Genomic DNA, 72,089 nt, shown 5'->3' on the forward strand with positions numbered 1-72,089 from the left:
AACGGACGCCAATCTGGGAAATGGTTAACGCCATCATTTCAATACAAGACTTTTGACACCAAAACTAACGCTTTATCTCTTAAATAACCCCCCACCCCTTGAAATTCGAAAATTAACCCCAAAATGGCCTTTTCTGGCTATTCTGCCGATTATTGTTGTAGTAAAGATGAATAAAGACTTATTATTTCAGAAACATTCTGGAACAAATGGAAAGAGTCGGAAAGATGCTTAGCTTGAGGTGCTGCTTTGAAAGTTTAACCCCTGAAAGAGGCAACAGGAGCATAGCAAGGGCATTTACATGTATATGGGGGATAATTACAATGTCTTGAAAAGGGCACTTGCACATCCAGGCTGAAATGTATATACAGACACATTTTTTCTCAGTACACTTGGCCTCCGTAAAATCAAATTGGGGGGGGGGGGGGGGGGGGGGGGGGCTGGTACCATCTATCGATGGGGGTGCTGTTCTAACCGAAAATTATGCGCACTAGCATAACGGATGTATGCTGCTTTAAGTTCGCGATCATACATGCATTCTTACGAAGGCGCCCATACAGCCGATGGCACACTAATGCCATGACTTTTTGTAAAGTAATGATTTATAGACATCCTGTATAATTCGTGATTGCACTGATAATGTAAGTAGGCTGATTCAACGGAAATTACTAGGCCATCTTTATTAAAGATGAAAAGACGGACATGGATGGACATTCTTGAATCATACTACTTTCATTATTATGTTTAATCCAGCTCTTGTTCCATTTATTACTCATTCAATGTAGAATTGGTATCATTCAACACTAAAGCAACCTATTTTATTTATGAAATTGAGATGCGACTTGATACATGTTCATAACAAGGACACGTACAAATTTGTGACAAATTTCTGTTCCTGTTATGAAAATGTATGAAGTCTTGAAGATGTGTGCGGCATCCCTTTAGTTTAAAAATACCTACAGGTTTAATGTAAGATTGGTCAGTGGCAACCCCTCAACGGATAGCTTTACTTTAAGAACAAATATAGGATAATTCATGCTTCATTTACTGCTTCCCAACACTTAAAGATGAAATGTCTGTCCATGTTATGAACGTTTATCTTGAAGGTAATCCTCTGTAATTTCTGGAATCCTGAGAAATTTATCAAACTTGCTGGTGGACAATGTTCTTACTATAGTGGACATTAAGTAGAAAAAGAAAAAAATGACAGATTACTCCATGTATCGACTTCTGTCTATGGTTCCCCCTAAATGTCACACTTTGGTTACCGTTTGTGTGGAAAGACCCCCAGGCCTATAGCAGTTTTATACAATAGATTTTACTCATTTACATGTATATCTAAATGCCCGCGACTGTCTGTGATACTTAGTGATAATAGTGCATTAATAATGTTATTAATGTATTAAATTGTCAGTTATGTGCTCATCTATGAAAGTCTTACTGACTTCAGTGGTGTGTTCAATATAAAATGTCAAAGCGATTAAAATGGGAAAAAAGGCATTCATTTCGCAATAATACTCACTGTCCACTGTGCGTGCAGTGCAGATTGAGTTTTTTGGGCGGGGTGTATGGCGTGTCAAACGTTGCAATATTCAATATTTTGCAATATATATGTTGGATGTTCAATATGTGTTTGTTATCTTTTACATTTATGTGCGATGTTCAATATAAGTGTGCGATGTTTTTCATTATTTGCGCGATGTTTAATATATTTGTGCGATGTTTTACATTTATATGCGCTTTTCAATTTATATGTGCGATGTTTTTGACGATATGTGCGATGTTTTCAATATTATGTTAGATTTTTGCATCAAATGTGCGATGTTTTGCGATACAATTGTGTGTGTTGTTTTACAATATATTTGCGATATTCTCAAATATGTGAGCGATGTTTTAAACATATGTTTGACATTTCGAGCTATTCGTATTCGATGTTTCATCGGTATGTTTGCATTCGATCTTTTGCAATATGCATTTGATATTTCCTTTTTCATTCGATGTTTCTTGAAGAGTCAAAGTCTGGTTACTAGACCGCAAAAGTCTGACTATTTTGCCTAAAGTCAGTGTATGAGACGTCAGGGGATCGCGTAAAGTGATTAGAGCCAGACCTAAACGGTAAAACCGGAAGTGTGGGTAATTCTTTAAGCATATACGCAATGCGTTCATCATTGTTTGGGCAGTACCCCCAGCTGTGCCTGTACTACCCATAGTGTTATGTGCATCATCTATGCATTGCATTGAGGAGTGCATGACACATGGTCTGAGCTCCAAGGCCGATGTGCACCTGTCCCGTTTAATGATCCAGTTACCTGTTAATTTGTTACCTGTTAATTTGTTAATAATTTGTTAGCATAAGCTGATGTAAAATTGGGCAAAATTAGATGTTTATGAAAAAAAATCAAATTGTAAGGGGTTAACCTTGCATTTTTTAAAGCAAAATCGGGAAAAATCAGATGTTTCTGGAAAATTGCAGATTGTATGGGGTTAGATGTTTATGAAACACTTTCAAATTGTAAGGGGTGAACATTGCATATTTTAGCGAAATTGGGCAAAATCAGATGTTTCCGAAAAGTTAGAGATGTAAGGGATTATACCTTGCTTTTTTAGTGAAATTTTGCAAAGTTAGATGTTACGAAAAATTTCAAATTGAAAGGGGTTGACCTCGCATTTGTTTAAAGCGAAAATGGGAAAAAATCAAATGTTTCTGGAAAATTGCAGATTGTAAGGGGTTAACCTTGCTTTTTGAATAAGATTAGGGAAAATTAGATGTTCATGAAAAAAAATCAAATTGTAAGGGGTTAACCTCACATTTTTTTTTGCAAAATAGAACACAATCAGATGATTCTGGAAAACTGCAGATTGTTAGGTCTTAACCTTGTATTTCTAGCAAAATTGGGCAAAAAGAAATGTTTATGAACAAATTTAAATTGTAAGAGGTGTACCTTGTATATTTAGTAAAATTTGGCAAAATCAGATTTGTATGAACAATCTAAAATGGTAAGGGGTTAATCTTGCTTTTTTAGCAAATTTTGGAGCATATTTTACTAAAATTGGGCAAAATCAGATGCTTCTAAAAAATCCAGATGTAAAGTTTCCGCAAAAACAGCTGTTGAAAAAGAGCCCAATGTTGAACTTTACTGAGTCTGAGGTCTATCGAGGGGACGATCCTTATTTCAACTCCCGGAGATTTGCTGACAGTCTCTATTTTTCTTTTTAAGAAAGTCGAAATAGCTGAAGAGGGAGGTGAGAATCTATATGTGCCCAGATACAAAGAGTAGAAATCTACGCGTCTGCCTTTTGAAAATACACAATTGCGGTGTTCATTGTTGCGTAATGATCCGCCTAGCACACGACTGTTTTGCACATTAGGCTGTGTTATGCAGCTTCCTAACAAACCAAACACACTGGGCTCATTATATCGACTTGTTTTTACCCATTAAGGTAAAGCAAATGGACCCAGTAATCTTCCTGGCGCGTTTGCTCACCTATAAAGACAACTTTTCTCAGTTTAAGGAAAATTCTAAGGTAACGAAATGGCCGAGTGGTTACGATTCGTCGTCCATGGTTAGCGGGGTCCCGGGTTCGAATCCCGCTGGTGTCTTTTTGGTTTTTAACGTATGAGTTAAATTATTCACTATTATAAGAGATTTAATTTCCCGTCGTAAAGTACCAACAGTACCTTAGCTTAATCGGTAAGCACTGCTGCTGGTACTGTCCGCGAGTTCCAGGTTGGCGCCTTCGTACAGGTTCAGGGCATGTGGTCCACTCGGAGGATCAGGGCTTAGGGGCCGCCCTGTTCCTCCCTTAGCTCTTTGCTTTTACATGGTGCCTGGCCCTCCGGGGTTATATGGATGGATAGGGAAGGAAGTGTGTATTGGTCGGGGACGCCGAGACCCCGGAAGAGAACTAAGGGATCGGCTGGGGCATTGTTATGGCTCAGACCGATCCCTGAAAGCTTGACTAGCACATAACTTTTTGATTTTTTTTACCCTCTATCTTTTATACTTTGGTTTAGTTTGATATCTACAGCTGCTCGGCAGGTCTACGGGTAGTATCAAAATTGAAACAAAGGTGTATGTCATAAATCAATGAATATTTCATAATTGACTATAATCAAAACGGAGTTTCGTTTGATCAATTTGACTATCATTATAAATTATAATGACGCGATTGCCAATTGACGTAAGAAACGCCATAAATTATACCGGGAAAAAATAAAGATGTACATTGTAATAAAAATATTATGTATACATCTTTCAAATAACGTGTCTTTAATTGTGAGCATTCCAAACAATACAGTAATTCGCAATTGTATTAGAATGGTATATGATAGCACGATCAATGCGTCTCTATTCAATTTAAAAAAATATAATTTAGGTCCCTATGTGTGAAATATTCTTTGATTGACTATGAGCTTTCCATACGAATGAGTTAATTCGCAAAATATAGCATAGCAAAATATATTAACCTTACATTTTAGCAAAATTGGGAAAAATCAGATGTTTCTGGAAAATTGCAGCTTGTAAGGGGTTAACCTTGCATTTTTACTAAAATTTAGATGTTAATGAAACATTTCAAATTGATAAGGGGTGAACCTTGCATTTTTTAGCGAAATTGGGCAAAATCAGATCTTTCTGGAAAATTTCAGATTGTAAGGGGTTAACCTTGCTTTTGTAGTAAAATTTGGCAAAAAAAGATGTGTATGAAAAATTTCAAATTGTAAGGTGTTAACCTTGCTTTTTTAGTAAAATTGGGAAAATTTAAATGTTTATGAAAAATTTCAAATTGTCAGTGGTTAACCATGCATTTTTTAGCAAAGTAGGGCAAAATCAGGTGTTTATGGAAAATTTCAGATTGTAAGGGGTTAACTTTGCATTTTTAGCAAAATTGGGCAAAATCAGATTTGTATGAAAAATTAAAAATTGTAAGAGCTTAACCTTGCCAAATTAGGGCAAAATCAGATGTTTCTGGAAAATTGCAGATTGAAAGGGGGTTAACCTTGCTTTTTTAAGCGAAATTGGGAAAAAATCAGATGTTTCTTGAAAATTGAAGATTGTAAGGGGTTAACTTGGCATTTTTAGCATAACTGGGCAATATCAGATTTCTATGAAAAATCTCCAATTGTAAGGGGTGAACCTTGTATTTTTAGCGAAATTGTGCAAAATCAGATCTTTCTTGACAATTTCAGATTGTAAGGGGTTAACCTTGCTTTTTTTAGTGATATTTGGCAAAATAAGATGTGATTGAAATATTTCAAATTGTAAGGGGTTAACCTTACTTTTTGTAGTAAAATTGGGCAAATTTAAATGTTTATGGAAAATCTCAAATTGTCAGGGGTGAACCTTACATTTTTTAGCAAAATAGGGCAAAATCAGGTGTTTATGAAAAATGTTAGATTGTAAGGGGTTAACCTTGCATTTTTAGCAAAATTGGGAAAAATCAGATTTGTATGAAAAATCAAAAATTGTAAAAGGTTAACCTTTGCCCAATTAGGGCAAAATCAGATGTTTCTGGAAAATTGCAGATTGAAAGGGGTTAACCTTGCATTTTTAGCAAAACTGGGCAATATCACATTTTTATGAACAATCTCAAATTGTAAGGGGTGAACCTTGCATTTTTAGCAATATTGGGCAAAATCAGATGTTTCTGAAAAATTTCAGATGTAAGGGGGTTAACCTTGCATTTTTGTTAGCAAAATACGGCAAAACCAGGTGTTCATGAAAAATTTAAGATTGTAAAGGGTTCACCTTGCATTTTTAGCAAAATTGGGAAAAATCAGATTTGTATGAAAAATCAAAAATTGTAAGGGGTTAACCTTTGCCCAATTAGGGCAAAATCAGATGTTTCTGAAAAATTTCAGATGTAAGGGGTGAACCTTGTATATATTAGCAAAATTGGGCGAAATCAGATGTTTCTGAAAAAAAATTCCGATGCAAGGAATTAACCTTACTTTTTTTTTTAGTGAAATTTGGTAAAAATTAGATGTTTATGAAAAATTTCAAATTGTAAGGGGTTCAGCTTGCATTTTTTTTTAGCAAAACAGGGCAAAATCAGATGTTGATGGAAAATTTCAAATTGTCAGGGGTTAACCTTGCATTTTAGCAAAACTGAGCAAAATCAGATGTTTCTGGCAAATTTCAGATGTAAGGGATTATCCTTGCTTTTTTAGTGAAATTTGGCAAAGTTAGATGTTTATGAAAAATTTCAAATTATAAAGGGGTAACCTTGCATTTTTTAAGCGAAATTGGGGGAAAAATCTGATGTTTCTGGAAAATTGAAGATTGTAAGGGGTTAACCTTGCTTTTTGAATAAGATTGGGAAAAATTAGATGTTCATGAAACAAATTCAAATTGTAAGTGGTTAACCTTGCATTTTTTAGCAAAATAGGACACAATCAGATAATTCTGGAAAATTGCAGATTGTTAGGCTTAACCTTGTATTTCTTGCAAAATTTGGCAAAATCAGATTTTGTATGAAAAATCTAAAATGGTAAGCGGTTAACCTTGCTTTTTAAGCAAAATTTGGAGCATATTTTACTAAAATTGGGCAGAATCAGATGCTTCTGTAAATCCAGATGTAAAGTTTCCGCTAAAAAAACAAGGTTCACCCCTTACATTTTGAGATTTTTCATATAAATCTGATATTGCCCAGTTATGCTAAAATGTGCCAAGTTAACCCCTTACAATCTTCAAATTTTAAGAAACATTTGATTTGTCCCTATTTCGCTTACAAAAGCAAGGTTAACACCCTTCAATCTGCAATTTTCCAGAAACATCTGATTTTGCCCTTGTTTGGCAAGGTGATCTCCTTACAATTTTTGATTTTTCATACAAATCTGATTTTGCCCAATTTTGCTAAAACTGCAAAGTTAACCCCTTACAATCTTAAATTTTCCATAAACACCTGATTTTGCCCTATTTTGCTAAAAATGCAAGGCTAACCACTGACAATTTGAAATTTTTCATAAACATTTAAATTTTCCCAATTATACTAAAAAAGCAAGGTTAACACCTTACAATTTGAAATTTTCAAGAAACATCTGATTTTGCCCTAGTTTGCTAAAAACATGCAATCTGAACCCCTTACAATTTGAAATTGTCCATAAACACCTAATTTTTACCAAATTTCACTAAAAAAAAGTAAGGTTAATTCCTTACATCGGATTTTTTTCAGAAACATCTGATTTTGCCCAAGTTTGCTTAAAATGCAAGGTTAACTCATACAAGATACAAGTTAACTCAAATCATAGATTTTTCATACAAATCTGATTTTGACAAATTTTGCTAAATACAGAAGGTTCACCCTCACAATCTGCAATTTTCCAGAAACATCTGATTGTGCCCTATTTTGCTAAAACGGAAAATGCAAGGTTAACCCCTTACGATGTGAATTTTTTCATAAACATCTCATTTTTCCGAATTTTATTCAAAAAGAAAGTTAACCCCTTACAGTCTGCAATTTTCCAGAATTCTCCCGATTTTGCTAAAAAAATGCAAGGTTAACTCCTTACAATTTTAGATTTTTCATACAAATCTGATTTTGACAAATTTTGCTAAATATAGAAGGTTCACCCTCACAATCTGCAATTTTCTAATTTTTCCCAATTTTATTCAAAAAGAAAGTTAACCCCTTACAGTCTGCAATTTTCCAGAATTTTCCCGATTTTGCTAAAAAAATGCAAGGTTAACCCCTTACAATTTGATTTTTTTTTCATAAACATCTTATTTTGCCCAATATGCACCAAATTTTGCTAAAAAAGCAAGGTTAATCCCTTACAATTTTAGATTTTTCATACAAATCTGATTTTGACAAATTTTGCTAAATATAGAAGGTTCACCCTCATAATCTGCAATTTTCTAGAAACATCTGACTGTGCCCTATTTTGCTAAAAAGGAAAATGCAAGGTTAACCCCTTACGATGTGATTTTTTTCATAAACATCTAATTTTTCCCAATTTTATTCAAAAAAAAAAATAACCCCTTACACTCTGCAATTTTCCAATAACATCAGATTTACAATTTGAGATTTTTCATAAAAATCTGATATTGCCCAGTTTTGCTAAAAATGCCAGGTTAACACCTTTCAATCTGCAATTTTCCAGGAACATCTGATTTTGCCCTAATTGGGCAAAGGTTAACCTCTTACAATTTTTGATTTTTCATACAAATCTGATTTTTCCCAATTTTGCTAAAAATGCAAGGTGAACCCTTTACAATCTTAAATTTTTCATGAACACCTGGTTTTGCCGTATTTTGCTAAAAAATGCAAGGTTAACCCCCTTACATCTGAAATTTTTCAGAAACATCTGATTTTGCCCAGTTTTGCTAAAAATGCCAGGTTAACCTCTTTCAATCTGCAATTTTCCAGAAACATCTGATGTTGCCCGAATTGGGCAAAGGTTAACCTCTTATAATTTTTGATTTTTCATACAAATCTGATATTTCCCAATTTTGCTAAAAATGCAAGGTTCACCACTTACAATTTGAAATGTTTCATAAACATCTAAATTTTACTAAAAAATGCAAGGTTAACCCCTTACAAGCTGCAATTTTCCAGAAACATCTGATTTTTCCCAATTTTGCTAAAGTAAGGTTAACCCCTTGCAAACTGTTAAATCAATACATGAAGTGTCCCATTTGACTTTTGTAAAACAAATTATTTTTCCAGTTTTTAGGGTAATGGAATTTTCTCTGTTTCCTTTCTCTTTGTTGTTGCTCTATTTTGCGAATTAACTCATTCGTATGGAATGCTTATAGTCAATCAAATAATATTTCACACATAGGCGCCTAAATTATATTTTTTTTAAATTGAATAGGAAGCATTGATCGTGCTATCATATACCATTCTATTACTATTGCGAATTACTGTATTGTTTGGAATGCTCACAATTCAAGACGTTATTTGAAAGATGTATAAATAATATTTTTATTACAATGTACATCTTTATATTTTCCCGGTATAATTTATGGCGTTTCTTACGTCAATTGGCAATCGCGTCATTATAATTTATAATGATAGTCAAATTGATCAAACGAAACTCCGTTTTGATTATAGTCAATTATGAAATATTCATTGATTTATGACATACACCTTTGTTTCAATTTTGATACTACCCGTAGACCTGCCGAGCAGCTGTAGATATCAAACTAAACCAAAGTATAAAAGATAGAGGGTAAAAAAAATCAAAAAGTTATGTGCTAGTCAAGCTTTCAGGGATCGGTCTGAGCCATAACAATGCCCCAGCCGATCCCTTAGTTCTCTTCCGGGGTCTCGGCGTCCCCGACCAATACACACTTCCTTCCCTATCCATCCATATAACCCCGGAGGGCCAGGCACCATGTAAAAGCAAAGAGCTAAGGGAGGAACAGGGCGGCCCCTAAGCCCTGATCCTCCGAGTGGACCACATGCCCTGAACCTGTACGAAGGCGCCAACCTGGAACTCGCGGACAGTACCAGCAGCAGTGCTTACCGATTAAGCTAAGGTACTGTTGGTACTTTACGACGGGAAATTAAATCTCTTATAGTGAATAATTTAACTCATACGTTAAAAACCAAAAAGACACCAGCGGGATTCGAACCCGGGACCCCGCTAACCGTGGACGACGAATCGTAACCACTCGGCCATTTCGTTACCTTAGAATTTTCCTTAAACTGAGAAAAGTTGTCTTTATAGGTGAGCAAACGCGCCAGGAAGATTACTGGGTCCATTTGCTTTACCTTAATGGGTAAAAACAAGTCGATATAATGAGCCCAGTGTGTTTGGTTTGTTAGGAAGCTGCATAACACAGCCTAATGTGCAAAACAGTCGTGTGCTAGGCGGATCATTACGCAACAATGAACACCGCAATTGTGTATTTTCAAAAGGCAGACGCGTAGATTTCTACTCTTTGTATCTGGGCACATATAGATTCTCACCTCCCTCTTCAGCTATTTCGACTTTCTTAAAAAGAAAAAAAGAGACTGTCAGCGAATCTCCGGGAGTTGAAATAAGGATCGTCCCCTCGATAGACCTCAGACTCAGTAAAGTTCAACATTGAACTGGATTTTTTAGAAGCATCTGATTTTGCCCAATTTTAGTAAAATATGCTCCAAATTTTGCTTAAAAAACAAGGTTAACCCCTTACCATTTTAGATTTTTCATACAATTCTGATTTTGCCAAATTTTACTAAATATACAAGGTACACCTCTTACAATTTAAAATTATTCATAAACATTTCTTTTTGCCCAATTTTGCTAGAAATACAGGGTTAAGCCCTAACAATCTGCAATTTTCCAGGATCATCTGATTGTGTCCTATTTTGCTTTAAAAAAATGCGAGGTTAACCCCTTACAATTTGAATTTTTTTCATGAACATCTAATTTTTCCCAATCGTATTTAAAAAGCAAGGTTAACCCCTTACAATCTGCGATTTTCCAGAAACATCAGATTTTTTCCCAATTTCGCTAAAAAAATGCAAGGTTACCCCCTTATAATTTGAAATTTTTCATAAACATCTAACTTTGCCAAATTTCAAAAAAAAAAAGTAAGGACAATCCCTTACATCTGAAATTTTTCGGAAACATCTGATTTTGCCCAATTTCGCTAAAATACGCAATGTTCACCCCTTACAATTTGAAATGTTTCATAAACATCCAGGCCTAACCCCATACAATCTGCAATTTTCCAGAAACATCTTATTTTTCCCGATTTTGCTAAAAAAAAATGCAAGGTTAACCCCTTACAATTTGATTTTTTTTTCATAAACATCTAATTTTGCCCAATTTTACATTTGGAATTTTTCAAACAAGTTATCAGGTAACTGGATCATTAAACGGGACAGGTGCACATCGGCCTTGGAGCTCAGACCATGTGTCATGCACTCCTCAATGCATAGATGATGCACATAACACTATGGGTAGTACAGGCACAGCTGGGGGTACTGCCCAAACAATGATGAACGCATTGCGTATGCTTAAAGAATTACCCACAATTCCGGTTTTTACCATTTAGGTCTGGCTCTAATCACTTTACGCGATCCCCTGACGTCTCATACACTGACTTTAGGCAAAATAGTCAGACTTTTGCGGTCTAGTAACCAGACTTTGACTCTTAACGAAACATCGAATGAAAAGGGAAACATCAAATGCATATTGCAAAAGATCGAATGGAAACATACCGATAAAACATCGAATACAAATAGCTCGAAATGTCAAACATATGTGTAAAACATTGCTCACATATTTGAGAATATCGCAAATATATTGTAAAACAACTTACACAATTGTATCGAAAAACATCGCACATTTAATGCAAAAAATCGAACATAATATTGAAAACATCACACATATATATCGTCAAAAACATCGCACATATAAATAGAAAATCGCATATAAATGTAAAACATCGCACACATATATTGAACATCGCACATATATTGTAAAACATCGCACAAATATATTAAACATCGCGCAAATAATGAAAAACATCGCACACTTATCATTGAACATCGCACATAAATGTAAAAGATAACAAACACATATTGAACATCCAACATATATATTGCAAAATATTGAATATTGCAACGTTTGACACGCCATAGGGGTGGGTTTTTTTTTTCATGCTAGATACCCACTTCCTATACAAAATATCCCCAAAATGACCAAATGCATCACCTCTGAAGTGGATGCAATCATATTCCAAAATTTTGTTTTTCATCCCCATTATCACCCCCCACTACCACAGCATTTTTTTTTTAAAATACTGATCACTCTGGATTTCCCCGCAATTTTGATTGAAATTTTGACTTTAATACATATCTGTAGGGGTTTTAGTTGTTGCCCCCATAAAACGATCGACTTTGTTCTGTATTTCAAAATTGAAATTTCATCCATTGATTTGTCATGATGACTGTGTAACATGATGAGATTTAGTTTTATGGGAAACCGTCAAACAATAACAAATAATATAACCGAAACAGATAACAGTACTTTAAACGCAAAAAAAAATACAACTTGACCGAATGAAAAAAGAAAGTTAACGCCCATGGACAAATTTATAACACACTCGTTGTTTGAGCAATAAAGTTCGGTCAGTGATCGGTCTCGATGTGTGACATAAGGAGATTCAATTTCGTGAGAAATCGTCAAACAACAACTGAAAGTTTTTATCGAGAAAGGGCGGGCTAATGATAAAACTAGTGGTCTCGCACCAGGATGTGAGCAAGTACATGTACTTCAATAGAGGGCGCGCCACATAAATAGTGGTCTCCATAAAGCATCAACACGGACACTGCACTGTGGAACAAAATGACACACTCGGTTTTCGAACAACTCAAGAAATACAAGATGTAGAGAATTGAAATTTCGTGCACTGCTTTTTCACGATGTGTAACAGAAGGAGATTGAATATCATGAGAAACAGTCGAGCAATAACAATAATATGATCGTAACAATGTAGTGCTTTACACGCGAAAAATCCACGTTGACTTTCATTCGGGTTGTATTTTTCGCGCTTAAAACACTGTATTGTTACGGTCATAATAGCTTCATTGTTTGACGTTTTTGTGTGGGAAATTAATGTTAAACATAAAGACAAATCAGTAGACGAAAATTTAATTGAATACATCTTGTATTTCTTGAGTTGTTATCCCCCAACACGAGTTTGGTGTTGGAGATCGAGACCCGTTGCGGCGCGCCCTCTATTAAAGGAAAATTAAAGTAGGCATTAATATTGGTGCAAGACTACTGGAGGTGCACCCAATCAAATAGATTCCCACAGACAACAGTAGTAAATACATTTACCCAAACCGCCGAATTCTTTTGATAAAAAATACTCAAAACTCTCACAGGTGTTCAGACTGCACGGAAAAATGATGAGCAATATGTCATCTTTAATTTTTCAATTTTTAGTGGGTTGAACATGACATTTCGAGATATTCTCACCCAGAGAATTACCGAGCCCTAAAACGAGTGATGTTTCCCAAAGTGGAATGGTAGCCATCTTGAAAACGGATCCATCCACAACATGGCTAAATTGCGCCACTTTCCAAATCCAAATCCAAAAGGCTATGAATTGGAAGCCCCAAGTCCGTTCCAGAGGTGTTTTGCCATATCTCTTCAACTACCCGATTCCATGGCTCTCAGAACCCTCTAATATAGACAAATTTGAGTGTATAACTTTTATTCATGAGCTCGGCGGACGGATTTTTGACCTGTTTACATGGGTGCACTGGCTCCTCAGACCTGTAAATCGACTCCCCAATAATTACACGTACACGTACCTCCACAGTATTTTTTTGAAATACTCAACACTCTGGATTTCCCGCAAGGCGATTGAAATTTTAATTTTAAAACATATCTGTAGGGTTTTGATTTGTTGCCCCTCATAAAATGATCGACTTTGTATTTCAAAATTGAAATTTCGTTCAGTGATTTGTCATGATGACTGTGTAACATTATGAGATTTAATTTTACGGGGAACCGTCAAACAATAAAAAAAATAATAATATGACTGAAACAAATAAAGTATTACAAACCGAATGAAAAAAGAAAGTCTACGCCAATGGGCCGTTATGACACACTCGCTGTTTGGGCAATAACCCGAGCCAATGCAGGCCAAGCTGTATTCAGTTGTAAGTTCGGCCAGTAACCGGTCTTGATGAGTGACATAATGAGATTCAATTTCGTGAGAAACCGGCAAACAACAACTGAACGTTTCTTTCGAGAAAGGGCGCGCTAAACTAGTGGTCTCGCACCAAGACAAACGTGCGCGCGTGCCTACTTTTCGTTCAATAGAGGGCGCGCCACATAAATAGTGGTCTCCACAAAGCATCAACACGGTTGCCGCACTATTGAACAAAAAGAACAACTTGTTTTTCGAACAACAACTAAAAAAAACCAAGATGTTTTAAAGTAGAAATTTGCACTGATTTTCCACGATGTGTAACAGAGGGTTATTGAATATCATGACAAACAGTCGAACAATAAAAATGATATGATCGGAACAATGTGGTGCTTAAAAAAAAGAAAAATCCACGTTGACTTTCATTCGCATTGTATTTGTCGCGCTTAAAACACTGTATTGTTACGGTCATAATAGCTTCATTGTTTGACGGTTTCTTTTGAAATTAAATCGCTTAATGTTTAAACATAATAACAAATCAGTAGACGAAAATTAAATTGAATACACCTTGTATTTCTTGAGTTGTTATCCCCCAAAACGAGTTTGCTGTTGGAGATCGAGACCACTATTTTTGCGGTGCGCCCTCTATTCAAGGAAAATTAAAGTAGGCATTAATTGGTTCGAGACCACTGGAGTTGCACCCAATCAAATAGATTCCCACAGACAACAGTAATAGATACATTTACCCACACCTCCGAATTCTTTTGATAAAAAATACTCAAAACTCAAAAGTATTTCTTGAGTTGTTGCCCCCAAAACGAGTGTGGTGGTGAAGATTGAGACTTCTATTTATGTGGCGCGCCCTCTACTGAAAGAATATTAAAGTAGGCATTAGTGCGAGACCACTGGTGCACCCAATCAAATAAATTTCCATAGACAACCGTGATAAATCCCCATACTTCAAAATTCTTTCTAAAAAAATACTCAACATTCTCACAGGTGTTCAGGCTACGCAGAAAAATGATGATCAACATGTCATCTTTCATTTTCCTTTCGATTTTTGGTGGGTTGACAGATGACTTTTCGAGAAATTCTCACCCAAAGAAGACCACCCCTAAAACGAGTGATGTTTCCCAAAGTGGAAAGGTAGCCATCTTGAAAACGGATCCATCCAACACATGGCTAAATAGCGCCACTTTCGGGCCCGATTGCATCCAAAATGCTCTGAATTGGAAGCCCCAAGTCCAGGCCAGAGGTGCATTGCCATATCTCTTCAATTATCAAATTCCATGGCTCTCAGAACCCACTTTGAAATATTACCTTCCGAGTAAGATTTTATTAACATTGTATAATACATTTGTTTTACCATACTTAAATTACTCAATCTTGACCTGGAGTAGTTTGCCATCCAAGTGTAACAAATCACTTACTTTACAGAAACGAGCAGTTCGTGTAATTTCGAATGCTGGCTATCGTGATCATTCTGCTCCATTAATTGCTAAATTAAATGTATTATAATGTAATGACTTAAATTACCTTAAGTTAGGAAAACTAATGTATAAATTTATGCATAATTTACTTCCATTATGTTTTACTTCTTGTTTTACCTTAGCATCTAACGTTCATGTATATAACACTCGAAATAGTGCTAGGGGAAATTTGTTTGTCCAATTTAACAGAACGTCAATGTCAAAAATAATGTTATTCACCGAGGTACTTTGTACTGGAATAGTTTAGATGATTCTCTTAAATCGTTACCTTCACTATCTGTCTTTGTCAAAAATTTAAAAACTCATTTTCTCGAATCATATTCATAAATTTACTCATATAGAGGAATTTGAGTATATAACTTGTATTCATGAGCTCGGCGGACGGAGTTTTGGCCTATTTTCGGAGGCGGTCCTAAGGTTTCAGACCTAAATCGACTCCCGAAGTGATCATAACACGTACCTCCACATTTTTAGACAAAATAGTATTGGGGGGGGGGACCAATTTGTTTTTGGTGGAGTGTATATTCATCTTTGAATGTCGCTACATTCTCATGTCAAGTATGAGATATGTTAATGAGGGTCTAAAATTGACACTTCCGGTAATACCAGAGGTGAGGGCCACGTGACCTTGACATTTCAGCAGGCACATTTTCAGGCCAATATTATGCAATTGAAATTGGGAACAGCTAACTAGAGGTTCATGGCTGTTCGCAAAACAGATCATAGGGCTTTCCCGCAGTCCGCACCTATTCTAAAATATTATTTTCTGGACACTTAAGTATGAGTTATGAACGAGTGAAGTTGATATTATGGTCAAATTTGTTAAATAGGCACAAACATCTCGCATGCAGTGCGAAACATTCAGCCTTGAAACATGACTGTCTTATGTTGTTAATGTCAGCAGAAGTCATTTAACCCTAAAACCATACTTAATTTAGCAAGATTCTAAGGTTGAGGTTAATATTTAAATTCTTTAGTGACATTTGTCCTTTTTTCTGATTATATTTGATAAATGTTCCATTTATATTTCATTTATGTTATAAAAGTCTCAATTATTCAAACTGTTTAAAATATACATTTAATTAAAAACAAAAGTCTTTGCAAATGACTGTCAAATTTTCAAATGAGATTGAGTCAAGACTGAAACAATATTTTGCTGTCAGATTTTGTGTTTTGTGAGTGAGGAATTAACCAAGTCTTATTCTGAAAGGGGAATGTTCGGTGAGTTTTGTTTGTTTTCCTTTGTAAGTTTCGTTCACATTATTTAAAGGTTTTCGTCAATGCGTATCGGCAAATGATCATTGGTGGACAGCTGAATTTCGGGGTATGTCTATTAGAGCAGAACAAACCTGTGAATAGAGCATACAAATTACAGAGTGAACACATTTTCTTCTAAACTTTTGCGAACTCGATTACTTTCTGTTTGACTCACACTGCATTTAAGATTTAAAGTACGTTTTCTATGCGTTGAATATACTACGGTATCGGCTTGTTATTCAGAATGATATCCGATTTGATTAGCGATTTCCATTTCAAAGATAAGACCAATATATTTCTCTGTGACTTTGATGAATTAAATTAAGGCTCACGATAGCCATGCTGCGAGAAGGGAGGCCTTTTACACCTTTTTAGTTGCGGCTTAGGCATCGGAAGGTGTATCAACTCCTTCGAAGAAGTGATACCACAATCTCTCTAAGTAATTACCCTCTTCCTGATTTGGAGTTTTGCTAATATAGGCTAGAGCCTTCTGATAGAAGGCTAGTGGATGTCTTAGGATCTGTTGCTTGGTAGCCCCAAAACAGCCGTTATAGCAGACCCAAATTCCTTTGGCTGGTGGTGGCTGACCGTACAGATCTTGGTACATCTCCCCTAATGTCCCATTTGCCATGGTTAGTTTGTAAGTCTTAAAACGAGCTAAATATTTAGCAGGTAAATACATATGCCCCCAATCTTTGAGTACCGTTGCTCTTTTGCAAGGGACACCCTTTTTGGCAGAATCGATAAACTTTTTTATATTTTTGTAGCATCGTCCTTCCATGTTGTCTCCCTGAGCAAAGACAGTGACGTCAGCGAGTCGGTCGTAGTAGGTGGTGATGTGAACAAGATAAGCGTGAGCTTCGCGTCCTAGATTCTCCAGCCGCTCCCAACCGTAGAACTGGAATGGTGGACCAAGGTCGTTCCCTTGATGGTAGATGAGGGTGTGGTCGGCGTAAGGCTTCATCCAATCAAGATTCTCGTTATAATGTGCGATGACGAATTCATGATCCAAAGGTATGGTGCGATCCGTGTTTTTCTTGGAGTTGGCGAGATTCGGATCCGGGTAAGTTAACTCCGGAACGTTGCTCAGAAACTTGTCCACGACCTCGACCCCTTGCATGAAGGAATGATCTTGATTTGCAACCTCGTATTTCCAACCTCCGAACCGTCCACGGGAGTAGATATTTTTGCTTTCCAGCCAAGGTTGTATCATTTCAAGGATCATATCCCTTTTAAGTGAAGGGACGGGATATCCGTGGTCCAAGCGACGGTAGTGTTTGGAGACTACCATATCAGAAGTGATAAACCCGTACAAGACTAAGGCTTGAATGGATTCTTTTATCACGTTTTCCTTACTCCAATACGCTGGATTAGAACTTTTCTGTGGTTCGGCTATTTCGCACATAAGCGACCAGTATTCTCCATCTTTTGGGACATGGTCATCTGAGTAATTGGAGAACATTGTCACGCGGTAGAAAGGAGAATCTGAATCCGGGAAATAAACCCAAGATTTATCAGCGAGGATCCTTGGCAGTTGACCGGTGAGGCCGATGCCTACGATGTGAGTGTGCGTGTACACCAGCTGTGATGCTAGCTCTTGTATCTGCCCTAGGGAAACATAGGTGCTTTGCATCAATGATGTGAAAACATCTAAGGGAGCCGTCGATATAAGGGTATCGTATGCTAATGAGTAATGCGTCTTAACGCCAGTTCCAGCCTCGACAGTGATGATTTTTCGGTCAATATCAATGGCAGTTACCTTTTCGTGAAATCTGAACCAGTGGCTTGGAAGCATTCTTGCAACTGACTCCCAAATTCCACCAGTCCCATTATATTTGGGGAAACGAAAGAAACGGTTCGGTCCCCATTCGGAATCCTTGGCGTCCGTCCCGTTATCTACCTCTTTAATCTTGGTCTTGATCTCTTCAACGTCTGGTACGGCAACCCTCTCTCCAACCCAGGCCGAGTTCATTTCTTTGGTGTCAACTGTCCAGATTTTCCGGTTGTATTTCCTCATAAAGACGTCAGTGAGACCCTCTCCGAATTTCTGCAGCAGCCAGTCGTCGAAATTGTTGTGTTTACGGGTGCTGGGATTTTTGGTAATCTCCTCTAAGCCTTTCAGGCTTCTCTGCTGATCAACTTTATCCATGACGTGGATGTTGTTCTGAACTGGATAAGGAATGAACCTCCTCTTGTCATCTGATCCTTTCATGAAGGCAAAAGACGCCCTGCGCCGGTAGTTCCACTCGGGTACTGCCATGTTCAGGACTCGATCAAAGTAGGTGTAATGGGAGAATACGACGTGAACTCCGACGTCCCAGAGAAAACCTTTATCATCCCTGACGGACGAGGCTAGGCCTCCTGGTTTGCCTAGCTCTTCCAGGATAGTGATCATGCTGTTGCTTTTGCCTTGCTCGATATCGTAGAGTCTTTTAGCAGCACCCAGAGCGGTAGGTCCGGAGCCGATGATGACGATTTGATGTTGTCGATGAAAAGACTGTTTCTCATTTTCCCGGCTGGTGTGTACAGATGATGCACGGCCTCTGTCTATCCCTGGAAGGAGTAAAAGAAACAATAAATTACAATTGTTTATGATAAGGACACTTATCCAAATAAGGCAACCTGATGTCAACAAGTATAGTGCAGTGTGTGTTCCTAATTTGAAGAGAACAGAGGCGGTAATTATTTTGGTATTATAAACACGTTGCTTATTTGTGCTTCACCGGGGCTCTTCAGAAAATATATTTAAATGTATCTATTTTATTTTAACGGGGGAAATTTTCACATCCTTGTGAGTGTCTTTGTGGAAGCCTCCGATGTCTAATTCAAACATAAAGGAACGTGAAAAGGGGGGAAGGGGGTATGATATGGAAATTTTCAGTATGAATAATGTATGCGCCTCATCAGCGAATCACGCTACAGATCAATGATTGTTGGTTTGGTAACCCCAATACCGGCGCGACCGCGAAGTGGCCCACGGCGTGTCTTAAAACAGCGTGGCGCGTCCAATCAAGTGCCAATGAGATCCGTTGGATCGTAAGCACGGTTCATTCTAGTTAACACAACCGCAAACCCGGAAGTTACAGTCGAGCCAAAGTTGTGGTCCTCATAGTCCGTGGGCTATGGGGGGGGGGGTCCCAGTGCATCCCCCACCCCCAGAACCCACCGCCACCGATATTTTTTTTAATCCTCGGCATGTCCTTAATAGAAAAAAAATGTTAACACGTAAAATTTAGGGATGAACTCCCTCAGGAGGCAATTTATTGTAACCGCCTCTGATTGAGCTTAGATGCATTTTCCTAGCACTAGGGTTGAAAGGGGAAGAAACAAAACGCCATAACCTGAGCAGACCTTGACCGATCTTAATGTAACTCAGCACAATTATTCTTCATGAATAAATCTTTTGAAAAATAGCTTTGTAACAGTTTTAATAGTTTTATAACAGTGTGGTTCACCTGTTTTAAACGTTGTGGTTAATTTTGTATTTAAACCCTGAAAAAATAAGTTTAAGACAAGACATCTTCTTTTTTTCAGTTTGTGAGTGTCTTAAAGGAACCAGGGGCAGGGGAAACTCCAGGGTTGGGAATTACGATAGTATACTCTGCTCTTCGTCAGGAGTAAGAGGGATTCCAACGACCAAAGAGCTGCTGTGTAGGATGACTTGGGCAGGGGATGCTACATGTACATGTAGCTGATCATTGGGGTATAAGTGTGATGGAAGGAAGTTGTGAAAAAAGTTGTCAAGGGTGTAGGAGACCCACAGACTGACTAAGGTGTGGGAACTAAGCTTTCCGTACGTAGGTGACCCATTTGATTGTCTGGAAGAGGATAGGGCACCAGATGTCACTGATAAACGAACCAATATCTTGGGGGTACCGTGCCCTGGAATAGACCCAGTGGTTGTCCTCAGACTGTTCAGTATCTCCAGGCAACTGTTGGTCTCTTGCATCCGATTGGGAAGGTTGGAGATCTCTACAACTCTATGATAGTCTTGGGCAACTGAGTACATGTAGTGGTATAGTGACCATCGCAAGTTGAATTCGAAGGTATTCGCGCACCAACGACGCCTGAGGCCGGCCTCTGATCGACTCCATGGGCGCGTGCGCGTTGAGATTGCGCAAGGCATGATGGGAAACAACATGGCGCAGCAAGATCTCGTACCCATGGGAACGAGGTTGTGGCCTCAGGCTCACGCGAAGACGCGGTGGCTATAGCTTAATTGTGCACATTCAGGAAGTCGTGCGTACTTCGCGCGCGAACCAGTACAGTTCAGTCCGCGAACGCTGTGTGTCCCGTCCACGGAGCTCTCAAAAGCGGTAAAAACGCGCCCTCTTTTTTTTTTAGCGCACAGAGCCCATTGGGCCCTCTGTATTCGGTTTCCATGACGATTCAAGGCATTTTCAAAATGATAAATATATTGAACTTTTACCAAGATTGGTAAAGGTATGTGCATGTATCTCCAAGATTGACCCGACACCTACCAACCCAAAGGCTAAGACGGTGTTTACTTATTCAAAATGTATATTATTTTCAATTTGCCCACACCTAACTCTCAAAGTAGCTCAACAGCAGTTGGATAATCATAAATTAGGTGCTGTTGTATGATTTGGTGGCTTTCAAGATGAAAAGTTAATTGGAATGTTAATGATGAGGAATGTTTCGGAAAATTTTCAAAATAAACGTGTAAATTGACTGTAGCGCCCTCCATACTTGGTTTCCACGACAACCAAAGATATTTATCGAAAGACCTATTCATGAAGAATAATAATTGTGCTGAGTTTGATTAAGATCGGTCAAAGTCTGCTCAGGTTGTGGCGTTTTGTTTCTTCCCCTTTCAACGCTAGTGCTAAGAAAATGCATATAAGCTCAGTTGGAGGCGGTTACAACAAAATGGCCTCCTGAGAGAGTGCATCCCTAAATTTTACTGCTAACATATTTTTTTCCCTATTGGGGACATGTCAAGGATAAAAATATATATCAGTGGCGGTGGGTTCAGGGGGGGGGGGGGCGGTGCACTGGGACCACCATAGCCCACGGATTATAATGGACCACGGGCAGTGCTGTACATGTAGGGCCTGTATGTACATGTACAAATGTACCGTGTGCTGTGTGCCGGGCTTCGTAGTACGGTGTGACGGACTGGGGTCCGCCGTGTGCGTGAACCTGTGAATTCATGTCTATGTCAGCGAAACAGAACCAATTGACCCTTGACTCCCGCCTTATTAAGCTTAATGCATTAGTAGCCTAAATCATGCGAACGAATCACCAACGGCCGAAAAAAACCTCACTGTCCCTAATGCCGGGTCTACAAACCTCGATTCTGATAAAATAAAATGGCGTTACCAACCCAGGTGTTAAATGGGTACCGGCATTATTGAATGTTGGGAAGGTAACAGACTCGCTGTGGAGGAGGTGGAGGTGTGGCGATCCCCCCACAGCAGCATATGAGTCTGGCCCAATCGCTATGAATGAGAGATGGACACGCCGTTCCTGTGAACACAGGTTCGTCCCCCTTTACCTTTTTTACTTTTTTTGTTTACCAAAGTACTTAAATGTATAGCATCGAAAGTGATGTGCATTGGTTATAGGGTCCGTTATATGTAACTCAATCATGGATTTCTTCAAATAAACTGCGTTTTGTCCTTTCCTATTTTGTACATTCAATTTAATTGTGTTCAGAATGAAATCAACAATATATACTGCACATAACAATGCACAGACAAAGAAACAAGGGACAGTTGAATTCGATCGTTCGATAAAAAACAGGAAAGAAAGAAAAAAACGACGTTTAATAAAAGGATCTGTTGATGTTTCGATTGAACAACACTTTGACAAAAACTGTTGGGTACAAAACTAATGGACAATGTTATTTGCCCAAACTTTTGTATGAATTACCTTATTGTTGGTTCATTGGCGGATAAAATTTCACCAATGATTGGGAAGCATTTGCCTAAAAGTAAAGGCAGTTGGTATTTTGCCAACATTTGGCTACATACCAACCCATTTGACATACTCTTTTTATGAGTATAAGAAAAAATATGAGTGAAGTCAACAAATAGAATATCACCAGTACAAGACATTAGTCATACGGCCTGTTTTAATTTGGGCCACGACACGTGAGTTTTTAATAAACCAACAATAACTATAACTAGAAATGTGGACACACACCAAATGTTTCAAATGCCCCTTTAATGTGACGTAACATGAAGTGTGATGACGTCACAATGAAGTCACTTGAACGTTCATCTATAACACATCCCGGTATAGGTACATATCAAGTTACAACCAAATCGAACCAAGAGTTCTTTAGATTTAGTCCTTAGAAAAGTGCCCCTTTAATGTGACGTCACATGATTTGTGATGACGTCATCACGACTTCACTTCAACTTTCATCTTTAACACGTCCCTGTATATGTGCCAACAAATTGTTAACCCAATCTCACTTGTACTTCAGAAGATATAAGTTTTTGAAGAATGCATCTTAGATGTGACGTAACGTGACCCCCTGATGACGTCATGATGACAAAAATCCTCGGGGCCCATCTACGGGTGGTGGTCGATGTGTGTACGAAGTTTGAAGTCGATCACATTTACAACAGTCCCAGAGTGTACTGGTGGAAGAAAACGTGTACAAATCGTATGTAGAAAAAAATGCACGTTTAGTTTGACGTAATTTGACACATGATGACCTTTGATGGCTACAATAGTAGTTGTTATTTGTATAATCATGACCCATATATACGTACGTTCTGAACTCTGCCACGTTTGTGGCCTTTGGACTCTTCACTAAATCTTAAACCATAAATAAAGCCATTGCTGAAACATATGTACTTTCTGGTATGAAGAGAAACTGTTGGTATATGCTATATATGTGAGTAATTGTATCACAGTCACTCTGTGGACATGCGATTTTGTTTCCAACCATCTGCAAGCCCATGGGGTGTCTAAAACTAGTAGATCGTTAATCCAGGTAAAGATTTTTCCGAAAAAAGGGATAAATGCAAATGATGTATCAGAAGAAAAAAGGGGCTGGTTAGCACCCCCCCCCCCTCCCTCCATTTACTAGACATGTTTCCCGCCAAGTGCATCGCCGCCACTGGTGATTCTTTTACCGTATCAAACGCACATCTGTTTTGAGCAGTGGCATAGCCAGGAATTTTTCAGTGGGGGGGGGGGGGGGGGGGGGGCGTCATGTAGGGGCGTCAATCGCTTCTCAAAAGTGGGGGGGGGGGACATACCTTGATCAGAACTGATGCGAGCGCGGAGCGCGAAGCCCTTTCAGCGTGGTGGTTCGGGGCCCGCTTAAGGGCCCCGAAAACAATTGGATTCTAGATGTTCTGTGGTGTGATCTGAAGCAATTTCTTACCACTTTCCTCCATGCTTTAACTAATATTTTCTTAGCAAAAGACAATTATTTGAACATCGTTTTCGAGGTTGGAGTCATTGAATCAGCTATCGGTATTCTGAGCTATAGGCGTGGGGTTCGGGGCCCGCTTAAGGGCCCGACAAAAAGTGGATTCTCGATGCTCTGTGGTTTGATCTGAGGCAATTTCTTACCACTTTAACTAATAATTATCTTAGCACAAAAGATAATAATTTAAACATAATTTTCGAGGTTTTCTCAGCTAAAGGCATAAGAAAAATTTGTGAACATTGTTTTCGAGGTTGGAGTCATTGAATCAGCTACCAGAATTTTGAGCTATAGGCGTGGGGTTCGGCGCCCGCTTAAGGGCCCCGAAAAATGTTGGATTCTAAATGCTCTGTGGTACTATCTGAGGCAATTTTTGACCACTTTAAGGCCAAAAAAAAAAATAAGTCGGTCTCTGGTCAGCGCGCGCGTCGATTTTAGGCATGCGCGTCGATCTTTTTTTTCCAAAATGTTCCGCGGTAGCTCCAACGGCGCCCTCTATTTCCGCGCCTCCTCATTTTTTTTTACCAAAGAGCACCAAGGAATGGGAAACTGCACCAAGGCAAATGATCGAGAGCACCAAGGCAAATTATGGGGCCACCAATGTACATGAGGACACCAAAAAAGCAAAATAGTACCCACCTTGTCTGTACAATCCAAGCTGAAGAAAAAAAAAAAAGAAGGGGAAAAAAAAAAAAAAGCCGCGTGGCCGCGTCAATTCCGGAACTTTGGTCTGACCAGAGACCGAATTTTTTTTTTTTTGGCCTAACCAATATTTTCTTAGAAAAAGATACACTGTAGTACATAATAGGGCCCTGTAAATGAGACACGAGTTCAAAAATCTGGGGGGGGGGGACATTTGATATTGTGTCCCCCACCCTTCAAAATGTGGGGGGACCAGTCCCCCTGTCCCCCCAGGATTGACGCCCATGGCGTCTTGAGATCTATGATAATTTTTTTAGAAACTCTAAATCTCAGTGGGGGGGGGGGGGGGGGGGCGACTGGGGGTGGGGGCTGAAATGGACATTTGCAGTATGAATAATGTATACGCCTCATCGGCGAATCACGCTACAGATCAATGATTGTTGGTTTGGTAACCCCATTACCGGCGCGACCGCGAAGTGGTCCACGGCATGTCTTAAAACAGCGTGGCGCGTCCAATCAAGTGCCAATGAGATCCGTTGGATCGTAAGCACGGTTTATTCTAGTTAACACAACCGCAAACCCGGAAGTTACAGTTGAGCCAAAGTTGTGGTCCTCATAGTCCGTGGGCTATGGGGGGTCCCAGTGCATCCCCCACCCCAAGAACCCACCGCAACCGATATTCTTTTAATCCTCGGCATGTCCTTAACAGAAAAAATGTTAACACGTAAAATTTAGGGATGGACTCTCTCACGGCGCCATTTATTGTAACCGCCTCTGATTGAGCTTAGATGCATTTTCCTAGCACTAGTGTTGAAAGGGGAAGAAAGAAAACGCCATAACCTGATCAGACTTTGACCGATCTTACTCTTACTCAGCACAATTATTCTTCATGAATAGATCTTTTGAAAAATAGCTTTGTAACAGTTTTAATAGTTTTATAACAGCGTGGTTCACATGTTTTAAATGTTATGGTTAATTTTGTATTTAAACCCTAAAGAATAAGTTTAAGACGAGACATCTTCTTCTTTTTTTAGTTTGTGAGTGTCTGAAAGGAACCAGGGGCAGGGGAAACTCCAGGGTTGGGAATTACGATAGTATACTCTGCTCTTCGTCAGGAGTAAGAGGGATTCCAACGACCAAAGAGCTGCTGTGTAGGATGACTGGGGCAGGGGATGCTACATGTACATGTAGCTGATTATTGGGGTATAAGTGTGATGGAAGGAAGTTGTGAAAAAAAGTTGTCACGGGTGTAGGAGACCCACAGACTGACTAAGGTGTGGGAACTAAGCTTTCCGTACATAGGTGACCCATTTGATTGCCTGGAAGACGATAGGGCACCAGATGTCACTGATAGACGAACCAATATATAATGGGGGTACCGTGCCCTGGAATACACCCAGTGGTTGTCCTCAGACTGTTCAGTATCTCCAGGAAACTGTTGGTCTCTTGCATCCGATTGGGAAGGTTGGACAACTGTTGGCCGAAACACTTGTCGGCTACAGTAGTAATTGTTATTTGTATAATCATGACCCACATACGTTCTGAACTCTACCACGTTTGTGGCCTTTGGACTCTTCATTAAAATAATCTTAAACCATAAAGCCATTGCTGAAACGTAATGTTTACTTGCTGGTATGAATAGGAACTGTTGTATATGCTATATATGTGAGTTTGTATTACAGTCACTATGTGGACATGTGATTTTGTTTCCAACCATCTGCAAGCCCATGGGGTGTTTAAAACTAGTAGATCGTTAATCCACGTAAGGATTTTTCCCAAAAAAGGGATAAATGCAAATGATGTATCAGACGAAAAAAGGGGCTGGTTAACAACCCACTCCCCCCCTCCCTCCATTTACTAGACATGTTTCCCGCCAAGTGCATCGCCGCCATTGGTGATTCTTTTACCGTATCAAACGCACATCTGCTTTGAGCAGTGGCGTAGCCAGGAATTTTTCAGTGGGGGGGGGGGGGGGGGGGGGGCTGGGGGGGGTGGAACATTTCATGGGAGGGGGGCGTCATGTAGGGGCGTCAATCGCTTCTCAAAAGTGGGGGGGGGGACATACCTTGATCAGAACTGATGCGAGCGCGAAGCAGGAAGCCCTTACCGCGTGGGGGTTCGGGGCCCGCTTAAGGGCCCCGAAAACAATTGGATTGTAGACGTTCTGTGGTGTGATCTGAAGCAATTTCTTACCACTTTCCTCCATGCTTTAACTAATATTTTCTTAGCAAAAGATAATTATTTGATCATCGTTTTCGAGGTTGGAGTCATTGAATCAGCTATCGGTTTTCTGAGCTATAGGCGTGGGGTTCGGGGCCCTCTTGAGGGCCCCGAAAAAAAGGTGGATTCTCGATGCTCTGTGGTGTGATCTAAGGCAATTTTTTACCACTTTAACTAATAATTATCTTAGCACAAAAGATAATAATTTAAACATAATTTTCGAGGTTTTCTCAACTAAAGGCATAAGAATTTTTTTTTGATCATTGTTTTCGAGGTTGGAGTCATTGAATCAGCTACCAGAATTCTGAGCTATAGGCGTGGGGTTAAGGGCCCCGAAAAATGTTGAATTCTAAATGCTCTGTGGTGCTATCTCAGGCCATTTCTGACCACTTTAACCAATATTTTCTTAGAAAAAGATACATTGTAGTACATAATAGGGCCCTGTTAATGAGACACGAGTTCAAAAAAATGGGGGGGGGGACATTTGATATTGTGTCCCCCACCCTTCAAAAAGTGGGGGGACCAGTCCCCCTGCCCCCCCCCCCCGCCCAGGATTGACGCCCATGGCGTCATGTAGATCTATGATAATTTCTTTAGTTTGTTAGGTTTCATGGGGGGGGGGGGGGCTTTGAGAACTCGAAACAGAAACCGACTTTTCATTTAACCACATGTATCTACACGTTGTGTTTGAACAAAATTGACTTCTGACCATCTCAATTAAAAGAGAAAGTCACAAGTCTCGACAGGTGTTACAGTTTCACCCAATGACATACTGATATATGTAGTCAAAACAGAAACGCAAAATCGAAACGCAGAGGGTCAAAAATATAGCAATATTTGAAAGGAGCTACCTGAACCAAAACCGAACTCCAGCTTCCAGGCGATCCCAGTCGTCGCAACGATTACGACTGTCGCCAACAAGACGAAGAGACGATACCGATTCATCATGTTGGAGATAAACGTGGAACAAAACGACTAGCTCGACGCTCGAAGAACGGCATACATGTATTCCAACTGTCTTTGTTTAGCAGTTTAGAATTTACGGTGTTGTGACGATACATGCCGCGTACACTGTCTTTATATCATTGTGGAGAAACAGTTTAATAATTAATAATAGTTGATTTATAAATTTGGTCAACAGAGGGCGCCCGCCCGATCACCGTTATTGCCACAAATCTGTATTATACTTAGCCTGGTTCCCTGACCTGGCATTTTCCCCCGAAATCCAGACGTCTAAATTGTAGGTCAGGCGGCCTCCGTGGCTAAAATAAAACATGACGACGTTGAGGGCCCATTTTCAAAGCTCGGCTTCGTTTCCGATTTCGCTTAATCACTTGAAGCTTGTTATGTTCCGATCATTTTTTTTAAAAATAAATCACTTGCTTCATTTATCATACAGTTATGATATACAGTTCTATATTTCTGTAAGAATGGATACAACGCCGAGTTTTGGAAAATCCCGGTAACTGTCGTCAAATTTAAAATAGTACATGACGCAGCAAAAAGTTTGCCCCTCGTTAACGATCCGAGTGTACTTGATGCACAAAATCGTCGTTGAATTTCAAATTTTCCAAATGAAAGCAATGAATACTAATTATCAACTCATTTTTGAAGTTTTAAAAATCAATTAGCAGTTAATAAAACCTATATTATACTCGGAAGTACTCGGGCGCTATCCGATTGACAACGAAATGAATTCGGCAAACTTCGGACATTTTCGGAAAAAGGAGGAATTCCTCCCGTTTTAGTCATGTGACGTATATTTGTAATGCAATGTATTATTGACGGCTGCCTGACCTAAAATTCATCAGGAATAGTCAGAATCTTTTGGTCTGGGAACCAGACTATATTAAACTGACTCAGTGGTTATTGCCAAGAGCTAGCGCAGACTAGCTGTGTATGTGCACTAATATAAAAACAGAACATGCAGCGGAGGGTTATGTCTGTAAAGACCGGCAATCGGTTTTGTGTAAGGATATGTAGGGCCACATTAATTATTGTTACATGCCTGGAAACGGGGGTATTTGGTATAAATTATTTCATTTTCATGTATACTCTAAACAGCGTAATGTTCTTTAGAGTACTACAAGAGTGGTTATTGTAAGGGAAAGGGTGGAGGTAACCCAGACGGCGGTGACCAGACTTCGCAAGACAGCGCTCCGGAACTCATTCTGGGTCAGCAAATAGTTTACGAGAAGATATGAGTTCTTGTAATGGCGTCCGAAGTGAGAAGAATGTGAGAGTTAAGCAGGTGGAATCTCTCTTGAATACGGCTACAAATCATGGTGAATATGTGAGCCGTGCTTTGGCCTGGTGCAGCGAATGGCTGCCTCCTCCCTATCTATTTCGGTCAAGGAATATGGCAACTAATGAACGAATGAGAATGAATATATGATTTTCGAGACCCAAATTCACCCAAAGCGCTACTCCACGCATACTACAATTGATAACACGGATGGGGTGTGTGTAGTCATTCTTCGACAGTACAGCGTGTGTCAATAAAAACGCAGGATTAGAAACAAAAATATTAAGAATATAAACCACCCCTATTCATCATAATGTTAACGCTCTTTTCAAAGTATCTGTCCTTCTCTTCAATATGCTTTTCATTTGAACAATCCTGTCCAGAGATAGAGAACATTGAAGAAGGGTTATAAATTCCAAGCTGGTCTGATTTGTGAAATCACACATACCTAATGAAAGGTTTGAATTCAGTACAGGTGAAAGTATCTGTGGACCACAAAGAAGGACATGTGTGGCAGGATTAGGCTTACATAATCTTTTAGTCCACAATCATTGTTATTAGTCAATAATTCATGATGCTTTGAAACAATGATAGTCCAGTTATTAAATTTAAGTGATACTTATCATCAGTTGTTTCAAAGAAAGTTTTGTTCTGGTTTAATTGTCTTCAATACATACCTACATTGTACATAACTGGTCGTTGTGTTAAGGTCATTGAATCAGACCAACCCGCTTCAGAAGGGCTTCACAAAACTTGTCATAACTTTTGAACCAAAAGTCCAAATTCCACCAAACAAAAATCTTGTCAAAGATGAAATTATGGACAATCAAATCCTTATCAAATTAGGCACACCAGTAGCATAATTTTTTCAGAAAAAAAATCGCTTTGAATCCTGCGTTTTTATTGACACACGCCGTAGTAGCCTTGCTGACGCTAACGAGCTCTATTGGTTCTTCAAGCCGTGTGTGGCGAGTGTTGGGACGACTGGGACGCGATAAGAAGTTGCACGTTTCAGCGTGAGTGTGCGGTGAGACAAGGACACTAGAAACTGCCACTTAAGACCTGAAATACATACAGGCCCGGCTCTTAAAATGAGGCCAGCTCGCCCCAGACGTGGAAACCAGCAGGACGTAACACAACACACACAGACACGTTTGTTTACACCCCTCTGCAGTAACCTGTAACTACAGCGGATATGCTGCAACTCCTCAGACCTGCTCAGCCAAGAGGGCAGCAGTGCAAAACCTGCCACAAAATTGGACACTTTGCCAAGGTCAGCAGATCCAAACGCAAGCACACGAGGCCATTCAGATAGACACCGCAGACTCAGACGATCGATACCCCTGATGGTGATTTTTATTCGTCGGTGCCATTCACCACAATCAGCCCCTCATCGATGATGTATGGAGACAGTACGTCTTTGTACATTGCCAGACAGTGTCGTTTCTGTTAGACAGTGATTCCGAGGTGAACATCTTCAAGTTGCCGATGGCGATCTACAGAGCGCTAAGTCTCCCAGACAAATCTCTGCGGCCGTCCCTGACGCATCTCAGTGGCTACTTCGGTGGTAAAAGTATACCACTAGGCCAGACCCAATTAATGTGCCGGGTGAAAGGCAAGACACTGCCATTGAAGTACCTCATCCTGGACAAAGGGGAACCAGTCCTGGTCCTCTGAAAGCAAACCTGTGAATGATTGGGACTGTTGAAGCCAGTCTATACACTAATCGGCCACGACAGTCTCTTTGAAGGTCCAGTGACCATCAAGATTGCAGAGGATGCCACACCCTACTCAGTCATTGCCTCCCGTCGGATTCTCCTTCCGCTCAACTCAAGAAAGAGCTGGAAAAGCTAGAAGTGCAGGGAATCATCCAGCGCATCAAGGTGTCAACCGACTGGTGCTTACCCATTTCATTAATTTCATTTCATTTCATTTCATTTATTATTTCCCAGGTTAGAACACACATAGACACAGAATACAATACAAACATTTAAGGTAACATGCCAGTGTAACAAAAACAAAAACAAACAAAAACAATATTGTTAACGCACCTGAAGGATTGCCAAAAGCGAACTTAATTACTATCTGGTGACTGTCCCTAAAAATGCTATCAAGTGCAAAGAAAACAAAAACATGCATGTACATTATAAAATAACCAATCCCATTATAAAAGAACCGAACCAACAAACGTGTGCATTCAATATACCATTGTCATATCACCAATATCCCATTGTCACATCACCAAACGGCAGACATTCGACTGTGCGTCGACCTACGTCAGCTCAACAAAGCCGTCGCCAGAGAACGTTTCATCATACCCACAGGTGAGGAAGTTTTAGGTACACAGATCTTCTCACTGTTAGATACCAAGCATGGCTTCTGGGAGGTGCCACTCAGCGAAGAGAGTCAAACGCTGGCCACCTTCATCACTCCGTACGTGCGTTTCTGTTTCCGGAGACGTACCAACGCATTATGCAGGCATAACCGGCGTTATCGTCTACATGGACGATGTGTTGATCACGGGGCACACTAAAGAGGAGCACGACGAATGGCTACAGCAGACTGCAGACTGCCGGACTTAAGCTCAACAACAAAAAGTGCAAGATCGCACAGATCGACTTCCTTAGAATGAAACTCAACAAAGATGGCATCCTCCCTGAAAGAGGAAGTGAAGCGCCTCATGGGAATGGTTAATTGGCTCGCACGATTCATTCAAAGTGCATCGTCAGTGGCAGCCCAGGCGCGGATCCATGGGGAGGGGGCTGGGTTCGGGGGTCAAAAACCCCCCTTCTCTGTCAAAAAAACCGAGTCGAGACCGAGCACAAGCCACTGGTCCCACTGATAAACGACAATCATCTCTGCAATGTCCCTCTCAGGTGCCATCGTCTTCTCATGCGGTTGATGAAATACAACTGCTCAGCAGTCTACACACCTGGGAAATACCTCGTTGTTGCCGACACCTTGTCACGAGTCGCCTTGAAATCCACAGCAGACATCACCGACAACCTTGAAGAAGAGGTGGAGGCTCATGTCAACATGGTCACCAAGCACTGGCCTGTATTATGCGGTAAACTGATAAAGTATGCACGAGAAACAACCCTTGATGACAACCTCACAATTGTGACAGCGTATGTCAGCAATGGATGGCCCATTTACGCACAAGACATTGAATCTGCCAGAGTTCGAGGCTACTTGGAGGAGCAGGACCAAAATCAGCTTGATTGATGGAGTCCTCACCCATGGCAATAGCATCATCATTCGAGAGAAGATTAGGCCAGAGATACTCAAGAAGGCCACTAAGGCATCAGTAAGAGCAGGCTACGAAATTGCCAAGCAGTTTTGTGGCCAGGTAAGAAGTGCCAGCACTGCCAGACAAAACAGCCAACCCAACGAGCAGAACCACCCATCTCCAACTCCCCCCCCCCCCCCTACCAGAGAAGCTGTGGCGACGCATGGCCTGTGACTTGGCAGATGTGAAGGGAAAGCAGTTCATCATCTTAGTGGATTACTACTCCAAATGGATTGAAGTCCACCACCTGCACAAGACAACATCCTTATCTGTCATCAATTACATGAAAGCGACATTCGTTCGTTTTGGTACCCCGGAGGTGGTTATGACGGATAACGGTCCGCAGTTACAAAGTGACTTCAAATTGTTTTCTAACATATCGCAATCAAGCCCCTACTATCCACAAGCGAATGGCCAGGCAGAAAATTAGGCCGTTCGCATTGCCAAGATGATTCTACAACAATCGGATCCAATTCAAGCTCAGATGACCTACCGTTCCACTCCGATTCCAGCTCTGGGTGTTACTCCAGCTGTACTTATGATGGGGAGAGAGATGCGAAGTACACTGCCGCTACACTAATACTTCCACTCAATCTTCGTCCAAAGATTGCCAGCCGTAAGCAGTTGAAGAAGGCAGACGAATCGAGCAAATCCAAGAGCGCAATCTACTTTAATTGAATGCACGGTGCGAAACAACTGAGCTGAAACCAAGCGATGACATCAGGCTCCGCACTAAAGCTGGATGGAGTTCGAAGGGCAATGTTATCCAAAAGGCTGGTCCACCTCATTCCTGTGTCGTCAACATCAAATGTGCAGACTACCGCAGAAATCGGCGTCAGCTCATGCTTGTTCCTAAGCCTTATCCAGAACCCGTCTATGAAAGTCCAGATCCCAAACACCAATGACCCACAACCACCACAACCCACACTAACCGGTAGAGCTCAGCGCACAGTACATCCACCAGCTATGTACAACACTCCAGCTATGTCATGAACTGGAGAACTTTGAACTCTCATTTGTTCACATTCCTCACCCGTCACCTTCAAAAGTACTTAATTGCATCTCAAACATTTTCATATTGAATTAGATAATTTAATTTGGAACAACTAATTTCATTCGTGGATTTAAAGAACCTGCATTCATGACATTAGAGAACCTGCATTAAAGAACCTGAATTCATGACATTAGACTCTAAATTTCATCTGAAAAACTGCAATCATAAATCTTGGATTGGACTATTAAAATGTCGCTTAAATATTGCTTCATCACAATTTGAAACGTCCCTGGCACATTGGCCAACCCGAACGGCATTCATGTGAATTAGAAGGGTACACGAAATGAGTTTCCTCTACAGAAACAGGATCCACGGCAGCCTGATGGTAGCCGTGCGCTTAATCGATAGCCGATAAATACTTAGCACCCTGTATAAATATCCTCTAGTGACTCCTCTATGCGTGGTAGAGGAAAAGCATCGCGAACAGTCTTCGCATTTAACTTCCTGACATCGATGCACAGACGCAGTGCATCGTCGCGTTTCCTCATTAACACGACTGTGCTCTCCTAAGGACGCTCACTTCGCCTTATGATCTCCTGATCCAACAAGTTTAGCAAGATGGTCTTCACCTCCTGAACACAGTGAGGTGAAATCCTCCTATACGGTTTATTGACCGGGGAGTCATCCACAGTGTTAACTATAATGAGGGATCTGGTTGCAGCACCCAACATCAATTAACCTCCCCTTTAGAGAACACCTGATCATGTTTCTGTATGAAAATTCTCAGAATTGGAAGCCCCAAGTCCGGGCCAGAGGTTTATTATTTATTTATTATTATTTATTTATTCTCATCATGTAAAAACATGAAACTTGTCTCCTCGTTCTGCACACAAATATGATGTATAAAACACTTAAAAACTTCACATTAAAAACCAAAACAAAAACATATTACATAAATGTACAAATAGGCGTAACAATATAAGAACACTGACAAGAGTACACGTAAACAGAAATAGAACAACAAATTGAGCCTAATTAAATAAATAAATAAAATATCTTGATTGATAGAGCTATTATGTTTAAAGACGAAAAATGGGAAGGACACAATGGCAAGCCGGGGGGGGGGGGATTAGAAAGCCAGGGGGATATGAGCGGGGGAAAAGGAAACAGGGAAAGGGTTGAAACTTACATGTACGAGGGGTATAAACACACACATTTACATCACGATTTAAAAAGCATAATATCTACTATAAGTCTGATTAAAAACACGAGATTGCCCTGGGTAAAAATAAGGGGAAAAAATGTATCGTGTTAACGAGATTTCAATTTACTAATTTAACCCGACACAAATGGGTAGATGTGTGAGGAGGGGTGGATAAGAATATTATGAGATAAGACAGAATAAGGGCTAATCTGATTGCACTAAAAACACACTACAGCACGATTATAAAAACAGCATTATCTAGTATAATTCTTGTTAAAATGTGAAACTGCACTGGGTAAAAATGAAAGGTTGTGTCGTGTTGTACGAGAGTTCAATTGACGGATTCGACCTGACCTGTTTTGTACTATGAACGAATGGAGTGGGTGAGTATCGTCTTGCATAATGGTTCTCAGTTTGGATTCAAGAGCATTGTGGTACATTGATTGAATGTCCAGAACATCAACACCAATGACCCTGCTGGCAATTTTAGTGATCCTTTTCAACTTGTTCGAATTCACAACAGTCAAACCATTAAACCAGGCGATACAACAAAAAGACATGACGGACTGTATGACACTCTGATAAAAAAGCAACATAATATCACGATTAACATGAAATAATTTCAATTTCCGCAGGAAAAAGAGCCGTTGACTAGCCTTGGCACATAACTTAAGAGTATTCACATTCCAATTCAATTTACTATCAATGTACGTCCCAAGGTACTTATACTCTGTCACAATTTGGATTTCATCACCACTAATAACAACAGGTTTGATAACATTCTGATTTTTCCTAAAATCAAAAACAATTTCTTGCGTATTCTGCGTGTTCAATATTAGGAAGTTATCTTTGCACCAATTACAGAACTTAACAATTTCGTTCCTGTATCCAGTCTCATTGTCATGACTAATCAACCCTGTCAGTGAGGTGTCATCTGCATATTTTATCATAGGACACATAGGGTCTTCACTTCTGAGGTCACTAGTGTCACTAGTCATTACCATATCTCTTCCATTCCCCATTTGATGGCACTCAAAACTCGCTAATATAGAATATTTTGAGGGTATAACTTTTATTCATGAGCTCGGCGGACGGATTTTTGGCCTATCTACAGGCGTGCACCCTATAATAGCAGGCCATTTTCATATTTTAACACAAAAACACATTCAGGAGAAGCAGAATATCTCCAAAGTCAATATTTTGAAAAACAAATTGAAAGAAAAAAATTATCCGGAGTCAAAATTTGGCCCGCAAATAGTGACTTTTTTGCGCCTGCTAGCTGTAGAGCGCCCCCAACGACAATTAATTGAGTTCCAGCTACTTTGAAGCTCAAAATGCCCCCCCCCCCCTTTCCACTCGAAATTGCTGTTATCGGCTGATAGCCTACGACTCCCTTACGATTTGGGAGCATCCGTTACGGAAAAGCCCTTGTTGATACCTTTAAAATGCTTGTTCCCCCCTCCCCATAGGCTCCGCCCACTGCAAAAAACCGCCGCCGCAAACCGCAAGCGCGGCGGCCATTTTTAAATATCAGTCTCTTCAGGGGACAAAGCTGAAGCAATTTGTTTCTTTTAATATGTGCTTTGCATTCCAATCACACTAAGACTTTATACAATGTGAGGCCGGGATAATTGATTTCCCCTTTAAAAAAAAGCAATTAAAAAAGGTATTTACTGGAATTAGTACATGTTATCAAAAGTTATGCATGTTTCACTAAAACAAAACACAGTTTTTTCAGCTATCAAGTGGTCTATCTGAAGCACCGTCAATATATCAATATTACTTGATTATTCGATATTATTTGATATCGATATTGCTGATACCAATATGATTTTTAATGATATCGAAAATATCGAAAATGCATCAGATTATCGTGAAATTAAATCTCCTGTTTGTGCTTTTACTTTGTGTTTAACGTTTGCTGTGTAATGAAATAAAACTCGTCGGCAACTTGTACTTGTGACTGAAAATGAAAAACATCAGGTAATGCCAAGCGACGACGCTATGTGCTCTGCGTTTGCTGAAATTCGCGGTCTCCCAAATGAACAACCTCAAAAGATACTGCCCATTATGGACAAAATCTCAGTGTTGAGATTTTTTTTAAGTTTGCTCAATATGCTGCAGAAAAAGCCGTTAACAAATTGGGACAATTTTTGCTTGAAGAAGTTCCATTGCCTATTTATTTCACATTTTCTTAAAATTTTACTTGTATTACTTTTATTCTCGATATTGTAATTTCGCTATATCGATTATTGAAAATTCTGATATCGACGGTTATGCTAAAATTATGTTTTGAATCTATCCAGATGAATGAACACCAGAGATTACACACAGGCAATCCAATTAAAATGAGATTTAATTTGAGTCAAGACTGAAGCAATAGTTTCACGGTCAGATTTTGTGTTTTGTATATGAGGAAATAACCAAGTCTTTATTCTGAAAGGGGAATGTTCGGTGAGTTTTGTTTGTTTTCCTTTGTAAGTTTCGTTCACATTATTTAAAGGTTTTCATCAATGCGTATCGGCAAATGATCATTGGTGGACAGCTGAATTTCGGGGTATTTCTATTGAAGCAGAAAGAACCTGTGAATAGAGCAAACAAATTACGGAGTGAACACATTTTCTTCTAAACTTTTGCGAACTCGGTTACTTTCTGTTTGACTTACACTGCATTCAAGATTTAAAGCACGTTTTCTATGCGTTGAATATACTACGGTATCGGCTTGTTATTCAGAATGATATCCAATTTGATTAGCGATTTCCATTTCAAAAATAAGACCAATATATTTCTCTGTGACTTTGATGAATTACATTAAGGCTCACGATAGCCATGCTGCGAGAAGGGAGGCCTTTTACCAGAGTTGTAATGACTCGAGTCAATGACTCGACTCGAGTCCGACTCGAGTCACATTTTTTGGCGACTCGACTCGACTCGAGTCCCGACGGGTAAATGACTCGACTCGACTCGAGTCACTGCGAGCAAATGACTCGACTCGACTCGAGTCCCTCATCAGAATGACTCGACTCGACTCGAGGAAGGCTAATGAGACTCGAGTCCCAAAATAAAAGCAAAACTTACTTGCGAAAAATATTTGCAATGACTTACGCTGCGCCGTTGGCGTTGCCAGTTTTTGTTCACGTCACGTTAATGTTCGCGAATAATGTACGTTTATATACAGCGGCAGTCTGTTTCCTTCCTCCATAATGAAACAACAAACATACACCGTGTCGCGGACTCCCACCTTGTGGTTCTATAGCATGTTATGCTAAACCCGGAACCAGACTTAAAACGCATTTCTCAATCCGTGGTTTCATCATCGGTTTCGGGCGATTTTGAAGTTCTTGGTGGAACGCTGGCTAAATTCATGTCCCGATTTCACACACAAAAATGGATACTGTAACGCGCGTCGCCTAGTCGGTCCCTTGCCTCTCTGGCCCAGTCCCGATGGAGTTGAAGCACCTGCGGTTGGAGGCCACAGCACCAAGTGATGAACAGCACTCCCAAATCTGCTCCACCAGGGGAAAGCGCTAACTCAACTTGTGTTTGGGATTTAGGGGATTGGGTGGATTAACCTGTGGTTTTGGGTGGATTAGCCTGTGGTTTGGGAGGTTGACCGGTGGCTCTGGGTGCCTGATCGGTGGCTCTGGGTGGCTAACCAGTGGCTTAAGTGGCTCAAGTGGCTCAAGTGGCTCAAGTGGGGGAGACTTACACCCTAATTAGTGACAATTAGACAATAAAACAGAGACAGGAGACTTCTTTGACTTCTTTGGTCCCACCAGGCGAAGAAGTGAGATTTAATCTCTCGAACTGTGCCTTTTATAGGCCAACATGGTCATATACATTCACATACAATAAATGCCCCTCACTACTTAAGTACACAGGGTGCCTCAACCAATGAAAATGCAGTTTTGCTTAGTAGATGACTTAAGCCACGCCCACTAACAGCGCTGGCCAATTAAATGCTGATGTTCTAGTATAAGTGACTGGGTACTAAAGAAAAGTCACTATACAGTTCATGTTAATGTATAAAACGTATAGTTGATGATTCATCACATGACCTCCCCCCAGAGTTTTCAGTCCCTGAAACTGTTAAGTTTTAATTTATTAAAGTTTCCACACAACAAACATTTGAAAACTTAAGATTTTGAATCATAGCCACATCCTTCATTCAGTATTCTTATATAAAATTTACAATCTTTGCAGTTGACAAAGTGGGTTTAATAAATCTCATAAGCAGCAGTATTTGTGCACACAAACCTAGTTTAACAATCATCTTAGAACAACTCTAAAATCGAACGATTAATCCTTTTTATCAACACATGACTTTATATGAAATAGATGACTTTATATAAAATAGATGGCTTTATATAAAATAGATGAGCAACACTTTCAAAATACCTCTATAAAAGTCTTCTTAGTACATGTACATGTATAACAAAATAAAGTGGTTCATATTAAACCAACTCCTTTAGAAATAACTTGGTCCTCAACTTTTAAAGTTTCAAAATTAACTGTAACTTTTATATTAAACAACTGAACATTTCAAACTTTAACCTTTAAAACTCTGTAATTATTTGGAACTTTAACTTTAGAAGTAAAAATCTTGCTTTGCCTCTTTCTGGGAGTGCGATACTCCTCGGCGGAATACCTGGGTAATGGTCGTTACCTCAATATGATCTGCCATCTCCCCAGCTGGGTCTTCACTTTCTGTGGAGGAGCTCACTTGGGGCACCATCTCGGTGTGAAGCTGCCTAAGCAGCTTCAATGACTTTCCCCCAGTCTTGGGGTGGCCAGTGGCAGTGGAGGTTGAGGTGGAACTAGCGGTGGCTGTGGTGGCCGGCAGTTAAAAGTTGCCGCAACGATGACCATTTTAGCTGATTTTTCTGCTAAATCCCTTTCTTTCTTGTATGGGCTAAACATCGTAATCCTGTAGCCTAGTGGGACGTCGTCGCTGGCGTTTTGGGTACCGCCCGACGGAAAATTGGGTATTTGATGCTGGTTCTTGCTCCTCGTCTTGAATTAGGCCCGTTGTGATATCTTCACTGCCGTTTTCTTGGGTGGAAATGTGTTGTTTGATCATCGTCCACCAAGTGAACACCATCTTCATCAGTTGGTGGAGGTTCCCGCTCATCCTCGGTCTCCGGCTCCACAGGAACGCTATCTCTCCCCTCGGTTCGCCATTTTCTTCTCTCTGGGCCTGTGTAGATCTTCAGTTTGTCATAATGCACAACCTTCGGCTTTGATTTTGGTTTCTCCTGTATCCGGAAGGTCACGTCTGATAACTTCTGCAGGACTAGATACGGGCCAATCCATTTGAACTGCAGCTTGGGAGACAATCCTTTCTTGCGTGCAGTGTTGTGCAGCCATACAAACATTCCAGCTTGTATCTTGCTACCCGAAACATGGCGATCATAGTTGCGCTTTTGCCTCCGAAGATTTACTTTCATTTTGCTCCGAGCTCTTTGATGTGCCTCACTCATTTTCTGTCGGAGATTTTTGGCATAGTCAGTCGACATGTGGTCATCACTGTCGTTTGGTAGTTCGGTAAGCGCGTGCAGTGGTAGTGCTATCTCCCGCCCCATAAGCATGGTGCAAGGTGACTCTCCGGTGCTTTCTTGAGCCGTACTTCGGTATGCCATCATCGAGTATGCCAACTGGACATCCCAATCCTTCTGGTCTGGCTTTACGAACGGCCCAACCAGATTCACCAAGCTTCGGTTGAATCTTTCAATGAATCCGTCAGACTTAGGGTTCCATGGGCAAGTTCGCGTCTGGTCGATCCCCAGCAATCTGCAAACTTCTTTGAATATGGCAGACTGGAAGTTTGTGCCTTGGTCACTGTGGAGTTCTTTTGGACAGCCATATCTGCAAATAAATTGCTCCACCAGAGTTTCTGCTATGGTCGGTGTCTTCTGGTCTGGCAGTGCGTACGCCTCAATCCACTTCGTAAATGGATCTCCCACAACTAGTACATACGCATTGCCTCGGTCGCTCCTGGGCAGGGGGCCCATAACATCCAGAGCGATTCTCTCCATCGGTGCGCCAACCGTGTATTGTTGAAGGGGAGCTCGGGGTTTCTTGCCCGATGATTTCCTCCTTGCACACACTGTGCATTGTCGAACCTTGGAACGCACATCGGCCGATACTCCTGCCCAGTAGTACCTTTGTCGGACCTTGTGTAGGGTCTTGCGCACTCCTTGGTGACATGCCGTTTTACTATCATGGAGCTCATCCAGGACACTTTCCCGCAGGCATGACGGCAAAATTACTTGCAACTTACATTGCCTTCCGTCATCTGTCTCAAAGCGTCGGCATAGAGCTCCCTGTTGCATCTTCAGCTGTTGCCACTGGGCCCAATATGTTTTGGTTGCTGCTGACTCAGTGGAGAGAGATTCCCACTCTGGTCTGTCCCCTCCATTCTCCTTAGCTCTGACAATAGGTCCAATCGTAGGATCACCCAACTGTTTCTCCCTCAGTTCCTTCAGCGTCCATTTTGGTGAGAGACTTATCATTCTAGTCCCACGATCTGCATGCACCCCTGTCGTCGATACGTTTTGTTGGCCATGACCTTCCCCTTTTGTCTCCTCCTGTTTTCCCTCGTTCCGAGGATCGCCAATTGCCGAATCTTCTGGGCAACTAATTCTAGGCATCTCCACCTGGTCCTTTTCGTTCTGCTCTATACCTCTTCCGCACTGCTTGCATGGCATGCGGGAGAGTGCATCTGCATTCTGGTGGACTCGACCTGGCCGATGTTGGATCGTGAAGTCGTACTCACTCAAGATCTCCATCCATCTAGCCAGTTGTCCTTCTGGGTCACGGAAGTTTAGCAACCATCTCAAGGCTCCATGATCGGTTCTGATTACAAAGTGTCGACCATACAGGTAATGCCTGAAGTGCTTGACAAATGTCACAACGGCCAGAAGTTCTCGCCTCGTGACGCAGTAATTCCTCTCTGGCTTTGACATAGTACGGCTGGCATATGCAACGACTTTCTCCACACCATCATGTTTTTGGGATAGCACAGCTCCCAGGCCTGTGCTACTGGCATCCGTGTCTAGTACAAACTCTCCTCCTTCTTCGGGGTAGACTAGTATGGGTGCTGATGTCAACTGTGTCTCTAGAGTGCGGAAAGCAACCTCGCAGTCCTCTGTCCACAGGAACATCCGGTTCTTTTCCATAAGTCGGTGCAATGGTTGGGCAATCTTGGCAAACCCTTGAATGAACCATCGGTAGTAAGAAGCCAATCCAATGAAACTCCTTACATCTTTGGTGGACTGAGGTGTTGGCCATTCCTCCACAACTCTCACTTTCTCGGGGTCCGTGGCTACGCCCTCACAAGATATCACATGTCCCAGGTAGGCTACCGATTGTTTGAAGAGGCTACATTTCTTCGGCTTTAGTTTGAGGTTGGCCTGTCTCAGCCTCCGAAAGACTTCCTCAAGTCTCCCTATCTCCTCATCCACCGTCTTGGCGAAGACCACGATGTCATCTAGGTACAGTAGTAGTGTTTCCCACTGAAGCCCGGAGAGAATCCTTTCCATCAGCCTCTCGAATGTAGCCGGGGCGTTACAGAGGCCAAAAGGCATGACCTTCCACTGGTACAGTCCTCCTCTAGTAACGAAAGCTGATTTGGCCTTGGCATCCTCGTTTAGTTCCACTTGCCAGTATCCACTGGCCAGATCTAGGGCACAAAACCACTGTGCCCCTGCTAGCGAATCTAAGCTGTCGTCCACCCTGGGTATCGGGTATGCATCTTTCAGTGTGTGTTCGTTGAGAAACCGGTAGTCCACGCAGAACCGGGTGGATCCATCTTTCTTCTTCACTAAGACGACTGGAGATGCCCATGGGCTATTTGATGGCTCGATTATCCCCTTCTGTAGCATGTCTTGTACCTGCTCGTCCGCCTCAGCCCGGTGCCAGGTAGGGAGACGTCTGGGACGTTGGCGTATGGGGGCCGTATCATCTGTCCTGATCTCGTGACGCACCAGGTCCGTTTTCCCCAGGTCTCCCGTGCCCTTTGAGAAAACGTCTTGATACTCGATGAGTAGCTTCTTCACCTAGTCTCTATCTGGACTCTCCAGTAAGTTCTCAACACTCTGTTGGTACAGATCGGTGAGATGTTCTGGAAGCTCTTGACCAGCTTTATTCTCTGCTGTTTCTTCCCCTCTTTCCATCATCCTAATCGTAGAGCGATCATCTTTCTGAATGTCCTTATCAGCCGTGGATGTGATGGTCCCCAAGACACTTCCTCCACTTATCATCACAATTGTAGTACCTGGGTTGAACACTCGGACCGGGTATTTATCTGCAGTGGCATCCACAAGTACCCTCGCTACCATCAGACCTCGTTTTGCCACCTTACTCCTGTCATTTGGCTCGATGATCCCCCATCCATGGAGGTCTTTCTTCTCGTCCAGGACACCAGTGATGATTGCTTCATGCCCGGGTGGTATCCTTGTAGTCCTGTCTGCTCGCACTCGGCAGCTGAAAATGCTTGTCTGATCTTTTCCTTGTAAAGGAATTACATGCTCCCCAATCTTCAATTGCCGATGCCTCAAGTCCAGTACACTGCCAGTGGTCAGCAGGTAATTCATGCCGAGTATTCCTTGGTTTCTGATGGATGCAACCAAGACTTCCACCTCCGCTTTATATCCTCCAATTTGTATCTCCATCTGGGCACTTCCTTTTACTGGGAGTGGTTTCCCATCGGCTTGGCGGATAACTTCATCGACCGGTGTCAGTATAGGTCTGGTTTCTCGATCCATCAGGTTGTACTCTTTTGTGTCTATCAATGTCTCTGACGACCCAGTGTCTATTAGGAATGGCAGTGGATGTGTCCCAATTTCACCCGGCACGAATACCCCATATGAAGCAACTTCACTTGGCAGTGGTACTGGGAGGAGCTGCTTCCTTGGAAGTTCTCCACCATCCTCTACTTTTTCTGGATCTGTATCACAGGTTTGGGGTCTTGTGTTGCCGACCTTCCCACGACCCCTGGGTTGGTCCGGAGTCGTTTCCCGACGGTGCGCTGTTCTTCAGTTCAGGGCAGTTTCTCTTAAAGTGCCCCGTGTTTCCACAGTGGTAGCAGGCTAGTTTTTGACGCTTCTGTTCGAAGTCGGCTTGTTCAGGGCGCCGTGTGTCATTCTGCATTGCTTGAGTTAGCCCGGCCAACATCTGATGCACCTGCCTCAGTTGCTCCGACATTGCCCGTGTTTGCCTTTCAAACTCATCCCTTGAGACAATCTCCACTTGTCTTGTGACTCGATTGTTTCTGTCTGGGCGACCACCCTGGTTTCGCTGCCGTTGTCTCTCCGCTTTCAGAAAAGACTCGGTCTCCAGCGCAGCTCTGATCGCCTCATCCAACGTCTTAGGGTGCGCTCTGAAGATTCCCGCTCTAATTTCTGCATCGGGTATGGCATCCACCAGATACCCTCGTGCCAGACGCTCTCTACTATCTCGGGGCAGCTCAGGATACGCCAGCTCCGTGAGTCGACGTATTCCCTGCCCCAGCGCTTGCAAACTTTCGTTTTCTGTCCTTGTTCTGCTCCTAAGCTCGGCTAGGTACGTTTCGGCTTGCTCACCAGGCCCATAACGTCTTTCTAGTCTTGCTGTTAGCTCCGCATAGGTCAGCACTTCTCCAGTAGCCCTGTCTCCCAGCACTTGCTGTGCTTGACTCTTGAGACTCGCTGCCAGGAAGAAAGCTTTGTCCTCTGCCGTCCAGCTATTAATAACTGCACATGACTCAAAATGAGATTTGTAGTCTCTCCATGGCACCACCCCGGCGAATCGATCCGGCACGATATTTGGCTTCCGATGAACTCTGCTGGTTCCTTCTGCGCCTGCCACTGCTGCTCTCTTTGGTGGATCCTGCCCCTTTTGTTCAGGCAGAGTTTTCTTTTCTACTGATCCTTTCTCTCCCGGATCCACTGGTTTCCTCAGGTGCTGCCCTGTGCTCCTGACTTCTTCCACCACCCGCTGTGGTGCTGTGCACGTCTGATGTCCAGGCGCCTCTCCCAACCGCTGCTGTAGATTACACCTCGCATCAAACGCCGACTGTGCGGTGTTTATGCTACCTGGCATTTCCCCTGGAGCCTGCATCCTTGGCCGGGCCGAAGGCCATCCAGACTCCACCAGACCATCGCTCGTTCCAGTAGGTCTCTGCCGTCGAACCTCTGCTGGTTCTACTCCGCCCCAATCAGTCAAACTCCGGTAGACTGGCTGCTCTACCAACCCCGGTCCCCATGTCACTGGTGTTGACATGAATCTTGCCTGAGGAGAGGACTCCGCTGTGCCGACTGTAGGTGTCATCACTTCCCCAACTCTTCCGGTCTGTTGGAAGAGCTTTTGTGCCGTCACTGGCTCCTGCGCCCTGATGCCAACACCCGGCATCCTCTCGGCAGATCTTGCCGGTGTCAATATAGGAGGCGATGGTGTTACCGCAGGGTGTAGCCTAATGCTTGCTCTGCTGGTCACCCTGGCCGGTGTCGTCTCAAAGTATCCCACACTTTCTTCCAACATCCTGTCTCTGCTGTCCATTGTTGCTGTGACTAGTGGTTCTCCACGTCCACCCTGAATTCCGTTATCCTCAAATCACTGCTTCTGGTAGATCAATTCTGACCACTCTCACCCTGTGGTTCCTTTGGCTAGCTGTCCCGTCACTCTCAGTGGATCCCACCGCTGCCACCAATGTAACGCGCGTCGCCTAGTCGGTCCCTTGCCTCTCTGGCTCAGTCCCGATGGAGTTGAAGCACCTGCGGTTGGAGGCCACAGCACCAAGTGACGAACAGCACTCGCAAATCTGCTCCACCAGGGGAAAGCGCTAACTCAACTTGTGTTTGGGATTTAGGGGATTGGGTGGATTAACCTGTGGTTTTGGGTGGATTAGCCTGTGGTTTGGGAGGTTGACCGGTGGCTCTGGGTGGCTGATCGGTGGCTCTGGGTGGCTAACCAGTGGCTTAAGTGGCTCAAGTGGCTCAAGTGGCTCAAGTGGCTCAAGTGGCTCAAGTGGGGGAGACTTACACCCTAATTAGTGACAATTAGACAATAAAACAGAGACAGGAGACTTCTTTGACTTCTTTGGTCCCACCAGGCGAAGAAGTGAGATTTAATCTCTCGAACTGTGCCTTTTATAGGCCAACATGGTCATATACATTCACATACAATAAATGCCCCTCACTACTTAAGTACACAGGGTGCCTCAACCAATGAAAATGCAGTTTTGCTTAGTAGATGACTTAAGCCACGCCCACTAACAGCGCTGGCCAATTAAATGCTGATGTTCTAGTATAAGTGACTGGGTACTAAAGAAACGTCACTATACAGTTCATGTTAATGTATAAAACGTATAGTTGATGATTCATCACAATACGGACGGGCCCACCTTTAAATAATCAGAAACAGTTTTGTATAATGCAATTAGGTTTTAACGTTGTCAGCGATCAGCGAACAACAAAATCTACACCCGAAGCCAAACCAGTTATAAGACCGAAGTTTCACATCTTCTTATCTGTGACGTGAGCTAGCAATGGAAACTGTTGGTTGGGTACCATACAGCATACTTCATGACTTTGGATTTCCGTAATAGACTGGTGCCTTGTATTCTTTCTCTTTTTTGTTTGTTGCTTTTTATTGTAATTAAGTGTTCAAATATTTGTGACTCGAATTGACTCGAGCTAAATACTTGACTCGACTCGACTCGACCACACTCTGTGACTCGACTCGACTCGACTCGACCTTGTTGACCTAATGACTCGACTCGACTCGAGTCACTTCTTTAAAATGACTCGACTCCACTCGAGTCACAAAAATCAGTGACTCGTTACAACTCTGCCTTTTACACCTTTTTAGTTGCGGCTTAGGCATCGGAAGGTGTATCAACTCCTTCGAAGAAGTGATACCACAATCTCTCTAAGTAATTACCCTCTTCCTGATTTGGAGTTTTGCTAATATAGGCTAGAGCCTTCTGATAGAAGGCTAGTGGATGTCTTAGGATCTGTTGCTTGGTAGCCCCAAAACAGCCGTTAAAGCAGACCCAAATTCCTTTGGATGGTGGTGGCTGACCATACAGATCTTGGTACATCTCTCCTAATGTCCCATTTGCCATGGTTAAATTGTAAGTCTTAAAACGCGCTAAATATTTAGCAGGGAAATGCAAGTGCCCCCAACTTTTGAGTATCTTTGATCTTCTGCAAGGGACACCCTTTTTGGCAATATCGATATACTGTGTTATATTTTTGTAACAATGTCCTTCCATGTTGTCTCCCTGAGCAAAGACAGTGACATCAGCAAGTCGGTCGTAGTAGGTGGTGATGTGAACAAGATAAGCGTGAGCTTCGCGTCCTAGATTCTCCAGCCGCTCCCAACCGTAGAACTGGAATGGTGGACCCAGGTCGTTCCCTTGATGGTAGATGAGGGTGTGGTCGGCGTAAGGCTTCATCCAATCAAGATTCTCGTTATAATGTGCGATGACGAATTCATGATCCAAAGGTATGGTGCGATCCGTGTTTTTCTTGGAGTTGGCGAGATTCGGATCCGGGTAAGTTAACTCCGGAACGTTGCTCAGAAACTTGTCCACGACCTCGACCCCTTGCATGAAGGAATGATCTTGATTTGCAACCTCGTATTTCCAACCTCCGAACCGTCCACGGGAGTAGATATTTTTGCTTTCCATCCAAGGTTGTATCATTTCAAGGATCATATCCCTTTTAAGTGAAGGGACGGGATATCCGTGGTCCAAGCAACGGTAGTGTTTGGAGACTACCATATCAGAAGTGATAAACCCGTACAAGACTAAGGCTTGAATGGATTCTTTTATCACGTTTTCCTTACTCCAATACGCTGGATTAGAACTTTTCTGTGGTTCGGCTATTTCACACATAAGCGACCAGTATTCTCCATCTTTTGGGACATGGTCATCTGAGTAATTGGAGAACATTGTCACGCGGTAGAAAGGAGAATCAGAATCCGGGAAATAAACCCAAGATTTATCAGCGAGGATCCTTGGCAGTTGACCGGTGAGGCCGATGCCTACGATGTGAGTGTGCGTGTACACCAGCTGTGATGCTAGCTCTTGTATCTGCCCTAGGGAAACATAGGTGCTTTGCATCAATGATGTGAAAACATCTAAGGGAGCCGTCGATATAAGGGTATCGTATGCTAATGAGTAATGCGTCTTAACGCCAGTTCCAGCCTCGACAGTGATGATTTTTCGGTCTATATCAATGGCAGTTACCTTTTCGTGAAATCTGAACCATTGGCTTGGAAGCATTCTTGCAACTGACTCCCAAATTCCACCAGTCCCATTATATTTGGGGAAACGAAAGAAACGGTTCGGTCCCCATTCGGAATCCTTGGCGTCCGTCCCGTTATCTACCTCTTTAATCTTGGTCTTGATCTCTTCAATGTCTGGTACGGCAACCCTCTCTCCAACCCAGGCCGAGTTCATTTCTTTGGTGTCAACTGTCCAGATTTTCCGGTTGTATTTCCTCATAAAGACGTCAGTGAGACCCTCTCCGAATTTCTGCAGCAGCCAGTCGTCGAAATTGTTGGGTTTACGGGTGCTGGGATTTTTGGTTATCTCCTCTAAGCCTTTCAGGCTTCTCTGCTGATCAACTTTATCCATGACGTGGATGTTGTTCTGAACTGGATAAGGAATGAACCTCCTCATGTCATCTGATCCTTTCATGAAGGCAAAAGACGCCCTGCGCCGGTAGTTCCACTCGGGTACTGCCATGTTCAGGACTCGATCAAAGTAGGTGTAATGGGAGAATACGACGTGAACTCCGACGTCCCAGAGAAAGCCTTTATCATCCCTGACGGACGAGGCTAGGCCTCCTGGTTTGCCTAGCTCTTCCAGGATAGTGATCATGCTGTTGCTTTTGCCTTGCTCGATATCGTAGAGTCTTTTAGCAGCACCCAGAGCGGTAGGTCCGGAGCCGATAATGACGATTTGATGTTGTCGATGAAAAGACTGTTTCTCATTTTCCCGGCTGCTGTGTACAGATGGTGCACGGCCCCTGTCTATCCCTGGAAGGAGTAAAAGAAACAATAAATTATAATTGTTTATGATAAGGACCTGTATTCAAATTAGGCAACCTGATGTCAACAAGTATAGTGCAGTGTGTGTTCCTAATTTAAAGAGAACAGAGGCGGTAATTATTTTTTTGGTAATTATAAACATGTTGCTTATTTGTGCTTTACCGGTGCTCTTCAGAAAAAAATATTTCAATGTATCTATTTTATTTTAACGGGGGAAATTTTCACATCCTTGTGAGTGTCTTTGTCGAAGCCTCCGATGTCTTATTCAAACATAAAGGAACGTGAAAAGGGGGGAAGGGGGTATGATATGACATTTGCAGTATGAATAATGTATACGCCTCATCAGCGAATCACGCTACAGATCAACGATTGTTGGTTTGGTAACCCCAATACCGGCGCGACCGCGAAGTGGCCCACGGCATGTCTTAAAACAGCGTGGCGCGTCCAATCAAGTGCCAATGAGATCCGTTGGATCGTAAGCACGGTTCATTCTAGTTAACACAACCGCAAACCCGGAAGTTACAGTTGAGCCAAAGTTGTGGTCCTCATAGTCCGTGGGCTATGTGGGGTCCCAGTTTATCCCCCACCCCCAGAACCCACCGCCACCGATATTCTTTTAATCCTCGGCATGTCCTTAATAGAAAAAAAATGTTAACACGTAAAAGTTAGGGATGCACTCTCTCAGGGGGCATTTATTGTAACCGCCTCTGATTGAGCTTAGATGCATTGTCCTAGCACTAGGGTTGAAAGGGGAAGAAAGAAAACGCCATAACCTGAGCAGACTTTGACCGATCTTACTCTAACTCAGCACAATTATTCTTCATGAATAAATCTTTTGAAATATAGCTTTGTAACAGTTTTAATAGTTTTATAACAGCGTAGTTCACCTGTTTTAAATGTTGTGGTTAATTTTGTATTTAAACCCTGAAAGAATAAGTTTAAGACGAGACATCTTTTTGTTTAGTTTGTGAGTGTCTTAAAGGAACCAGGGGCAGGGAAAACTCCAGGGTTGGGACTTACGATAGTATGCTCTGCTCTTCGTCAGGAGTAAGATGGATTCCAACGACCAAAGAGCTGCTGTGTAGGATGACTGGGGCAGGGGATGCTACATGTACACGTAGCTGATTATTGGGGTATTATTGTGATGGAAGGAAGTTGTGAAAGAAGTCGTCAAGGGTGTAGGAGACCCACAGACTGACTAAGGTGTGGGCACTAAGCTTTCCGTACGTAGGTGACCCATTTGATTGTCTGAAAGAGAATAGGGCACCAGATGTCACTGATAGACGAACCAATATCTTGGGGGTACAGTGTCCTGGAATAGACCCAGTGGTTGTCCTCAGACTGTTCAGTATCTCCAGGCAATTGTTGGTCTCTTGCATCCGATTGGGAAGGTTGGAGATCTCTACAACTCTGTGATAGTCTTGGGCAACTAAGTACATGTAGTGGTAGTGACCATCGCAAGTTGAATTCGAAGGTATTCGCGCACCAACGACGCCTGAGGCCGGCCTCGACTCCATGGGCGCGTGCGCGTTGAGATTGCGCAAGGCATGATGGGAAACAACATGGCGCAGCAAGATCTCGTACCCATGGGAACGAGGTTGGCCTGAGGCTCACGCAAAGACGCGGTGGCTATAGCTTTTGCCCATTCAGGAAGTCGTGTGTACTTCGCGCGCGAACCAGTACAGTTCAGTCCGCGCACGCTGTGTGTCCCGTCCACAGAGCTCTCAAAAGCGGTAAAAACGCGCCCTCTTTCGTTAGCGCACGGAGCCCATAGGGCCCTCTGTATTCGGTTTCCATGACGATTCAAGGCATTTTCAGAATGATAAATATATTGAACTTTTACCAAGATTGGTAAAGGTATGTGCATGTATCTGGAAGATTGACCCGACACCTACCAACCCAAAGGCTAAGACGGTGTTTAACTTATTCAAAATGTATATTATTTTCAACTTTTGCCCACACCTAACTCTCAAAGTAGCTCAACAGCAGTTGGATAATCATGAATAAGGTGCTGTTGTATGATTTGGTGGCCTTAAAGATGAAAAGTGAATTGGAATGTTAATGATGAGGAATTGTTCGAAAAAAATTCAAAATAAACGTGTATATTGACTGTAGCGCCCTTTATAGTTGGTTTCCACGACAACCAAAGATATTTTTCGAAAGACCTATTCATGAAGAATAATAATTGTGCTGAGTTAGATAAAGATCGGTCACGGTCTGCTCAGGTTATGGTGTTTTGTTTCTTCCCCTTTCAACCCCAGTGCTAAGAAAATGCATGTAAGCTCAGTTGGAGGCGGTTACAACAAATGGCCCCCTGAGAGAGTGCATCCCTAAATGTTCACTGCTATTGGGGACATGTCAAGGATGAAAAAAATATATCAGTGGCGGTGGGTTCAGGGGGGGGGGGGGCGATGCACTGGGACCCCCATAGCCCACGGATTATAATGGACCACGGGCAGTGCTGTACATGTAGGGCCTGTATGTACATGTACAAATGTACGGTGTGCTGTGTGCCGGGCTTCGTAGTACGTTGTGACGGACTGTGGTCCGCCGTGTGCGTGAACCTGTGAATTCATGTCTTTGTCAGCGAAACAGAACCAATTGACCCTTGACTCCCGCCTTATTAAGCTTAATGCATTAGTAGCCTAAATCATGCGAACGAATCACGAACGGCCGAAAAAAACTTCACTGTCCCTAATGCCGGGTCAACAAACCTCGATTCTGATGAAATAAAATGGCGTTTGTTTACCAACCCAGGTGTTAAATTGGGTACCGGCATTATTCAATGCTGGGAAGGTAACAGACTCGCTGTGGAGGAGGTGTGGCGATCCTCCCACAGCAGCATATGAGTCTGGCCCAATCGCTATGAATGAGAGATGGACACTCCGTTCCTGTGAACACAGGTTCGTCCCCCTTTACCTTTTTTACTTTTTTTGTTTACCAAAAAACTTAAATGTATAGCATCGAAAGTGATGTGCATTGGTTATAGGGTCCGTTATATGTAACTCAATCATGGATTTCTTCAACTAAACTGCGTTTTTTCCTTTCCTATTTTGTACATTCAATTTAATTGTGCTCAAAATGAAATCAACAATATATACTGCACATAACAATGCACAGACAAAGAAACAAGGGACAGTTGAATTCGATCGTTCGATAAAAAACAGGAAAGAAAGAAAAAAAACGACGTTTAATAAAAGGATCTGTTGATGTTTCGATTGAACAACACTTTGACAAAAACTGTTGGGTACAAAACTAATGGACAATGTTATTTGCCCAAACTTTTGTATGAATTACCTTATTGTTGGTTCATAGGCGGATACAATTTCACCAATGATTGGGAAGCATTTGCCTAAAAGTAAAGGCAGTTGGTATTTTGCCAACATTTGGCTACATACCAACCCATTTGACATACTCTTTTTATGAGTATAAGATAAAATATGAGGGAAGTCAATAAATAGAATATCACCAGTACAAGACATTAGTCATACGGCCTGTTTCAATTTGGGCCACGACACGTGAGTTTTTTTAATAAACCAACAATAACTATAACTAGAAATATGTGGACACACACCAAATGTTTCAAATGCCCCTTTAATGTGACGTAACATGAAGTGTGATGACGTCACAATGAAGTCACTTGAACGTTCATCTATAACACATCCCGGTATAGGTACATATCAAGTTACAACCAAATCGAACCAAGAGTTCTTTAGATTTAGTCCTTAGAAAAGTGCCCCTTTAATGTGACGTCACATGATTTGTGATGACGTCATCACGACGTCACTTCAACTTTCATCTATAACACGTCCCTGTATATGTGCCAACAAATTGTCAACCCAATCTCACTTGTACTTCAGAAGATATAAGTTTTTGAAGAATGCATCTTAGATGTGACGTAACGTGACCCCCTGATGTCGTCATGATGACAAAAATTCTCGGGGCCCATCTACGGGTGGTGGTCGATGTGTGTACGAAGTTTGAAGTCGATCACATTTACAAAAGTCCCAGAGTGTACCGGTGGAAGAAAACGTGTACAAATCGTATGGAGAAAAAAATGCACCTTTAGTTTGACGTAATTTGACACATGATGACCTTTGACGACGAAAATCTTCTAACACCAAAAGTGGGTGGCGGTCTATATGAATGCCAAGTCTGAGATTAATTGGATTTTGAAAGTGTCAAAGTGTACTAGTTGAAGAAAAACGTCTGAAAAAGGAGAAGAAAAACATCTTAACGAAAACAAGAGCTGTTTCGGAACGTTTTCCGAAGCAGCTGATGATTCTAGCAAAAAGTTCCACGGTAAGGCAGTACGGGGGAGAAACGTGCATGCGTAATACACCACCGTTATTAAAAAGACAGCTGACCCTTTGTTATTTGTATAATCATGACCCACATATATACGTTCTGAACTCTACCACGTTTGTGGCCTTTGGACTCTTCACTAAAATAATCTTAAACCATAAAGCCATGGTTGAAACGTAATGTTTACTTTCTGGTATGAATAGGAACTGTTGTATATGCTATATATGTGAGTTTGTATTACAGTCACTATGTGGACATATGATTTTGTTTCCAACCATCTGAAAGCCCATGGGGTGTTTAAAACTAGTAGATCGTTAATCCACGTAAGGATTTTTCCCAAATAAGGGATAAATGCAAATGATGTATCAGACGAAAAAAAGGGGCTGGTTAACAACCCCCCCTCCCTCCATTTACTAGACATGTTTCCCACCAAGTGCATCGCCGCCATTGGTGACTCTTTTACCGTATCAAACGCACATCTGCTTAGAGCAGTGGCGTAGCCAGGAATTTTTTCTAGTGGGGGGGCGCTGGGGGGGGGGGGCTGGAACATTTCATGGGGGGGGGCGTCATGTAGGGGCGTCAATCGCTTCTCAAAAGTGGGGGGACATACCTTGATCAGAACTGATGCGAGCGCGAAGCGCGAAGCCCTTAGCGCGTGGGGGTTCGGGGCCCGCTTAAGGGCCCCGAAAACAATTGGATTCTAGATGTTCTGTGGTGTGATCTGAAGCAATTTCTTACCACTTTCCTCCATGCTTTAACTAATATTTTCTTAGCAAAAGATAATTATTTGAACATTGTTTTCGAGGTTGGAGTCATTGAATCAGCTATCGGTACTCTGAGCTATAGGCGTGGGGATCGGGGCCCGCTTAAGGGTCCCGACAAAAAGTGGATTCTCGATGCTCTGTGGTGTGATCTTAGGCAATATTTTACCACTTTAACTAATAATTATCTTAGCACAAAAGATAATAATTTAAACATAATTTTCGAGGTTTTCTCAGCTGAAGGCATAAGACATTTTTTTGAACATTGTTTTCGAGGTTGGAGTCATTGAAGCAGCTACCAGAATTCTGAGCTATAGGCGTGGGGTTCGGGGCCCGCTAAAGGGCCCCGAAAAATGTTGAATTCTAAATGCTCTGTGGTGCTATCTGAGGCAATTTCTGACCACTTTAACCAATATTGTCTGAGAAAAAGATACATTGTAGTACATAATAGGGCCCTGTTAATGAGACACGAGTTCAAAAATCTGGGGGGGGGGGGACATTTGATATTGTGTCCCCCACCCTTCAAAAAGTGGGGGGGGGGGGGGAACCAGTCCCCCTGTCCCCCCAGGATTTACGCCCATGGCGTCATGTAGATCTATGATAATTTTTTTAGAAACTCAAAATCTCAGTGGGGGGGGGGGCAAGTGGGGGGCTGTCGCCCCCCCCCCCCCCCCCCCCCCCCCTCCCCCCCCCCCCCCCCCCCCCCCCCCCCCCCGTGGCTACGCCACTGATTTCAAGGAATTTTAATTGGTCTATTATTATTATTTAACTTATATGAATGGAGGAAAAAGTTTGTGCGTGGCCGATTCGCATGATATCGCTGACTGAAACTGTGTGACCCACGGAGCATATGTCTATAATACGTGTTCCTTGGTGTGAGCAAGCAGTGCAGTGGGTGTTAATACGCATTTTAGTTTCTATTTATGCGCTATGTCACGCCGGTTGTCAGCTTACTGGTCCGCGGTCGCCGGTCGAAGGGTCGTTTCTCAGTGGTCATCATGTGGATCATTCGCGACTATTTAGATTTAGATCAATGATAATTTTTTTAGAAACTCAAAATCTCAGTGGGGAGGGGGGGGGGTGACTGGGGCGACAAGGTTTCATTGGGGGGGGGCGGTCGCCTCCCCCCCAACCCCCCCCCCCCCCCGGTGGCTACGCCACTGGCTTTGAGAACTCGAAACAGAAACCGACTTTTCATTTCACCAATGTATTTACACGTTGTGTTTGAACAAAATTGACTTCTGACCATCTCAATTAAAAGAAAAAGTCACAAGTCTCGACAGGTGTTACTGTTTCACCCAATAACATACTGATATATGTAGTCAAAACAGAAACGCAAAATCGAAACGCAGAGGGTCAAAAATATAGCAATATTTGAAAGGAATTACCTGAACCAAAACCGAACTCCAGCTTCCAGGCGATCCCAGTCGTCACAGCGATTACGACTGTCGCCAACAAGACGAAGAGACGATACCGATTCATCATGAGGGAGATAAACGTGGAACAAAACGACTAGCTCGACGCTCGAAGAACGGCATGCATGTATTCCAACTGTCTTTGTTGAGCAGTTTAGAATTTACGGTGTTGTGACGATACATGCCACGTACACTGTCTTTATATCATTGTGGAGAAACAGTTTAATAATTACTAATAGTTGATTTATAAATTTGGTCAACAGAGGGCGCCCGCCCGATCACCGTTATTGCCACAAATCTGTATTATACTTAGCCTGGTTCCCTGACCTGGCATTTTCCCCCGAAATCCAGACGTCTAAATTGTAGGTCAGGCAGCCTCCGTGGCTAAAATAAAACATGACGACGTTGACGGCCCCTTTTCAAAGCTCGGCTTCGTTTCCGATTTCGCTTTAGACAGTACGTCTTTGTACATTGCCAGACAGTGTCGTTTCTGTTAGACAGTGATTCCGAGGTGAACATCCTCAAGTTGCCGATGGCGATCTACAGAGCGCTAAGTCTCCCAGACAAATCTCTGCGGCCGTCCCTGACGCATCTCAGTGGCTACTTCGGTGGTAAAGCTATACCACTAGGCCAGACCCAATTAATGTGCCGGGTGAAAGGCAAGACATTGCCATTGAAGTACCTCATCCTGGAAAAAGGGGAACCAGTCCTGGTCCTCTGAAAGCAAGCCTGTGAATGATTGGGACTGTTGAAGCCAGTCTATTCACTAATCGGCCACGACAGTCTCTTTGAAGGTCCAGTGACCATCAAGATTGCAGAGAATGCCACACCCTACTCAGTCATTGCCTCCCGTCGGATTCTCATTCCGCTCAACTCAAGAAAGAGCTGGAAAAGCTAGAAGTGCAGGGAATCATCCAGCGCATCAAGGTGTCAACCGACTGGTGCTCACCCATTTCATTAATTTCATTTCATTTCATTTCATTTATTATTTCCCAGGTTAGAACACACATAGACACAGAATACAATACAAACATTTAAGGTAACATGCCAGTGTACCAAAAACAAAAACAAACAAAACAATATTGTTAACGCACCTGAAGGATTGCCAAAAGCGAACTTAATTACTATCTGGTGGCTCTCCCTAAAATTGCTATCAAGTGCAAAGAAAACAAAAACATGCATGTACATTATAAAATACCCAATCCCATTATAAAAGAACCGAACCAACAAACGTGTGCATTCAATATACCATTGTAATATCACTAATATCCCATTGTCACATCACCAAACGGCAGACATTCGACTGTGCGTCGACCTACGTCAGCTCAACAAAGCCGTCGCCAGAGAACGTTTCATCATACCCACGGGTGAGGAAGTTTTAGGTACACAGATCTTCTCACTGTTAGATACCAAGCATGGCTTCTGGGAGGTGCCACTCAGCGAAGAGAGTCAAGCGCTGGCCACCTTCATCACTCCGTACGTGCGTTTCTGTTTCCGGAGACGTACCAACGCATTATGCAGGCATAACCGGCGTTATCGTCTACATGGACGATGTGTTGATCACGGGGCACACTAAAGAGGAGCACGACGAATGGCTACAGCAGACTGCAGACTGCCGGACTTAAGCTCAACAACAAAAAGTGCAAGATCGCACAGATCGACTTCCTTAGAATGAAACTCAACAAAGATGGCATTCACCCTGAAAAGAGGAAGTGAAGCGCCTCATGGGAATGGTTAATTGGCTCGCACGATTCATTCAAAGTGCATCGGCAGTGGCAGCCCAGGCGCGGATCCATGGGGAGGGAGCTGGGTTCGGGGGTCAAAAACCCCCCTTCTCTGTCAAAAAAAACCGAGTCGAGACCGAGCACAAGCCACTGGTCCCACTGATAAACAACAATCATCTCTGCAATGTCCCTCTCAGGTGCCATCGTCTTCTCATGCGGTTGATGAAATACAACTGCTCAGCAGTCTTAACACCTGGGAAATACCTCGTTGTTGCCGACACCTTGTCACGAGCCGCCTTGAAATCCACAGCAGACATCACCGACAACCTTGAAGAAGAGGTGGAGGCTCACGTCAACATGGTCACCCAGCACGGGCCTGTATTATGCAGTAAACTGACAAAGTAAGCACGAGAAACAACCCTTGATGACAACCTCACAATTGTGACAGCGTATGTCAGCAATGGATGGCCCATTTACGCCCAAGACATTGAATCTGCCAGAGTTCGAGGCTACTTGGAGGAGCAGGACCAAAATCAGCTTGATTGATGGAGTCCTCACCCATGGCAATAGCATCATCATTCGAGAGAAGATTAGGCCAGAGATACTCAAGAAGGCCACTGAGGCATCAGTAAGAGCAGGCTACGAAATTGCCAAGCAGTATTGTGGCCAGGTAAGAAGTGCCAGCACTGCCAGACAAAACAGCAAACACAACGAGCAGAACCACCCATCTCCAACTCCCCCCCCCCCCCCCACCAGAGAAGCTGTGGCGACGCATAGCCTGTGACTTGGCAGATGTGAAGGGAAAGCAGTTCATCATCTTAGTGGATTACTACTCCAAATGGATTGAAGTCCTCTACCTGCACAAGACAACATCCTTATCTGCTTTGGTCCGCTTTGGTACCCGGAGGTGGTTATGGCGGATAACGGTCCGCAGTTCCAAAGTGACTTCAAACTGTTTTCTAACATATCACAATCAAGCCCCTACTATCCACAAGCGAATGGCCAGGCAGAAAATTAGGCCGTTCGCATTGCCAAGATGATCCTACAACAATCGGATCCAGTTCAAGCTCAGATGACCTACCGTTCCACTCCGATTCCAGCTCTGGGTGTTACTCCAGCTGGACTTATGATGGGGAGAGAGATGCGAACTACACTGCCAATACTGCCACTCAATCTTCGTCCAAAGATTGCCAGCCGTAAGCAGTTGAAGAAGGTAGACGAATCAAGCAAATCCAAGAGCGCAATCTACTTCAATCGAATGCACGGTGAGAAACAACTGAGCTGAAACCAGGCGATGACATCAGGGTCCGCACTAAATCTGGATGGAGTTCGAAGGGCAATGTTATCCAAAAGGCTGGTCCACCTCATTCCTATGTCGTCAACATCAAATGTGCAGACTACCGCAGAAATCGGCGTCAGCTCATGCTTGTTCCTAAGCCTTATCCAGAACCCGTCTATGAAAGTCCAGATCCCAAACACCATGACCCACAACCACCACAAACCACACTAACCGGTAGAGCTCAGCGCACAGTACATCCACCAGCTATGTACAACACTCCAGCTATGTCATGAACTGGAGAACTTTGAACTCTCATTTGTTCACATTCCTCACCCGTCACTTTCAAAAGTACTTAATTGCATCTCAAACATTTTCATATTGAATTAGATAATTTTGGAACAACTAAGTTCATTCATGGACTTAAAGAACCTGCATTCATGACATTAGAGAACCTGCATTAAAGAACCTGAATTCATGACATTAGACTCTAAATTTCATCTGAAAAACTGCAATCATAAATCTTGGATTGGAGAATATTAAAATGTCGCTTAATAAGCATTGCTTCATCACAATTTGAAACGTCCCTGGCACATTGGCCAACCCGAACGGCATTCATGTGAATTAAAAGGGTACACGAAATGTGTTTTCTCTACAGAAACAGGATCCACGGCAGCCTGATGGTAGCCGCGCGCTTAATCGATAGCCGTTAAATACTTAGCACCCTGTATAAATATCCTCTAGTGACTCCTCTATGCGTGGTAGAGGAAATGCATCGCGAACAGTCTTCGCATTTAACTTCCTGACATCGATGCACAGTCGCAGTGCATCGTCGCGTTTCCTCATTAACACGACTGCGCTCTCCTAAGGACGCTCACTTCGCCTTATGATCTCCTGATCCAACAAGTTTTGCAAGATGGTCTTCACCTCCTGAACACAGTGAGGTGAAATCCTCCTATACGGTTTATTGACTGGGGAGTCATCCACAGTGTTAACTATAAGGAGGGATCTGGTTGCAGCACCTAAAAACATCAACCTCCCCTTTTAGAGATCACCTGATCATGTTTCTGTATGAGACGCGCAACACGTTCTTTCTCCTCGCTGCTTAGACTGCAAGCTGCAAGTGCTATACGTGGAGGCAAGCAATATTTGTTTCCACCGGCTGAACAGATGAATTATTCCCCTGGTGGTAGCCCATCTTTGAGTTTCTCATGGTCAGACTTAAATGAGTCCTCATCTAAGTCTTTCGGATTTTCAACCAGTACATAGTTGCCGGTCACATTCACACCGGTTTGCATTTGATTCAACTCGAAACAATCTGAGGTCGAAGCCTGAGTCACGTACCGTTGCAAGCTTCGCGTAGTTGGCATCAACAAGGGCTGCATGGGTACACGTTCTATTTTCATATTAGTGCACATACATAGCTAGGCTTCGCTAGCTCTTCGCATTGACCGTGATCGGGGAGTCGCCCTCTGTTGACCGAATTTATAAATCAACAATAAATGGGTGTAACCCTGCAAAAAAAATCCCCTAGACACTAGTGCTAAATGCGCATACTTCAAAATTCTTTTAAAAATACTCAGAACTCTCACAGGTATTCAAGCTGCACAGAAAAATGATGATCAATGTGTCTTCTTTCATTTTCTTTTCATTTTTTAGTGGATTGACCATTGACTTTTCGAGATATTCTCACCCAAAAAAGACGACCCCTATTTTCCCCAAAGCGGAAAAGTAGCCATCTTGAAAAACGATCCCTCCACAACATGGCAAAATGGCGCCACTTTCGAGCCCAATAGCATCCAAAATTCTCAGAATTGGAAGCCCCAAGTCCGGGCCAGAGGTTCATTACCATATCTCTTCAATTCCCCAATTTGATGGCACTCAAAACTCTCTAATGTAGAATATTTTGAGGGTATAACTTTCATTCATGAGCTCGGCGGACGGATTTTTGGCCTATTTACAGGCGTGCACCCTATAATAGCAGGTAACTTTCATATTTTAACACAAAAACACATTCAGGAGAAGCAGAATATCTCCAAAGTCAATATTTTGAAAAACAAATTGAAAGAAAAAAATTATCCGAGGTCAACATTTGGCCCGCAAATAGTGACTTTTTTGCGCCTGCTAGCCGTAGAGCGCCCCCAACGACAATTAATTGAGTTCCAGCTACTTTGAAGCTCAAAATGCCCCCCCCCTTTTCCACTCGAAATTGCTAATATCGGCTGATAGCCTACGACTCCCTTACGATTTGGGAGCATCCGTTACGGAAAAGCCCTTGTTGATACCTTTAAAATGCTTCCCCCCCCCCTCCCCATAGGCTCCGCCCACTGCAAAAACACCGCCGCCGCAAAGCGCAAGCGCGGCGGCCATCTTTAATTATCAGTCTCTACAGGGGACAAAGCTGAAGCAATTTGTTTCTTTTAATATGTGCTTTGCATTCCAATCACTCTAAGACTTTATACAATGTGAGGCCGGGATAATTGATTTCCCCTTTAAAAAAAAAAGCAATTAAAAAAGGTATTACTGGAATTAGTATATGTTAACAAAAGTTATGCATGTTTCACTAAAACAAAACACATTTTTTTTCAGCTATCAAGTGGTCTGTCTGAAGCACCGTCAATATATCAATATTACTTGATTATTCGATATTATTTGATATCGATATTGCTGATACCAATATGATTTTTAATCATATCGGAATATCGAAAATTTGGAGTTTTTGATGATATCGAAAATATCGAAAATGCATCAGATTATCGTGAAATTAAATCTCCTGTTTGTGCTTTTACTTTGTGTTTAACGTTTGCTGTGTAATGAAATAAAACTGCAAATAAAAACATCAGGTAATGCCAAGCGACGACGCTATGTGCTCTGCGTTTGCTGAAATTCGCGGTCTCCCAAATGAAAAACCTCAAAAGATACTGCCCATTATGGACAAAATCTCAGTGTTGAGATTTTTTTTTAAGTTTGAGCAATATGCTGCAGAAAAAGCCGTTGGAAAATTGGAACAATTTTTGCTTGGAGAAGTTCCATTGCCTATTTATTTCACATTATCTTAAAATTTTACTTGTATAACTTTTATCCTCGATATTGGAATTTCGATATATCGATTATTGAAAATTCTGATATCGACGGTTATGCTTTGAATCTATCCAGATGAATGAACACCAGAGATTACACACAGTCTTTATTCTGAAAGGGGAATGTTCGGTGAGTTTTTTTTGTTTTCCTTTGTAAGTTTCGTTCACATTATTTAAAGGTTTTCATCAATGCGTATCGGCAAATGATCATTGGTGGACAGCTGAATTTCGGGGTATTTCTATTGAAGCAGAAAGAACCGGTGAATAGAGCAAACAAATTACGGAGTGAACACATTTTCTTCTAAACTTTTGCGAACTCGATTACTTTCTGTTTGACTCACACTGCATTTAAGATTTAAAGTACGTTTTCTATGCGTTGAATATACTACGGTATCGGCTTGTTATTCAGAATGATATCCAATTTGATTAGCGATTTCCATTTCAAAAATAAGACCAATATATTTCTCTGTGACTTTGATGAATTAAATTAAGGCTCACGATAGCCATGCTGCGAGAAGGGAGGCCTTTTACACCTTTTTAGTTGCGGCTTGGGCATCGGAAGGTGTATCAACTCCTTCGAAGAAGTGATACCACAATCTCTCTAAGTAATTACCCTCTTCCTGATTTGGAGTTTTGCTAATATAGGCTAGAGCCTTCTGATAGAAGGCTAGTGGATGTCTTAGGATCTGTTGCTTGGTAGCCCCAAAACAGCCGTTAAAGCAGACCCAAATTCCTTTGGCTGGTGGTGGCTGACCGTACAGATCTTGGTACATCTCTCCTAATGTCCCATTTGCCATGGTGAGTTTGTAAGTCTTAAAACGCGCTAAATATTCAGCAGGGAAATACAAGTGCCCCCAACTTTTGAGTATCTTTGCTCTTCTGCAAGGGACACCCTTTTTGGCAGAATCAATAAACTGTGTTATGTTTTTGTAGCATCGTCCTTGCATGTTGTCTCCCTGAGCAAAGACAGTGACATCAGCAAGTCGGTCGTAGTAGGTGGTGATGTGAACAAGATAAGCGTGAGCTTCGCGTCCTAGATTCTCTAGCCGCTCCCAACCGTAGAACTGGAATGGCGGACCCGGGTCGTTCCCTTGATGGTAGATGAGGGTGTGGTCGGCGTAAGGCTTCATCCAATCAAGATTCTCGTTATAATGGGCGATGACGAATTCATGATCCAAAGGTATGGTGCGATCCGTGTTTTTCTTGGAGTTGGCGAGATTCGGATCCGGGTAAGTTAACTCCGGAACGTTGCTCAGGTATTTGTCCACGACCTCGACCCCTTGCATGAAGGAATGATCTTGGTTCGCAACCTCGTATTTCCAACCTCCGAACCGTCCACGGGAGTAGATGTCTTTGATTTTCAGCCAAGGTTGTATCGTGTCAAGGATCATATCTCTTTTAAGTGAAGGGACGGGATATCCGTGGTCCAAGCGATGGTAGTGCTTGGAGACTACCATGTCAGCAGTGATAAACCCGTACAAGACTAAGGCTTGAATGGATTCTTTTATCAAGTTTTCCTTACTCCAATACGCTGGATCAGAACTTTTCTGTGGTTCGGCTATTTCGCACATAAGCGACCAGTATTCTCCATGTTTTGGGACATTGTCATCTGAATAATTGGAGAACATTGTCACGCGGTAGAAAGGAGAATCAGAATCCGGGAAATAAACCCAAGATTTATCAGCGAGGATCCTTGGCAGTTGACCGGTGAGGCCGATGCCTACGATGTGAGTGTGCGTGTACACCAGCTGTGATGCTAGCTCTTGTATCTGCCCTAGGGAAACATCGTCGCTTTGCATTAATGATGTAAAAACATCTAAGGGGGCCGTCGATATTAGGGTATCGTATGCTAATGAGTAATGCGTCTTAACGCCAGTTCCAGCCTCGACAGTGATGATTTTTCGGTCAATATCAATTGCAGTTACCTTTTCGTGAAATCTGAACCAGTGGCTTGGAAGCATTCTCGCAACTGACTCCCAAATTCCACCAGTCCCATTATATTTAGGGAAACGAAAGAAACGGTTCGGTCCCCATTCGGAATCCTTGGCGTCTGTTCCGTTATCCACCTCTGTAATCTTGGTCTTAATCTCTTCAATGTCTGGTACAGCAACCCTCTCTCCAACCCAGGCCGAGTTCATTTCTTTGGTGTCAACTGTCCAGATTTTCCGGTTGTATTTTCTCATAAACACGTCAGTGAGACCCTCTCCGAATTTCTGCAGCAGCCACTCGTCGAAATTGTTGGGTTTACGGGTGCTGGGATTTTTGGTAATCTCCTCTAAGCCTTTCAGGCTTTTCTGCTGATCAACTTTATCCATGACGTGGATGTTGTTCTGAACTGGATAAGGAATGAACTTCCTCGTATCATCTGATCCTTTCATGAAGGCAAATGACGCCCTGCGCCGGTAGTTCCACTCGGGTACTGCCATGTTCAGGACTCGATCAAAGTAGGTGTAATGGGAGAATACGACGTGAACTCTGACGTCCCAGAGAAAGCCTTTATCATCCCTGACGGACGAGGCTAGGCCTCCTGGTTTGCCTAGCTCTTCCAGGATAGTGATGATCACGCTGTTGTTTTTGCCTTTGCCGAGATCGTACAATCTTTTAGCAGCACCCAGAGCGGTAGGTCCGGAGCCGATGATGACGACTCGATGTTGACGATGAAAAGACTGTTGCTGCTGTTTCCGACTGGTGTTTATGCACTCGGGTACAGCTGGTGCAAGGCCTCTGACTGTCCCTGCAAGGAGCAAAAGAAACAATAATTGTTCATGATAAGGACACTTATCCAAAAGGCAACCTGATGTAAACAAGTATAGTGCAGTGTGTGTTCCTAATTTGAAGAGAACAGAGGCGGTAATTATTTTGGTATTATAAACATGTTGCTTATTTGTGCTTTACCGGTGCTCTTCAGAAAAATATATTTCAATGTATCTATTTTATTTTAAAGGGGGAAATTTTCACATCCTTGTGAGTGTCTCTGTGGAAACCTCCGATGTCTAATTCAAACATAAAGGAATGTGAAAAGGGGGAAGGGGGTATGATATGGAAATTTGCAGTATGAATAATGTATACGCCTCATCGGCGACTCGCACTACAGATCAATGATTGTTGGTTAGGTAACCCAATACCGGCGCGACCGCGAAGTGGCCCACGGCATGTCTTAAAACAGCGTGGCGCGTCCAATCAAGTGCCAATGAGATCCGTTGGATCGTAAGCACGGTTCATTCTAGTTAACACAACCGCAAACCCGGAAGTTACAGTTGAACCAAAGTTGTGGTCCTCATAGTCCGTGGGCTATGGGGGGTCCCAGTGCATCCCCCACCCCCAGAACCCACCGCCACCGATATTCTTTTAATCCTCGGCATGTCCTTAATAGAAAAAAATGTTAACACGTAAAATTTAGGGATGCACCTCCTCTGATTGAGCTTAGATGCATTTTCCTAGCACTAGGGTTGAAAGGGGAAGAACGAAAACGCCATAACCTGAGCAGACCTTGACCGCTCTTAATCTAACTCAACACAATTATTCTTCATGAATAATGGTTAATTTTGTATTTAAACCCTGAAAGAATAAGTTGAAGACGAGACATCTTCTTCTTTTTTTAGTTTGTGAGTGTCTTAAAGGAACCAGGGGCAGGGGAAACTCCAGGGTTGGGACTTACGATAGTATGCTCTGCTCTTCGTCAGGAGTAAGAGGGATTCCAACGACCAAAGAGCTGCTGTGTAGGATGACTTGGGCAGGGGATGCTACATGTACATGTAGCTGATCATTGGGGTATAAGTGTGATGGAAGGAAGTTGTGAAAAAAGTTGTCAAGGGTGTAGGAGACCCACAGACTGACTAAGGTGTGGGAACTAAGCTTTCCGTACGTAGGTGACCCATTTGATTGTCTGGAAGAGGATAGGGCACCAGATGTCACTGATAGACGAACCAATATCTTGGGGGTACCGTGTCCTGGAATAGACTCAGTGGTTGTCCTCAGACTGTTCAGTATCTCCAGGCAACTGTTGGTCTCTTGCATCCGATTGGGAAGGTTGGAGATCTCTACAACTCTATGATAGTTGAATTCGAACGTATTTGCGCACCGACGACGCCTCTGATCGACTCCATAGGCGCGTGCGTGTTGAGATTGCGCAAGGCATGATGGGAAACAACATGGCGCAGCAAGGCCTCGTACCCATGGGAACGAGGCTGGCCTGAGGCTCACGCGAAGACGCGGTGGCTATAGCTTGTGCACATTCAGAAAGTCGTGCGTACTTCGCGCGCGAACCAGTACAGTTCAGTCCGCGCACGCTGTGTGTCCCGTCCACGGAGCTCTCAAAAGCGGTAAAAACGCGCCCTCTTTTGTTAGCGCACGGAGCCCATTGGGCCCTCTGTATTCGGTTTCCATGACGATTCAAGGCATTTTCAAAATGATAAATATATTGAACTTTTACCAAGATTGGTAAAGGTATGTGCATGTATCTGGAAGATTGACCCGACACCTACCAACCCAAAGGCTAAGACGGTGTTTAACTTATTCAAAATGTATATTATTTTCAATTTGCCCACACCTAACTCTCAAAGTAGCTCAACAGCAGTTGGATAATCATAAATTAGGTGCTGTTGTATGATTTGGTGGCTTTCAAGATAAAAAGTTGATTGGAATGTTAATGATGAGGAATGTTTCGGAAAATTTTCAAAATAAACGTGTAAATTGACTGTAGCGCCCTCTATAGTTGGTTTCCACGACAACCAAAGATGTTTTTCGAAAGACCTATTCATGAAGAATAATAATTGTGCTGAGTTTGATTAAGATCGGTCAAAGTCTGCTCAGGTTGTGGCGTTTTGTTTCTTCCCCTTTCAACCCTAGTGCTAAGAAAATGCATGTAAGCTCAGTCGGAGGCGGTTACAACAAATGGCCTCCTGAGAGAGTGCATCCCTAAATTTTCACTGCTAACATTTTTTTTTTCCTATTGGGGACATGTCAAGGATAAAAAAAAAATCAGTGGCGGTGGGTTGGGGGGGGGGGGGTGGGGCGGGTGCACTGGGACCCCCATAGCCCACGGATTACAATGGAACACGGGCAGTGCTGTACATGTGTGCTGTCTGCCGGGCTTCGTAGTACGGTGTGACGGACTGGGGTCCGCCGTGTGTGTGAACCTGTGAATTCATGTCTATGTCAGCGAAACAGAACCAAATGACCCTTGACTCCCGCCTTATTAAGCTTAAGGTACTAGTAGCCTAAATCATGCGAACGAATCACCAACGGCCGAAAGAAAAAAAAAATCACTGTCCCTAACGTCGGGTCTTCCAACAAACCACTCTCCTCGATTCTGATGAAATAAAATGGCAGTAGTTTACCAACCCAGGTGTTAAATGGGTACCGGCATTATTCAATGCTGGGAAGGTAACAGACTCGCTGTGGAGGTGTGGCGATCCCCCCACAGCAGCATATGAGTCTGGCCCAATCGCTTTGAATGAGAGATGGACACTCCGTTCCTGTGAACACAGGTTCGTCCCCCTTTACCTTTTTTACTGTTTTTGTTTACCAAAGAACTTAAATGTATAGCATTGAAAGTGATGTGCATTGGTTATAGGGTCCGTTATATGTAACTCAATCATGGATTCCTTCAACTAAACTGCGTTTTTTTCCTTTCCTATTTTGTACATTCAATTTAATTGTGTTCAGAATGAAATCAACAACATATACTGCACATAACAATGCACAGACAAAGAAACAAGGGACAGTTGAATTCGATCGTTCGATAAAAAACAGGAAAGAAAAGAAAAAAAACGACGTTTAATAAAAGGATCTGTTGATGTTTCGATTGAACAACACTTTGACAAAAACTGTTGGGTACAAAACTAATGGACAATGTTATTTGCCCAAACTTTTGTATGAATTACCTTATTGTTGGTTCATTGGCGGATAAAATTTCACCAATGATTGGGAAGCATTTGCCTAAAAGTAAAGGTAGTTGGTATTTTGCCAACATTTGGCTACATACCAACCCATTTGACATACTCTTTTTATGAGTATAAGATAAAATATGAGAGAAGTCAATAAATAGAATATCACCAGTACAAGACATTAGTCATACGGCCTGTTTTAATTTGGGCCACGACACGTGAGTTTTTTAATAAACCAACAATAACCATAACTAGAAATGTGGACACACACCAAATGCTTCAAATGCCCCTTTAAAGTGACGTAACATGAAGTGTGATGACGTCACAATGAAGTCACTTGAATGTTCATCTATAACACATCCCGGTATAGGTACATATCAAGTTACAACCAAATCGAACCAAGAGTTCTTTAGATTTAGTCCTTAGTAAAAGTGCCCCTTTAATGTGACGTCACATGATTTGTGATGACGTCATCACGACGTCACTTCAATTTTCATCTATAACACGTCCCTGTATATGTGCCAACAAATTGTCAACCCAATCTCACTTGTACTTCAGAAGATATAAGTTTTTGAAGAATGCATCTTAGATGTGACATAACGTGACCCCCTGATGACGTCATGATGACAAAAATCCTCGGGGCCCATCTACGGGTGGTGGTCGATGTGTGTACGAAGTTTGAAGTCAATCACATTTACAAAAGTGCCAGAGTGTACTGCTGGGAGAAAACGTGTACAAATCGTATGGAGAAAAAAATACACCTTTAGTTTGACGTAATTTGACACATGATGACCTTTGATGACGAAAATCTTCTAACACCAACTGTGGATGGCGGTCTATATGAATGCCAAGTCTGAGATTAATTGGATTTTTGAAAGTGTCAAAGTGTACGTAATAGTTGAAGAAAAACGTGTTCAAACCCTATGGAGAAAAGGTCTGAAAAAGAAAAACATCTCAACGAAAACAAGAGCTGTTTCGGAACGTTTTCCGAAACAGCTGATGATTCTAGCAAAGGGTTCCACGGTAAGGCAGCACGGGGGAGAAACGTGCATGCGTAATACACCACCGTTATTAAAAGACAGGTGAACCTTTTGGATTTCAAACCTTTGGTCAAAATGTTATCAAAATTCCTAATGGCTTAGCAAGGTGTAATAATACCGGCACCCGAAACACTTGTCGGCTATTATTTGTATAATCATGACCCCTACGTTCTGAACACTGCCACGTTTGTGGTCTTTGGACTCTTCACTAAATCTTATACCATAAAGCCATTGCTGAAACGTAATGTTTACTTTCTGGTATGTATAGGAACTGCTGTATGTGCTATGTTAGTGTGAGTTTGTATTATATCCCTTATAAAAATCCACTATAGTTTCACCATTATAAATTTGTAGTTTTACTATAGTATTATTATTTACTGCAGTATTATTGTAGGAAATTTAAAGTTAACTTGTAGTAAATATATAGTGCCGTATTAAAGTTTACTGCAGTTTCACATCATACAAAAACTATAGAAACACTAAAGTACGACTACAGTTTTAACACTCTACGTTCTACACATTTACTGTAGTTTCACTACATCCAAAAACTGTAGTATTACTTTTTTTAAAAGCTGAAGTAGGACTACAGTTTTAACACAATACTCTCCGCATATTAACTGTAGTTTCACTACATCTCAAAACTGTAGTATTACTTTTTAAAAACTGAAGTTAGGACTATATAACGGTTTTAACACAATACTTTCTGCATATTAACTGTAGTTTCACTACATCCAAAAATTGTAGTTTTACTTTTTAAAAACTGAAGATAGGACTACAGTTTTAACACAATACTTTCCGCATATTAACTGCAGTTTTACTACTTCCGAAAACTGTAGTATTACTTTTTAAAAACTGAAGTTAGGATTATAAAACGGTTTTAACACAATACTTTCTGCATAATAACTGTAGTTTCACTACATCCAAAAATTGTAGTTTTACTTTTTAAAAACTGAAGATAGGACTACAGTTTTAACACAATACTTTCCGCATATGTAGTTTCACTACTTCCGAAAACTGTAGTATTACTTTTTAAAAACTGAAGTTAGGACTATAGTTTTAACACAATACTTTCTGCATATTAACTGTAGTTTCACTACATCCAAAAATTGTAGTTTTACTTTTTAAAAACTGAAGATAGGACTACAGTTTTAACACAATACTTTCCGCATAATAACTGTAGTTTCACTACTTCCGAAAACTGTAGTATTACTTTTTAAAAACTGAAGTTAGGACTATAGTTTGAACACAATAATGTTTGCTTATTAACAGTAGTTTCACTACATCCGAAAACTGTAGTTTTACTTTTTGAAAACTAAAGTGGGACTACAGTTTTAACACAGCACTTTCTACATTATTGAAGTTTCACTACATCCAAAAACTGTAGTTTTAGTTTAAAAAAATGATTTGCCTTGTGGAGACTTGACAAAATTGCATGATCTCCATACATCGAACTGCATGTGAGGGACACAAAATAATTAGGTATCAGTAATCTACCACTCGCATTCTGAACCATGCAACGTTGAATATGCTACAGCACCATATCTGCACAACACAGTTTATTGAGCTAAACAGGAAACAGTCCACATGTTACATCATCAAGAGAATCATGTTACATGCCTAGCCTAACACACACACACACACACCCAGACCTGTTTCACATACCTAGTGTGGACTTTCCTTTCTTTTCGTGTAGTTAAGGAACACCAGTGGAAAAACTCATTTTTCTCAAACTGTGAAAACTCTTACAACCCAATTTTTTTTCAATGATTCCCTTTAGTGTTTCTCTTCATTCTGCTACAGATAAACCTAACCCAAAAATGCCTCTAAACCTGTTTTCCAGAAATGGGGAAACACTGTGTGGACGTGGGCAAGTCCACACTTCGTCGCTGCTACCTACATTATGTGGACGTCTTTTGTTCGGAAGTCCACACTGCGTATGTAAGACAAGCTCACACACAGCATGCATAGTGTAGCATGGGCAAGTCACATTATGCAATGACCTTGCATACCAGATAAACGGTCAGTGTGGAAAATTTGAAAACTACATTCAGTTGCAACAGTGCTGCAGTGCTTTGCAAGAGGCCAGAAAAGTTGAATTAAACTGGGTCAAAATCATGGATATATTTGCATGACATGTGTGCCTGATGTGGACATAAGTTACTGTTCATTTGCACACGCATCCTGTACATGGTTAGCATGTAGAAATACACTGGATGGATGATCGGTGGACATGTTGGAGCTAATTCTACCTCCATGGAGTTATAGACATGATGATGCCTGGCATGATATGCCTGGACCATGGAGAAATGCCTGGACTCATGTCTCACGGAGTCACGCGTCACAATCACAAGCTGTTGTAGGCCCTATGCGGTAAGTCTACACATTCACGTTTGGCTTTTATTCAGTTTGTTGATGATATTCCGTTATGGCTGTCCTACGCCACACTTGGATCAGACATGCTGGATATTAAATCAGCTGTAAGCATATGTTAAAGTTTAAACTGAATGACTAGGAAAATTATATTTGAAAAAATTGGACCCAGTTTGTGCAATATTTTAATTATTTGTGTGTATGTATTTATTTTCATTTGAGATACATCGTACAGCATTAGCAGCAAGAACTTATCCCCCAACCCCTGACAAAAGTTTGGTCATGTTGGTGATGTGTAAAAACATGTATTATAAACCACAGCAATCCAGGTATTCCATTCAGCCATACATACTGTACATGTGTACAGTGTTTGTTACTCTGTTAATTTACTTGGGCTCGTGAGAAATTTCACAACAAGATTTCACTGCATCCTACTTTTGCCACGAACAAACTTACCAAAGAAAGTTTAGCAATAAATTATATTCAATTTGAGGGAAAGCTGAAAAAAATGTATATGGAAGTACATTTTCATAATTTTACCTTTTACAGGGCATTGCAGATGATATGCGTATTACTTCATTAACATGTAAGCTGTGGGCATTTTTTTTGTTTAAACTTTCACAGTCACAATCAAACTTTGAAAACTGTTCTTGTTGATAGATGGTACATTTTCATTATAAAAGACACTTTGAACAGACAAATGTGCGTTTTGTGGCAAACATTGTCACAATAAAACTGGGGCTTCGTTGTGTTTAAAGACTGCACCATCCCCTTTGTAATAATCCAAACCTAAGTGTATTCAGCTGTATTTTTTCAGCTGTTCATTTTCCTGTTCATAACTTTTTAAGACCGTAATATTTTTTAAGGTTAAAATGTTTTGCCTTCAAAAACAAGTGCATTCCTGTTTGAGAAAAATGCTAGTGTATGCATTTTTGAACATTTGATTTATGTTTAGTTAAATGATTTTTCTATTTTTGCACTTTTTAGGGTGACGTCATTTAAATATCATAAATATGTTAATTTTAGTAAAAGTAATGCACATGTATTTAATACTTGTTTGCAGGTGGCATATAAGCCAGGTGCCACAACAGTGACGTACATGTACATGTTTATTGTTTAACTTAAACTCTTTTTGTTGATAACATGTGTAACACAAGTATGAGCTGATAACTCCTTCGTTATATTTTTCAATTTATTTTACCCTTTGACAAGTTCAATTTACAGTCTTTGAACACTTTTTGCATCAAAACAGTTCTTTAGCTCATTTAACAAATAACTGAAAGTGAAGATACCTTCTTTTCAAGTACATGTACATGTATTTGCTCAACTTGTGAAATGTAAGCTTTATTTCATTTGTGTGACAAATATAGGATGATGCACACGAAGAAGAAAAAAAAGTCTTGTCTTTTTTTATTATGTGTCCTTTTAAAGTTTTTTTAGTTAGTTTGCCCATAAAATGTTGTAGTCCACTGGTCATCGGAAAATGAAGCAGTTTTGCTGGAAGATATACATGTAGTGTACGTCGTGGTAAACTGCACCAAAAGAAATGTAGTAGTGATTGTGGAGTTTCTTACAGTACAACTACAATACTTGTATTCATTTTTACTGCACTAAATCTCGAGTAATATCTGCAGTAAAACTGCAGTAGAATTATAATAAACCAAAAATGAATGTTCATATTACCGTAGTAAAATTGAAGTACTACAGCGCCTAAACTACAGTTGCCACTGCAGTAAATATGGGGTAAATACTATGATAAAATTTTAATAAAAATGCAATAAACTGAAAGTAAATTACTACAGTGTTTTTAAAGTGAAACTGCAATTCCACTATAGTAACCTTT

The 72,089-nt window shown here is 41.7% G+C and overlaps 3 protein-coding genes across 3 annotated transcripts; all 3 read right to left on the bottom strand.

Moving 5' to 3' along the window:
* Positions 1–16,727: 16,727 nt before the first annotated feature.
* LOC119731441 lies at positions 16,728–27,566 on the bottom strand. The gene is made up of 2 exons (XM_038204609.1): positions 27,470–27,566; positions 16,728–18,898 (listed from the first exon to the last, which is right to left on the bottom strand). Exons 1-2 carry the CDS (start codon positions 27,564–27,566, stop codon positions 16,728–16,730), a joined length of 2,268 nt encoding a protein of 755 aa, XP_038060537.1.
* An 18,638-nt stretch (positions 27,567–46,204) lies between these two features.
* LOC119731443 lies at positions 46,205–54,935 on the bottom strand. Its single transcript, XM_038204612.1, has 2 exons — positions 54,842–54,935; positions 46,205–48,375 (listed from the first exon to the last, which is right to left on the bottom strand). The coding sequence occupies exons 1-2, from the start codon at positions 54,933–54,935 to the stop codon at positions 46,205–46,207; spliced, it is 2,265 nt and encodes a 754-aa protein (XP_038060540.1).
* A 6,329-nt stretch (positions 54,936–61,264) lies between these two features.
* Positions 61,265–65,812, bottom strand: LOC119731444. Its single transcript, XM_038204613.1, has 2 exons — positions 65,758–65,812; positions 61,265–63,604 (listed from the first exon to the last, which is right to left on the bottom strand). The coding sequence occupies exons 1-2, from the start codon at positions 65,810–65,812 to the stop codon at positions 61,476–61,478; spliced, it is 2,184 nt and encodes a 727-aa protein (XP_038060541.1). The 3' UTR covers positions 61,265–61,475.
* Between the last annotated feature and the right edge of the window lie 6,277 nt (positions 65,813–72,089).

This window comes from Patiria miniata, unplaced genomic scaffold, assembly GCF_015706575.1.
Source record: "Patiria miniata isolate m_02_andy unplaced genomic scaffold, ASM1570657v1 HiC_scaffold_23, whole genome shotgun sequence".
Classification (NCBI taxonomy): Eukaryota; Metazoa; Echinodermata; class Asteroidea; order Valvatida; family Asterinidae; genus Patiria; species Patiria miniata.

Coding starts and splice junctions, on each gene's coding strand:
- LOC119731444 (XM_038204613.1), bottom strand. CDS start 65,812: ATGCATTTTCTTAGCACTAGGGTTGAAAGGGGAAGAAACAAAACGCCA. Junction 63,605..65,757: donor AAACAAAACGCCACAACCTG/AGCAGACTTTGA, acceptor AGTCTTTTCATC/GTCAACATCGAGTCGTCATC.
- LOC119731441 (XM_038204609.1), bottom strand. CDS start 27,566: ATGATGAATCGGTATCGTCTCTTCGTCTTGTTGGCGACAGTCGTAATC. Junction 18,899..27,469: donor GGAGTTCGGTTTTGGTTCAG/GTAGCTCCTTTC, acceptor TACTCCTTCCAG/GGATAGACAGAGGCCGTGCA.
- LOC119731443 (XM_038204612.1), bottom strand. CDS start 54,935: ATGAATCGGTATCGTCTCTTCGTCTTGTTGGCGACAGTCGTAATCGCT. Junction 48,376..54,841: donor GGAGTTCGGTTTTGGTTCAG/GTAATTCCTTTC, acceptor TACTCCTTCCAG/GGATAGACAGGGGCCGTGCA.